Source organism: Onychomys torridus, chromosome 1 (genome assembly GCF_903995425.1).
Source record: "Onychomys torridus chromosome 1, mOncTor1.1, whole genome shotgun sequence".
Lineage (NCBI taxonomy): Eukaryota > Metazoa > Chordata > Mammalia > Rodentia > Cricetidae > Onychomys > Onychomys torridus.
This window is the reverse complement of record NC_050443.1, coordinates 127595602-127667690: the sequence shown is the minus strand read 5'-3', so window position 1 is coordinate 127667690 and position 72089 is coordinate 127595602. Positions and strand designations below refer to the sequence as shown.

At 40.9% G+C, this 72089-nt stretch overlaps 2 protein-coding genes across 4 annotated transcripts in view; one reads left to right on the top strand and one right to left on the bottom strand.

The window, feature by feature from the left end:
• Nucleotides 1–23661: 23661 nt before the first annotated feature.
• Nucleotides 23662–28961, top strand: LOC118577653. The gene is given in 7 exon segments (XM_036178129.1): nucleotides 23662–23973; nucleotides 24173–25023; nucleotides 25360–26348; nucleotides 26351–27146; nucleotides 27148–27591; nucleotides 27593–27742; nucleotides 27812–28961. Coding segments are annotated over 7 exon segments (4692 nt in total).
• A 21948-nt stretch (nucleotides 28962–50909) lies between these two features.
• Nucleotides 50910–72089, bottom strand: part of LOC118569679 (solute carrier family 22 member 19-like) — a 43665-nt gene continuing 22485 nt past the window's right edge. The window contains exons 6-10 of one of the 3 annotated variants that reach the window (XM_036167820.1): nucleotides 56388–56500; nucleotides 55405–55622; nucleotides 52731–52839; nucleotides 51601–51804; nucleotides 50910–50967 (exon numbers count right to left, since the gene is read on the bottom strand). In XM_036167820.1, the coding sequence (XP_036023713.1) occupies nucleotides 50910–50967; nucleotides 51601–51804; nucleotides 52731–52839; nucleotides 55405–55622; nucleotides 56388–56500 (702 nt within the window). Of the gene's footprint in view, nucleotides 50968–51596; nucleotides 51805–52730; nucleotides 52840–55404; nucleotides 55628–56383; nucleotides 56501–72089 lie in introns of those variants that run through there. The other 2 variants (XM_036167827.1, XM_036167834.1) reach the window with 2 other exon arrangements.

Genomic DNA, 72089 nt, shown 5'->3' with positions numbered 1-72089 from the left:
ATGGAATGTTTTACTGCAGGAAAGGGAGAAGGGTAGAGAAGGAAAGAGGAAGAGAGAGAGAGAGAGAGAGAGAGAGAACGATAGTGAGTGGGAGGGAAAGAGGGAGTATAGAGAGACAGAGACAGATAGAATGTGTGTGCCTTTTCTGACAAAAGAAAGGAAGGAAGAGAGAGAGAAGCAAGAGTGGTTTTCTCTTAAAGAGTACTTTACATAAGATGATGTTGTCAGGATGCTGGGCGGGTCCCCGAGGGGCATGTCTGAATGCTAATATTATTGAGAGAATAGCTCAGGAGGCCCATCTCCATTTCACAACCTGTATGTAGTTAATCATTGTTAGTGCATAGGGGCTCATAAAGCCATACTCCCTCCTGAGGATATATTGGTAGCTAATTGTTGCTGAGGGAAAAATAGACATTTCTTCAATCATGTACCCACTTATAAATTGCCCATGTCCCTGTAGGTAAATCCTCAACATGTTTCTGTAAGTGACTTAAACAGGACAAATTTGATGACAAAAAAGAAGATACAAAAAGAGAGACTAGGATACTAGAAGGTAGAAATAGGACTAGTTAGATGTATATGAGAATCATTAGGTTTGATAATAATGAGGGGGTATAAATAAATCAATACATTATACACATGTATAAATTTTGGACTTAATGCATTATGTATAACTTATATATCCTAATAAAAAGTTTAAAAGTGAAAGAAATCATCAACAAAGGGTTTTTTGTTTCGTTTTTTCACAAAGTCCTCTTTGAATAAAAGAACTGTATTCAACAATTTAATGATCATACATTGTTTTCTGGGTACTAACTCATACACATGTCAAGCTTGTGTTCCTTAATGTAATAACAAGCTTGCATTATGCTCACCTCCATGGTTAGGGTATCTCCAGAATTCTTCACTCCATTCTTGCATGCAACTTTTCTAAGTTCCTGTAAGCCCTTCTGGGGTTTGTTGGTCACAATCAGCCACCTAGCTGACTCTGACAGCCACCTACTCAAGAAGATATTGTTCATAAATTCTCATGAAGTCATTTTCTAGAGCCCACCAGCACCCGATTGTACTAAGAGGTAAGTCTTTATCCTCATACCCAAACACCCCAGGCCCTAGGCTTTTGGCCCAGGGGCACAACTGTGTGCCCTACTCCATCCATTGCAGTCCCATTTTCAGGCCAGACTGTAGGAAGACCTCCTGCATACAAGTTAGATTATCACCATCCTCATTAGACCCTGTAACCCAAGCCCCACCTCCCCAAAATCCCACCCACCCTCTGAGACTGCAACTGTTCCTTGAGACTGAGTCCATCAGCACTTGATTGGACTAAGAGGTGAGTCTTTATCCTCATACCCAAACACCCTAGCCACTAGTATTTGGGCCCAGGGGAACAACCCTGCACCCCTACACCAGCACCCATTGCAGTCCCAGGTTCAGGCCAGTCAGCAGGCAGACCTACTGCAGACAGGTCAGACTACCACCATCCTTGACAAGACCCTGCAACCCACAAGCCCCACCCCTCCCAACCCACCACATGCCAATATTGCAGCTACTCCCTGAGACAGCCCACAAGTACCAATTGGACTGTTCGCCTCTCCCTGAGGCAAAGAGTCCATCAGCACCAACTAGACCAAGAGCTACCACTGGACCAAGAGTATTGATCAGACCAAGAGAGCCTCCTTCACACAGACACCACTTGCAGCAGGTGGAGAAAGAGATGGTTAGCCACCAGTGCAAAAATACAGTCAACAACAACAACAACAACAACAACAACAACAACAAAACCAATATGGCTCCATTAGAATCTACATCAGCAAGACCTAAATATCCCAACACTGAAGAAACAGAAGAAATTGACCTTAAAAATGACCTTAAGAAGATGATAGAGATCTTTAAAGAAGAGATGAAAAATTCTCCTAAAGAATTTGAGGAAAAGTCAAACAAAAAATTGGAAGAAATCAGTAAATCCTTTAAAGAAAGCCAAGAGAAAGCAATTAAACAAGTGTGGGAAACAGTTCAAGATTGGAAAACTGAAATGGGGACAACAAAGAAGTCACAAACTGTGGGAATGCTGGAAGTGGAAAATCTGAGTAAACGAACAGGAACAGATGCAAGTATAACCAACAGAATGCAAGAGATGGAAGAGCAAAACTCTGGCATTGAAGATATGATAGAGGAAATAGATTCATCAGTCAAAGAAAACACTAAAGCCAAAAGAATCATGACTCAAAATGTCCAGGAAATTTGAGACACCATGAAAAGACCAAACCTAAGAATAATAGGGATTGAAGAAAGAGAAGAATACCAACTCAAAGGCACATAAAGTATATTCAACAAAATCATAGAAGAAAATTTTCCAAACCTAAAGTAGGAAATGCATATAAAGATATAAAAAAGTTACAGAACACCAAATAGACTGAATCCATAAAAAAGTCCCCTCATCACATAATAATAAAACCACTAAACATACAGAATAAAGAAAAAATATTAAAAGCTGCAAAGGAAAAAGGCTAAGTAACATATAAAGGCAGACCCAAAGAATAACACCTGACTTCTCAAAGGAGACTCTAAAAGCCAGAAGGTCCTAGACAGACATTATGCAGATACTAAGAGACCATAGATGCCAACCCAGACTATTTTAACCAGAAAAACTCTCAATCAACATAGACAAAATATTCCATGGTAAAACCAGATTTAAACAACATCCCTCCACAAATCCAGCCCTACAGAAAGCACTAGAAGGAAAAAAAAAACCTAAGGAAGTTAGATACACCTTTGAAAACACAGGTAATAGATAGTCCCACGCCAACAAATACCAAAAAAGGGAAACATACAACACTACCACCAAAAAATAACAGGAATTAACAATCACTAGTCATTAATATCAATGGTCTCAAATCACCTATAAAAAGAAGGAGGGGAGCCGGATGTTGATGGCACATGCCTTTAATCCCAGCACTCAGGAGGCAGAGGCAGGTAGAACTTTGTGAGTTTGAGGCCAGCCTCTTCTCCAAATCGAGTTCCAGGAAAGGCGCAAAGTTACACAGAGAAACCCTGTCTCGAAAAACCAAAAAAAAAAAAAAAAAAAAAAAAAAGAGGCTAAAAGAATGGATACAAAGGGGTTGGGGATTTAGCTCAGTGGTAGAGTGCTTGCCTAGCAAGTGCAAGGCCCTGGGTTTGATCCTCAGCTCTGTCAAAAAAAAAAAAAAGATCCATCCATTTGCTACATATGAGAAACACACCTCAACTTCAAAGACAAATGCTACATCAGAATAAAAGTCTGGGATAAGACTTTCCAATCAAATAGGTTTAAGAAGCAAACTGGTGTAGCTATCCTAATATCTAATAAAATAGACTTCAAAATAAAATAAATTCAATCAGGAAAGACTTACATATTTATCACAGGGAAAATCCAACAAGATGAAGTCTCAGTTCTGAATATTTATGCACCAAATACAAGGGCACCAAAATTCATAGAAGAAACATTACTAAAGCTAAATTTGCACATCAAACCCCATACACTAGTAGTGAGATACTTCAACACCCCACTCTCACTAATGTACAGGTCTGCCAGACAGAGACTTAACAGAGAAATAAGGGAACTAACACACATTATGACTCAAATGGACATAATAGTTATCTACAGAATATTCCACCCTAACACAAAAGAATATATCTTCTTTTCAGCACCCCACGGAACCTTTTCCAAAATTGACCACATGCTTGATCACAAAGCGAATCTCAACATATACTAACTAACTAACTAAATAAATAAATAAATAAATAAATAAATAACCTCCTGTATCTTATTGAACTACCATGGCTTAAAGTTAGATTTCAACATCAAAAATTACAGAAAGCTTACAATCTCATGGAAACTGAATAATGAATTGAATTGAATTCATTATTCAATTGAATCACCAATGGGTCAAGGAAGAAATAAAGAAAGAAATGAAAGATTTCCTAGAATTCAATGAAAACAAATTTTCAACATACCCAAACTTTTGGGACACTATGAGAGCAATGCTAAGAGGAAAATTCATAGCACTAAATGCCTATGAAAAGAAGTTGGAGATATCTCACACCAATGACTTAACAGCACACCTGAAAGCACTAGAACAAAAAGAAGCAAACTCACCCAGGAGGAATAGATGCTAGGAAATAATCAAATTGAGGGCTGAAATCAATAAAATTGAAACAAAGAGAACAATACAAGGAATCAATGAAACAAAGAGTTGTTTCTTTAAGAAAATCAACAAGATAAACAAGCCCTTATCCAAACTGACCAAAAGGCAGAGAGAGCATTCAAATTAACAAAACCATAAATCAAAATGGAGACATAACAAAAGACAACGGGGAAATTCAGAGAATCATCAGGTCATACTTCAAAAACCTGTACTCCACAAAATTGGAAAATCTGAAAGAAACAGGTGGTTTTTTGGATAGGTACCCCATACCAAAGTTAAATCAAGACTATTTAAGTAGACCAACAACCCCTAAGAAAATAGGAATGGTCATTAAAAGTCTCCCAACCCCCCTCCCCCAAATAAATCCCAGGAACAGGTGGTTTCAGCACAGAATTCTACCATATTTTCAAAGAAGAGCTAACACCAATATTCTTCAGATTTTTCCACACAATAGAAACAGAAGGAACATTACCAAATTCTTTTTATGAAGCTACAATTACCCTGACACCCAAACCACACAAAGATGCAACAAAGAAAGAGAATTACAGACCAATCTCCCTCATGAATATTGATGCGAAAATACTCAATAAAATACTGGCTAACTGAGTCCAGGAACACATCAGAAAAATTATGCACCATGACCAAGTAGGCTTCATCCCAGGGATGCAAGGATGGTTGAACATACAAAAATCTATTAATGTAATACACCATATAAATAAACTGAAAGTAAAAACCCACGTGATCATCTTTTTGAATGCTGAAAAAGCCTTTGACAAAATCCAACACCCCTTCATGATAAAGGTTCTAGAGAGATCAAGAATATAAGGAACATACCTAAACATAATAAAGGCAATTGTACACAAGCCAACAGCCAACATCAAAGTAAATGGAGAGAAACTCAAGGCGAATCCATTAAAAACAGGAACAAGACAAGGCTGTCCATACTTATTCAACATAGTACTTGAAGTTCTAGCTAGAACAATAAGACAACAAAAGGAGTTCAAGGGGATACAAACTGGAAAGGAAGAAACAAACTTTGACTATTTGCAGATGATTTTATAGTATATGTAAGTGACCCCAAAAAATTCCACCAGGGAACTCCTACATCTGATAAACTCCTTCAGTAAGGTGGCAGGATACAAGATTAACTAAAAAAAATCAGTAGCCCTCATATATACAAATGATAAATGGGCTGAGAAAAAAAAATCAGAGAAACATCACCCTTTACAATAGTCACAAATAATATAAAATACCTTGGGGTAACTCTAACTAAGCAAGTAGAAGACCTGTATGATAAAAACTTTAAATCTCTGATGAAAGAAATTGAAGTAGATATCAGAAAATGAAAAGATATCCCATGCTCCTGGATAGGTAGAATTAACATAGTAAAAATGGCAATCTTACCAAAAGCAATCTACAGATTCAATGCAATCACCATCAAAATCCCAATAGAATTCTTCACACACTTGGAAAGAACAATACTTAACTTTATATGGAAAAAAAACTAGGATAGCTAAAAGAATCCTGTATAATAAAGCAACCTCTGGAGGCATCACGATCCCTGACCTCAAGCTCTACTATAGAGCTACAATAATAAAACTAGCTTGGTACTGGCATAAAAATTGACATGTGGACCAATGGAATCGAATTGAAGACCCTGACATTAATTCACACACCTATGAACATATGACTTTTGACAAAGAAGCCAAAACTGTACCATGGAAAAAAGAAAGCATCTTCAGCAAATGGTGCTGGCATAACTGGATATCAACATGCAGAAGATTTCAAATAGATCCATATTTGTCACCATGCACAAAACTCAAGTCCAAGTGGATCAAAGACCTCAACACAAAGCCAGTTACACTGAACTTGACAGAATAGAAAGTAGGAAGTAGTCTTGAACGCATTAGCACAGGAGACTACTTCTTAAATATAACACCAGTAGTACAGTGAGAGAAAAAATTAATGAATGGAACCTCCTGAAACTGAGAAGGTTTTGTAGAGCAAAGGACACAGTAAATAAGACAAAACAACAGCCTACAGAATGGGAAAAGGTCTTCACCAACCCCACATCTGACCCCAAATCTGGTTGATTTTTAAAATATATAAAGAACTCAAAAATCTAGACTTCAAAATACTGAACAATCCAATTAAAAAATGGGCTAAAACTTAACAGAGAATTCTCAACAGAAGAATCTCAAATTTAAGGATTTGCTCAACATCCTTAGTCATCAGAGAAATGCAAAATCAAAACAACTCTGAAACCATCTTACATCTGTCAGAATGTCTAAGATCAAAACACCTTAGAAAGCTCACGTTGGAGAGGATGTGGAGCAAGGGGAACACTCCTCCACTGATGGTGGGACTGGGACCTGTTCTTAGTGCATGAGCTGGCTGTTTGGTGCCAGCGGCCTATGCAGGGCCCCTTTGCTCAGCCAGGGTGAAGGAAGGAGGGGACTGGACCTGCCTTGCCTGAATCTACCAGGCTGAACTGAATGCCCAAAGGAGTCCTTGCCCTGGAGGAGATGGAATGGGGGTGGGTTTGGGGAAGGATGGGGGGATGGGAGGAGGTAGGACGGAAATGCGTGGCTGATATGTAAAATTAAATTAAATTAAATTATAAAATAAAAAAACAGACTTTCTGGACAGTGAGACACATCTGCTCCTGGCAGCACTGATTTACTTTAGAGAGACAGATGGGCATCAAAGACACTCTTTATGGAGTTTGTCTTCTTCTTAGCAAAAATAGCCATTTGGGCAAGAAATTATTCTTGCCTAGACTGCTTGATTGACTGGACATGCAGGACCCATAGTAAGGTGACCACTGAACTTTGCTTGGCAAAATGTGCATCTCCCTTTTCTCAGGTAATATTATATCCTTCTGAGGTCTTTGATTCAGTTGAAGGCTAGATATATTATAATTTCCTTAGAAATGGTAAATAATAAGTTATATATGAAACCTTAGGCTCACAAACATAGGATAGATACAATATCTTCTTTAATTTTGCTAAATAAAAATAGATTAGATATTATAAATAGACTAGATATTGTAACTCTAATTTTTGCTTGATAACTGTTCTGTTATATGTAATTTTACTATGTTAAAGTTAAGATCTTCCTTTTTAAAAAAAATGAAAAGGGGAAGTTCTGTGGATATCTCTCTGTATAAATAAAATGCTGATTGGCCAGCAGCCAGGCAGGAAGTAAAGGCAGGATAAGCAGAGAAGAGAATTCTGGGAACAAGAAGGCTGAGTCAGGAGACACCAGCCTGCAGTCCAGGGAGCAGCATGTAAAGGCAATAGGTAAAGCCACAGAACATGCGGAGACATATTGATGAATAGAAATAGGCTGAGTTTAAGTGTAAGAGCTAGTCAGTGGTAGGTCTGAGCTAGTGGCTGAGCAGTTTAATTAATATAAGCTTCTGAATGATTATTTTATAAGCAGTTGTTGGTTCTGTGGGGCTGGGCAGGACTGAAGAAACTGCAGCTTCATTGACCTGTCCCCCCTCAATTGGATACAGTTTTAACGGAGGTCATAGAATTAGAATGTGAAGGATGTTTCTCCAGATAATTTCCAAATTTCTTGTTAGGCTCTAAGGAATATTTATTCATCATTTTGTTCCCTAAATTAAGAACCCATAAATAATTTTCCCTAATTATATCACCAGAGGAGCAATGATACAATGAAACATTGTCTTCTACACTCAACAGGACTGACACATATATGAGCTCACAGAGACAGTGACAAATGCGTTTCTTATGTTCCGATTTAATGGACATGGTCATCTCAGGATTGCAAAACATAGAGGAGGAAAGAAAGCTCATACCTTGTGGGTATAAGGCAGAAAAATATTGGCACAGACGTTACCAGCTGGAGGTGGTACCAGTTTCGAAATGCCAATGCCAGGCCTGTCATTACTATGCTCCCAAAACTGGAAGCACATAGTGTCAATATTGTCACCAAGGCTTTGAATTTAGGGCTTGTCCATTCTATCACTGCCAGGAAAGAAACATGAATCTTGATTTCTACTAAAGGTGGGAAGGACATCCACATAAACCCAAAGCTTGAAAATGTCCATCAAATGCTTTGACTTACTGAGCAGAACAGCATTCATGTATATAGTTGAGACACAAACCCCTTTCAGGAAGTGAAGTAGGCAGTAGATGAAGAAGGTGGGAACCAAAGCTGCACAGGTCCCAGTGATGGCCATTAGAAATAAAGCACATGTGAGGATTAACCTCCTCCCAAACCTGAGGAAAAGACCAAGTCTTCTTCAGCGAAATAATGCAGTTGTTAAAAAAAGAACAGACAGGAAGCATTTTGTATAATCCCTGTGGTTAACTTTTCTCATTTTTCTTTTTTAAAAGATTTATTTATTATGTAAACAGTGTTCTGCCTGCATGCCAGAAGAGGGTAGCAGATCTCATTACAGATAGTTGGGAGCCACCATGTGGTTACTGGGAATTGAACTCAGGAACTTTGGAAGAACAGCCAGTGCTCTTAACCACTCTTAAATGGCTCTTAACTGAGCCATCTCTTCAGCCCACTTTTCTCATTTTTCTAAACTATGGGTTTTTTTTTGTCTCTAAATCTTTTTTGACCTCTTCCATATTTAATAAGATGTTAGTTCTGTGTCAACACAAAACACAGACATTTAAACTTCAACTGAAATGTCTGTTTGTGTTCTGGGATCTCTAATGTCAAAAGTACACCCAGAGGAACATAATCTGCAATGATCGTTTTCTAGATTGAATGAGTTGTAGATGATGAAAATACTCACATGTAGAGAGAACTGTAAAGCACAGACACTCACCTGTCTGATAAATGGCCACATAGGAAACTTCCTACCAAAATTCCAATCATTAATACGAATTTAGCCACTGAACCCAGTACCTGAGATCCACACACCAGGTCCCACTGGAAGAGAAGGAAATCAGCATGACAGCCTGTCACTGTAATTTGTTCCAAATTATTCAACATGAGCTTCCAGTTCCACTGAACCCATCTTCCTCTCTAGCTTCCTATTTCATCATTACATCATTTCTACTATCCAGTTATAGTTTTATAAATCTGTCCTCAGTAGTTTTTCTTGTATAGTAGTTATAGTAGTAACTTGAAACTTGTGTGAAGAAGTCCTCAAATGTGGCCTGTGGTTGATATATTGTGCACACTAAAAAACTTACCTGGGGGTCAGAGACAGAACAACCACCATATTAAACATAGATTTAGGCAGTGGTAGCACATGAAATTAATCCTAGCATTACAGAGGCAGAGATCCAAATGGATCTCTGTGAGTTCAAAGCCACACTGAAAACAGAAGGGAATGTTGACACATTCCTTTAATCCAGGAAGTGGTGGCAGGAAGCAAAAAGGTATATAAGTCATGAGGACCAGGAACTAGAGGCTTTTTAGTTTTTAGCTTTTAGCAGAAGTTCAGCTGAGATCCATTCAGATGAGGACTCAGAGGCTTTCAGTCTGAAGAAACAAGAACAGCTGAGGAATTGGCAAGGTGAGGTTAGATATGGTTTGTTGGGTTTCTCTGATCTCTCAGCATTTACCTCTATATTTGGCTCCATGTTCTTTATTTAGTAAGACTGCTTAGAAATTCTTCTACAGTGGCCCTAGATTGCAATGATTCATGAATCTTACTTTTTTTTTTTTTTAAACCAGATCCTATTCCTCAGTGCACTGCCTGTTCTATGACTCCTCTCAGAGTACAGCACAGCTAGAGCCTGATCATTGTTTTGGTTTTACTTATTTATTTATAAACCTTTGGCAATACAGAGGATGGAGCTCAGGGTGATTGAATGAGTGCAGTGTACTAGCAATTTCCCACATTCTGGTCTATAAAGAAATGTGAACTACTGGGATTGTTTTGCAGTGTTCAGTACTGAATCTTGGTCCTCAAAAGTGCTGCAAATGCATTCTGTCATGGACCTACATATTTAGCCTCAAAGGTGGCTTTGTACAGCCTCTTATATGTTTTAAATTTTAAGTAAAATCTGAATAGTTTTGCTTGTCACACTTGGGAACTTAAACTAATTAGACACACAAGAATTATGTCTTTTACATATATTTTCTGATTATTATTTAATTTATTCTTTGAAATTTCATGCTTGTATACAAAGCACTATGATAATATCCAACCTTTATATCACCTACAGTTAACTACCTCTGAAATTCCTGAACACATCCCTTTCCAAACCTAATGTGCTTTTTCTTTTTTTCTATAGTCTACTATTTGCTTAATGTTGACTGTATGTGCACTGGAGCATAGGTAACCTAGTAATGGCCATCCACCTAAAGTAGAGTAATAGTCTCTCCCCTAGCAGCCATCAACTCCTAATAGATTTTCATCTTGGAGTGGGGCCTTGTGAGTTATTCTCTAATCTATGCTGGAATCTTGATTGTCTTCATCTTGTCCTGGTCTTGTGCAAATAACCACTATTTCTCTGAGTTAATGTTTAAGAATCTTTCTTCATCTTTCAAATTCTTTTTATTGCTCTTAAAATTTTTAAACTAAAATATAATCACATCACTTCCATCCTTCCCATTCTTCCTTCCAACACCTCCCTCTAGCATCTCTCTCAAGGATGTCTGTAAAGCATTATGGAAATTCACTGTTGAGTAAGCTTATTTCAAAATATAATTTAAAATAAGGAATTTGAAAGAAAGTACAATATTTGAACAATGATGCTCCAAAAAAACCTTTGATGTGAAGCAGCAATCCCAGTACCAGGCATATGGAATAATGTTATATGAGTTACTGATCAAAGAGGTCCCACAACTCTCCAAAACTACTACATGTGACTATTGCTCATGATTACGTACAGTCAATAAATGTTAAGACCCTATTCCTAAAAACACCACACACATTTTTTGCATGACATAGAGACACTGTCAAACCCAAGTGGACACTTTCTCCTTATTGGCTACCTTTCATAGTTGCAGGTGTCAATATATATATATATATATATATATATATATATATATATATATATATATATATATATATATAAATGTAGGTAGAGAGAAGCTGTCAATGGGCTTACCTAGCACTTTACCCTATATACTGCAAAACCAAGCTACAAGACAGCATGGTCATTGGTGCAATAGTGACATAACTATTATATGAAAACAACCATTTCTGATAGGATTTGAAGACTTCTACAGAGGAAGAAAGTCATGCCTGATAATGTAAAGTGACTTAAAAGGAGATAGGTCCTGAGGAAGAAGCTACTGTTGTTAGTTTGCTAAATGGTTCTGTTGTCTAATTTTTCTTCTAAGTATTACTTCTTAACATGAGCCCATTACTTGAACAAAAGGAACAGAAACATAAATCTTTATTTATGTTTGAGTCATTAAAATTTTTGAATAAGACGCTTGCATTTAATGAGGCAATAAGTATGTTCCAATAATATACATTATTTGTGTTATTGCCAAACTATAGTAATGAATTCACTGAGGGGTTGATATTATTGAAGCCACTTACCTCAGTCACTGTGGTGGAGAGGAATGTGCTTTGGTCATATACCCAGTATATAATGAAACAAACAAACAAACCCAGAAAAAATATATTGGGGTTAAAACTGAGAGATCAGAAGAATAGGACAAGCCACAGCCAATCTCATCTTGCTGATTTCTCAGGCTCCAGAGGGACCTACTTCCTGCATACCCACACTTACATGCCTTTCTGTTCTGCCATCTCACTTCCTCTCTCTACCCAGCTACATAACTTTCTGTCTGTCTGTACAGACCTCCAGATTTCTATGGTTAGTGCTGGGATTAAAGGCATGTGCCACCATGCATGCCTCTCTTCCCAGTGTGGCCTTTAACTCACAGAGATCCAGATGGATTTCTGACTCCTGAATGCTAGGATTAAAGGTATGTGCTACCATATCCGGAATTCTACGTTTACTATAGTTGGCTTTTTCCTTTGATTATCAGATAAGTTTTATTGGGGTACACAGATAAAATATGACCATAAGAAATAGTAATTTTTTCTTGGTGATCATTTAATCTCCTCTCTATAATGTAAAATAGGATTGAAAAGGGTGCATTTGCTCATGTACTATTTGGTTAATGACACTTTCTGGAAGAAATAAATGTATGTTGTTGTTGGGTGTCATATTTACTATTTAGTAGAAGGTTATTGTCCTAGTTAGGCTTACTACTGCTGTGGTGATGAAACAGCAGAACCAAAAGCAACTTGAGGAGGAAATCTTTCATTTCACTCACAGTTCCATGTAACAGCTCATCTTCAAAAGTGGCAAGAGAAAGAATTCAAGCAGGGTGGGAACCTGAAGTTAGGATCTGATCCAGAGGCCATGGAGGTACACTGCTAACTGGCCTGCTCAATCATGGCTAGCCTAGACTGCCTTCTTATAGAAACTAGGAGCACCAGCTTAGAGATGGTCCCACCCTCTACAGGATGGTCCCTCCCACACCAAACACTAATTAAGGAAATGTTTTAGCAGGAGGGATGAGAGAGGAATTTGTGCTTGGTATGTAAAATGCATAAAAAAAATAAGGAAAAGAAAAAGAAAATGTTTTTTAGGCTTGCTTACAGCCAGATCTTATGGAGGCATTTTCTCATCTGAGGCTCCTTGTTCTCTGATGACCCTAGATTGGGTCAAGTTGACATAAAATTAGCCAGTGCAGTTATGCACTATCTCCTACAAAGACAGCCTATGCTGGCCAATAGTGATATATTAGCATCCAGTTTTAATTTCATTCACAGTAGTTTATTTCAAGTAAGATGTAACCTCAAGAGTTCTAATTTCAAGTGAATTTGAAATGTACTAAATTAAATAATTCTTTAAGTCTTTGACTTTCAAATCATGTATTTCATCTTCTACTTGAACCCATTTAAACTTTAGTACTCGATTTCATTCTTTGACACAACGTATTCTAGTTATTCTGCCTCTGTGTCCTCTCTTACTTTCTTTCCTTTCTGCCAGACCTTCTTATTCCTTACAAATCTCTTTCCAGTTTCACTAGATTTTTGTTTTGGTTTTTATCCCATATAGTGTAGTTAATGCCTTCTCTGTTTTCCTGGGAGTTAGATGCCTGATGTTGTAGTCTTCAAGACATTACTAGAAATCTCATTTTTTTTTTCTTAGTTAATGACTATTGAGAAGTTAGCAACTTAGCTATACCCCAACCTGTCCACCATGATGCACTACTTGAGTACAATGCAATGGTTGAAAGAGGCCTGGGGTGAGTCCTTTAAAAATGTTAAATATTTAAAATATATGTATGTGTGTGTGTGTGTGTGTGTGTGTGTGTATATTTCATTTGTAACACACACACACACACACACACACACACACACACACACACACACACTCATGATAGTTTGAATGAAAATGGACCCAATAGTATCAGAGGGAGTGGCACTATTTGACAAGATTAAGACATGTAGCCTTGTTGGAGTAGGTATGGTCTTATTGAAGGAAGTATTTCTTGGGGGCAGGCTTTGATGTTTCAAAATTCCTAGTCAGGTGCAGAGGATTTTTCTCTTCCTGCTGCCTATAGATATGATTGTATTACTTTCATATACTATGTCGCCCTAGGAGCCACCATGCTCCCCACCATCAGCATAATTGATTAAACCTATGAAACTGTAAGCAAGCCTCAATTAAATGCTTTCTTTTTATAAGAGTTGCCTTGGTCATGGTATCTCTTCCTAGCAATAGAATACTATATATATGTTTTCCATTTATCATCTTGTACATTTTCTTTTCAATACAATGAAAGAAAACAGACTTAAGGACTATTAATCTCTTGATAAAATTAAAATATGTTTTAAGCTAGGTCATAGGCATTTTTATTTTTTCCATAAACAATGTTAAAAAATATGGACAAAAAGTATGCAAAAATAGTTGTTATTTTCTCCATAAACAATGGGGAAAATTGTTTCACTTAGGTTAAATGACAGAAATCTGCTTTCTCGTAGTTCTGTGGGGTAAAAATTGGGAATCAAGATGCAGCCTTGCTTGGCTCTTGCTGAAAGCATTCCTTCCCAGGCCTCCTTCCTTGATTGTCCATGGTGTCCTTTTTCATTGTCCTCCAGAGTCCTTCTTTGTGATACATCTTCTTCTAAATTATCTCAGAGGATGCCATTCTAATGGATTAAATCCTACAGTAATGATTTCATTTTGACCAAATTATAGACATAAACCTCTACTTACAAACAAAGTCCCATTTTGTCAGTAATAGGAGGAAGATTTTAACATATAAATGTCATTGATGGGGGCAGAATTCATCTTATAATACATAGTAAATGAAATTTGTGCATATATGGTTTGCACAAAGAGAGTAGTTGGAATTTATCAAATTTGCCCTAAAAGACACATAGCTAACATTTGAAATTTAGAGATAACTTTAAAAAATATGTAATGGGAGATTTTTCCATTAGTTTGTCTTTTAATATTACACTTTTTCTTTTATATATATATGTATATATATTAATCAAATCCACCTCTTATTCCACTCTCCAACTCTTCTTGGGTCCCTGTCTTCATCCATCTCTGATTTCAGGTCTAATTTTTATTCTTTTTTTATTATTCTGCAGTTCAATGTTAAATAGCTTTCAATCCTGATGCATAGCATTATCAGCAGTGAAGGAGTATATAAGTTTTAGGCCTGAATAAACCCTCCAATTTTATCCCTATTCTAGAATTCTTAGAGTGTTCTCACATGTGCTAAGGCAGAAGTTCAGGTGCAGGTGAATGACACACTTCTTTATCCATCTCCATCTCTGTTAAGATCAGAGATTCTTAGTGGTTTTGTTCCAATCCAGAAAAATGTTACCCCTTTGCTACTGGGTCTCTCTGCACTGACAGTACTGTTTGGACCCCTTTCACTCCAAGAAAGGCACCTTTAATTTCCTGCTAGATTCTTTTGCTTTTGTCCTGGGGCTGGTACCAACATTCTGAGGGAGGGGAAGGAAATTTGGTACTATGGTTGAGGGTCCAGTTTTGCAGTTCATTGCTAACATTTGTGCCTGTGAGCATTCTGAATCATCAAAGGATTTTTAAAGAACATCTAAAGAGATCTGGAATAATCCTTTATGGGCATAACCTTAAAAACTAGCTGTGAGCCTGAAGGCAGTGACACATGCCTCAATCTCATAACTAGGGAAGCAGAGGCAGGCTGATCACTGTGAGTTGGATGCCAGCCTGGACTACAGAGTGAGTTACAGGAAAAGTGCAAAGCTACACAGAGAAACCCTGTCTTGAAATAGCAACAACAACAACAATACCCAAAACAAAACAAAACAAGCAAAAAACAAAAACAAACAAGCAAAACAACAACAACAACAACTAGCTGTGAACAAAGGTTCTCAACTCCAACAAGCAAAAGTGCAATGAGTTTTCAGATCGTCTTTTGTAGATGTACTCAGATCCTACTGAGTGGAATCAGTGTTGTCCACATGTACGTGCACGTCAGGCTATCTACTGTAGTATGGGAAACACAGCTGTGGACCACCCCTAAGAAAACTGACTTTCTCTCACACTCATTCACTTCCTGGAGCTGAGGGCCATGGAAGTATACAGCAGGTGACAACCAGTGTTTGGCAAGTCGACCCAACAGGTGTATGAGTCCCTGATGGGGAGCCCACCTGGCATAGCTGTAGAGTCCCTGGCTGTGGAAACCAGCTGTTTTCTGTCTGTAACTTTCTCAGGTATTGAAATGCCTCCCTAATAAGAATAGCTGTGGGATTCCTTCCTCAGTCCTTTGGTAGTGTGTTCTCTACCTATTGGCATACATATCGTTGTGTATATCAGGTTATGATTTCTGTTTAAGTCATGTAATTTTGAAGTATAAAACAGTACTTGGCAGGGGTTGGAGAAATGACTTAGAGATTAAGAGGACTGGCTGCTCTTCCAGAGGTCCTGAGTTCAAACCCAGCAAATACATGGTGACTTTCAACCATCTATAATGAGATCTGGTGCCCTCTTATGGTGTGAAGGCATACACACACAGAACACTGTACACGTAAAACCCATTTTTTAATGTGGAAAAAAAATGTTCTCTTTTAAATTGTTTTTTTCCTTTAAAATACCTGATATCTTAATTGACTTACCAAATCTGCATAGAACAGTAGAAATCCGAGGGAATTAATTAACGAATAAATAAATCTTTAAAAATTGTTCAGCTAAAAGTAAATAATAAAAAAAAGTTAAAAGAAGAAGAAACAATACTAGTGTATTTTACATTACTCAGACTGACATAGGATTCTGTGGGAGCCAATTATCAGGTTTCCTAGTAGCTTTACCCTGCAGGTCTGCATGGAGAAGATGATTGGACCAGGGGCCTGAGTGCAGGTGCCTGAGATGGTCTGCACTTAGCTGTTCTGGGGGCAGGTCTTTTGCTCCACCCCTTGGCAATCCTATAAGTACTCTAGGGCAGAGGCAGTTGAGGCCTGATGGATTAGGATCCAGTTCCTCTTGAGGCTATCCTGTATGGTAATATTTTATTTGTACTGATATGTGATTGTAGTGGGTAGCCATCCCAGCATTGGCCTGGAAGTTCCAACCCCCATTGAGGCTTCGGTAATGGTCACGCCCACAAGGCGGGGCAGGGGAAGGAAGCCGAAGACCCAGGATCCAGTGGAGGTCTCTCTTGGTTCTGGGACCCTGGACACTGGAGGCAGACCTAGAGAGTTCTCCAGAGAACACCGCCGGACTGTGCCATACCTTTGCCAGACCCTACAACCTATCCCTTCATTTGTAAGTTACCCCACAAAATAAACCTCCCTTTTAACTACGTGGAGTGGCCTTAATAATTTCACCAATATGTGATTTTATTTGTATGTTAATAAATAAAGTTGCCTAGGGGTCAGAGCTAATAGTAAGCCAAAGCAGAAGCTGGGCAGTGGTGTCGCATGCCTTTAATCCCAGCACTTGGGAAGGCAGAGCTAGATGGATCTTTGTGTGTTCAAGGATACAGCCAGCATGGAGACACATGCCTTTAATACCAATACCACTCATACCAACCATAGAAGACCTGGAGGTCTGTATAGACAAGCAATGATGAGGAGGTCATGTGATTGGGTTTACAACCAATGAGAAGGCAGAACAGAAAGTCAATAAAAGGACAGACACACAGGAAGTAGGCCTCTTGCTGAGGGGAAGGACAGCAGCGGCAGTGAGGGTAAGAAAGGGTTTTTAGCTCTTAGCTATTGCTCTGACCTCTTGGGCTTTTAACTCTGCATTTGGCTCTGTGTTTCTTATTTAATAAGACTGTTCATCTACATTTGGTACTCAATGTGGCAAGAATTCATTAAAAACCACTTGGCTTGGCTTGGCTTGGCAGCGGGCCTGGCTCCCTAACTCGGGCCTAATTCAGCCTAGGCCCCAGGTCTGACTGAGCATAGCTACAGGTGGATACCCACAGCTGGCGCTACTCGCTTAAAGCCGAGGCTATGAACAACTCAGGCCTGCCAGAGCTACCACTAATTGTAGTTACACACAACTGTGATAGAGCTGCTTTAGGCTAAAACCCCAATGCACGTGGTCAGAGCTTAAGGAAGCTGGAGCCCAGGTTCGGCTCGGCTCAAGCAGGAACATGTGGCTTGATTCAAGCTTTTAGCCAGAACTTGTGGCTATGCTTTCTTGCTTTCTCTCTCTCTCTCTCTCTCTCTCTCTCTCTCTCTCTCTCTCTCTCTCTCTCTCTCTGGATTCACACCTCAGATGCTAGGAAGCTGTTTTGAAATTCCCTTGGATTTCTACTTTTCTATGCAGACTTGGTAAGCCAATTAAGATATCAGATATTTTAAAGGAAAAAACAATTTAAAAGAGAAAATTTTCTCCACATTAAAAAAATGGGTTTATGTGTACATTGGGAGAAAATTGGTCTTTGATAAAATTTTAGGCAGTCTGAAAATAGGATAGTTATATGAGAAGATTAATGTTGATGGTATTATGCATATTATTACTTTCCTTATCCTTATTTTACTATTTGAAAGGATAGTCAATTTAAGCGCCAGGATAAAAGATTTATAAAAACCTGTTAAAATGAATTATATAGAAATTCAGATTCAGACAGAAGAAATTAACAGTGAAATTGTTTCAGGATTGGATTATAAGGTTACAGAAAGAAAGTCTGTTTTCACACAATCACACTTAATTTAGCTGGTAACTGTACAGCAGACACCTGGTCAAGTGATTGCACAAGTGATTGGCATTATGGATAATGAAGAATATATTTACCTTTCCTAGAATTAGACAATTAACCCAAAATTTTTCTTTTCAGAATAAAGATACCTTCACCCATACCCAGCAGGAAGCAGTTTTAAGAATATACCACCCACATTCCCAAAGAGGTGGTGTGGGGCGGGTAGTTTTTTGGTTTTTTTTTGTTTTTTTGGTTTTTTTTTTTGTTTTTGTCTTTTTGGGTCTGGGATAATTTTCATTGTTTAGGAGGGTTGGTTGCAAGTTGTTGTTAAGGGTTAGAAAAAGGGCTAAGCAAAGGAGATTAGATTTAAGGTTCTTGTTTAAAAAAAAAAAAGACAATTGCCGGGCAGTGGTGACACACGCCTTTAATCCCAGCACTCAGGAGGTAGAGCCAGGCAGATCTCTGTGAGTTGGAGGCCAGCCTGGGCTACAGAGGGAGATCCAGGAAAGGCATAAAGCTACACAGAGAAACCCTGTCTTGAAACCCCCAACCCCCAAAAAAAGACAGTTACTAGTTTTAAATACTTTACATTGTATTGGATTTTTTAATATTGTATACAAATTATATATATTGAGTTTGATATTGTTAGAAAATGCCATACATATATTTCTAATCTTGTTCAAGATATTGTAATTGTATCATTTATTTAACAATGTAATGCAATTTGCTGATCCTTGAATGTTATCATTACCAACTATTAGGATATAAAGAAATGAAACTTAGTAGTTAGACATTACAATTGAACTTGTAGTCATATTAGGTGTGTTTTCAAGATTGAGCAGATATATGTTAGATAGACAGGTCATCTTCAAACCCTTCAGAGATCTATAGAATATGGCATTTAAAATGTTTTAATAACTTAGAAAATTTTTCTTTTTTGTTATGACTATGAGACATGTCAGTTCCTGGCAGTACCAATCTACTTCAGAGAAAATATGGGTATTGAAGAAACTTCATATAGAGATAACTTTCATTGTGGCAAAAGTTAGCCACTGAACAACAAAATATCCTCTAATTGGCTGATGACAAACAGGACAGACAGAACATGAAGCAAAAGATGACCAATTCTTGCCAAAACAATTGTGGTTGTGGTTTTAACAGAGGGCATCTACTGAGGCCAGGACAATATGGCACCATCCCTGAAGTGACCTTTTCTTTGAAGGCAGCTGAACAGGCAGTGGAATGATGGCTTCTGATGTGCAGTGGAACAGCAGCTGAAGCATTTATTCTTTAAAAAAAATTTTATTTTATAATTTAATTTAATTTTATATATCAGCCACACATTCCCCTGTCCTCCCCCCTTCCCCCCACCTTACCCCCAGCCCATCCCTCATCCCATCTCCTCCAGGGCATAGACTCCCCTGGGGATTCAGCTCAACCTGGTGGATTCAGTTCAGGCAGGTCCAGTCCACTCCTCCCAGACTGAGCAAAGTGTCCCTGCATAAGCCCCAGGTCCCAAACAGCCAGCTCATGCACTAAGGACAGGTCTGGGTCCCACTGCCTGGATGCCTCCCAAACAGTTCAAGATAATCAACTGTCTCACTTATCCAGAGGGCCTGATCCAGTTGGGGGATCCTCAGCTTTTGGTTCATAATTCATGTGTTTCCATTTGTTTGGCTATTTGTCCCTGTGCTTTTTCCAGTCTTGGTCTCAACAATTCTCACTCATACAATCCATCCTCTTTCTCACCAATTGGACTCCTGGAGCTCCACCTGGGGCCTGGCTGAGGATCTCTGCATCTGCTTCCCTCAGTAATTGGATGAAAGTTCTACCACAACAGTTAGGGTGTTTGGCCATCTGATCACCAGATTGGTCAGTTTGGTCTTTCTCTTGACAATTGCCAGTAGTCTATTGTGGAGGTATCTTTGTGGATTTCTGGGGAACTCTCTAGCACTTTGCTTCTTCCTATTCCCATGGGTTCTTCATTTATCATGGTCTCTTATTCTTCGTTCTCCCTCTCTGTTCTTGATCCAGCTGGGATCTTCTGCTCCCCTAAGCTCTCTTCCCTCGACCCTTGCCCTTCATTACCCCCACTCATGTCAAGTTTGCTCATGTAGATCTCATCCATTTCTCTGTCATTGGGTGATCCCTGTGTCTTTCTTAGGGTCCTGTTTTCTAAGTAGCCTCCCTGAAGTTGTGAGTAGCAGTCTAGTCATCTTTGTTTTACATCTAGTATTCTACTATGAGTGAGTACATACCGTGTTTGTCCTTCTGAGTCTGGGTTACCTCTCTCAGAATGATTTTTTCTAGTTCCATCCATTTGCCTGCAAACCTCATGATGTAATTGTTTTTCTCTGCTGAGTAGTACTCCATTGTGTATATGTACCACATTTTCTTTATCCATTCTTCAGTTGAAGGGCATCTAGGATGTTTCCGGGTTCTGGCTATTACAAACAATGCTGATATGAACACAGCTGAGCATATGCCCTTGTAGTATGATTGAGCATTCCTTGGGTATAAGCCCAAGAGTGGTGTAACTGGGTCTTGAGGGAGATTGATTCCCAGTTTTCTAAGAAATCACCATATTGGTGTCCAAAGTGGCTGTACAAGCTTGCATTCCCACCACCACTGGAGGAGAGTACCCCTTGTGATTTTATTTGTATGTTAATAAATAAAGTTGCCTGGGGGTCAGAGCTAATAGCAAGCCATAGCAGAAGCTGGGCAGTGGTGTTGCATGCCTTTAACCCCAGCACTTGGGAAGCAGAGCTAGGCAGATCTGTCTGTGTGTTCAAAGATATAGCCAGTATGGAGACACATGCCTTTAATCTCAATACCAACCATAGCAGACCTGGAGGTCTGTATAGACAGGCAGTGACAAGGAGGTCATGTGGTTGGGTTTACAACCAATGAAAGACAGAAAGTCAATAAAAGGACAGACACACAGGGAGTAGGCCTCTTGCTGAGGGGAAGGACAGCAGTGGCAGTGAAGGGTAAGAAAGGGCTTTTAGCCCTTAGCTATTGCTCTGACCTCTTAGGCTTTTAACTCTGCACATGCTCTGTGTTTCTTATTTAATAAGACTGTTCATCTACAATCCTGTATTTTTAATCTGTTTCTCACCTCACTATCCTTCTAATTAATATTTCCTGCTTCTTCTACTCAAGAGCATTCTGGAGAAATGTGTGGGTGGTGTGTATCCCCTCCACAGATGGTGCCATGAACAGAGAAAGACAAAGAGTATATATATATATATATATAAAATTCAGAATGCTTGGTGAAATTATAAGTAGACCCAGGCATTTGAAGTGGGATTAGTCCAGTGTTATAGTGGAAAAAAAAAGTTAAATAGGGAAAGGGTTTTTATCCTGGAGACAAAAGAAAAAACAGACTGGAAGGATGTCCAGTGCTTTTCTATTTTTATGTGTCTGTCTCTCTCTTGGTTTCTATCTATAAAATATTAGGAAGGTATGGAGTAGTAATAAAAGTAAGAAGTAGGAAAAATTTAGGAAAATAGCATAAAGAAAACTTAAGTTAGGCAACTAGACAGAGAAACTAAGTCTTCAATCTTGTAACTATGGGGGCTATGAACGCAAACTGGGGGAAAAAAATCTATCTTTTTTGAGCTTATCAGGCAGAAAAATATGCTCTTCTTTGAGCTTATTGTGCAGAATAAGGATTCCTATGGAAGCTTTTGGCTTTGGGACAGCTAAAATGCTAAGTCCCAGCACCAGAGGACAGAGATTTCCCCAGTGGTGGATGCAGATAGAAACAAAAATCCTCTGTCCTACCAGCAGTGCTTGAGAAAACTTGGTAAAATCCTTCTTAAAAAACCTAAAAAGCCTTAATCTTTCTCTCTCAAACTAAAAGCTCTCTTTAAAACAGTTAATTTCTCTCTCTCTAAAAAAAAAGAAGCTAAAAAAGCCATTCATAACTTTCTGAGTTTCTCTTTCTGTAAGTACAAAAATTAGATTCACCTGGACTGCTATAGGAAAATCAACTGTGATTAGCTCTAAGGGAAAACAACAAACCTCTTAGAACAGAGCACAACCTCTCTAAGCTTTACAAATCCTCTCTGCAATGAGAGAGGGCTTGAGTTCCCAAAATTCCCCTTCTAAGCTCTATCTCTTCAAGCTAATAAAAGGCAGTGGTCAGAGTCCCCAAGGAAACACTTGGGAGAGTACTGATGAAGAGCCACAGAGAGCCAAGAAGGGCAGGAAACTGCTGGCTTGGAAGGAGGCAATAAAGCCTAAACCTTTCAGCTGCACCTGAGTCATCAGGGGCTTTGCTTCTGGGTGGGCATGTGCCCATAATCACTTAGCACAAAGATCCTCTAAAGTGAAGCAAAGCCTTTTTGTTAGCATTGTATCCTCACTTCTAACTGAGGGAAAAAAATTAGAGATACATTTTACAATTGCAAATTGCTGACTTTGCTTCTGTAAACTTGCTTGCATTAGACACTGACCCATCCTCTCCCTGGAAATAAGTAAAAAGTTTCAGAGCCCAGCCGTCGGCCTTGGGACAAGGTCTGCAATTATAGATTAAAATAATAAGTCCCTGTTTAAAAAATTCCTCAAAGAGGACCCAAGATAAGGACCATCTGGTGAGTCCAGCAAACTAGGTCAAATGTCAGCCAATCACAAGCCTATAACTATGCGAACTCCCCTCCAGAGTAACCGCTCCCCCTAGACCTCCCCAAGCCAACCAGTTTACGACTAATGTTACAAAATTTCCCGCGTAACAAAATGATTGCTGAAATATATGATGATTTTTAAATTGGGCCAAACCTGGGGCATCTGGTATCTTATGCTAATTTTGTAGTTTTTGCCTTTAAATATGCTTGTAACCACTGCTCCGGGCTCTCTGACTGACCAGGACAGAGAGCCTACTTGCGCCAGTGCTGAATACATTCCTCTTGCATGTTGCATCTGCTTGTTTGGAATCTTGGTTTCTGGGGGAGCTCTCTTGTAGACGAAAGTATCCCAGGGCTCTGGGGTCTTTCATTTGGGGGCTCGTCCGGGATTTGGGTGCTCCCAGACCCAAATTCCAAGGCCAGTTGGAGGTAAGACAGAGGTCTAACGTTTCATGTCTTTAATGTTTGTCTTTTTTTTTTTTTTTTGTTATTGTTCTATGTTTTGGGATCCAAAAGTGCCTGTACAGGACTTGTATCTGAATTTGTATTTGGGCCAGTGGGGAAGGCAGACGTGCCCAGACCCCTGGTCCCACCCTGGAGTCCCACTCTAGGGTCGTTTGGAGGGAGGAAGAGATCCAAGTGTCTCTTTGTTCTAGGGAGTTAAGGCACGGCCGGCCCCTCCCGTTTGAAGTTTCCTTCCTCATTTGTACTCACTCGGCACCATGCGGCGTTTGTCTAGTCTTGTTTGTTTCTGTTTAATGTTGATTGTCTTTATATGTCTGGTGGCCTCTAGAAAAATGGGACAACAACTAACAACCCCCTTAAGCCTCACTTTAGATCACTGGAAAGATGTTACGACCCGGGCCCACAACTTGTTACTGGAGGTCTGGAAAAAGAAATGGATTGCTTTCTGTTCTTCAGAATGGCCTGCTTTTAATGTAGGATGGCCAAAGGATGGCTCTTTTAATCTCGATATTCTCTTACAGGTGAAGGCTCGAGTTTTTCAGCCCAGCCCTCATGGACACCCTGATCAGGTCCCCTACATAGTCATTTGGGAGGATCTTGCCCGAGACCCCCCAAAGTGGATCAAGCCCTTCCTTCCCCAGCCTCTGTCCACACCCCCTGTTCCCCTCCCTTACACCCTCATCTTCCCTCTATCCCCTAAAAGAATTGTCTGGGTTAAAAGCTAAGGACTCTTCCTCCTCATCTCCCCCTGTTTTATCTGATGATCAGACAGATTCACTACTGTTAGACCCCCCACCATCTTATGCCCAACCCGCTCCCTCAATAAGAAAAGAACAAAGGGGCCCCCTAGAGGGCTCCCTTTCCCCACCTGCTCCCTCCCCAGACTCCACTGAACCGGAGGCGGGTCCCCAGGTGCTACTGCAGCCTCTGGCTCCCTCACCACCTCCCAGTAGTCATATGCGCCTCCGCCGTGATCAAGGAGGGGACACTGAGGGGGTCTGGACAGCCCATGCTCTTCCCCTCCAGACAGTGGCCGGCCAATTTCAGTATTGGCCTTTTTCCGCTTCAGACTTATATAACTGGAAAACTCACAACCCATCCTTTTCACAAGACCCTCAGGCCCTGACAGGCTTGATTGAATCCATTCTGTTAACCCACCAGCCCACTTGGGACGATTGTCAGCAGCTCTTACAGACTCTCCTCACCATGGAGGAACGGCAGTGGGTGTTCCTAGAGGCTCGCAAAAATGTTCCAGGAGAAGATGGCAGACCGACACAGTTGCCTAATGAGATCGATGAAGTGTTCCCGTTAACCCACCCTGATTGGGACTTCAACACTGCAGCTGGTAGGGAGCGGCTCCGTCTTTATTGCCAGGTTCTGTTGGCGGGTCTCAAAGGGGCTGGAAGGCGCCCCACCAATTTGGCCAAGGTACGTGCGATAATACAGGGGGCTGAGGAAACACCCACAGGATTCCTAGAGAGGATGATGGAAGGATATCGTATGTATACGCCCTTTGACCCCTCTGCTGCAGATAGGCAATCCAATGTCATCATGTCCTTTATCGGGCAATCAGCCCCAGACATACAGACTAAGCTACAGCGGTTGGAGGGACTTCAGGGGTACACCTTACAGGATTTAGTCAAGGAAGCAGAAAAGATTTTTAATAAAAGAGAGACACAAGAAGAAAAGGAAGAAAGACTGTGTAGGAGGACAGAGAGGACAAGCGAGACAAGAGGTGTACTAGGGAGCTAAGTAAAATCTTGGCCACTGTAGTGCGACAGCCAGAAGAGAGAGGGGCTAGGTTAGGGAGGGGCCTGGGAGACGAAAAGAGACCTCAAGTGAGCCGTGACCAGTGTGCATATTGTAAGGTAATAGGACACTGGGCCAAGGACTGCCCTAAAATTAAAAGACAGACAAGAGGACCCTGGAAGCTGACAGAAATATTGTCCCTACAGGATGATGAAGACTAGGACAGTCAGGGCCAGGAGCCCCCCCACCCCCGAGCCCCAGTTAACCCTTCGAGTGGGGGGCCAACCAGTAACCTTCCTGGTTGACACCGGTGCCCAACATTCGGTCCTAACTCAATCAAGAGGTCCCTTGAGTTCTAAGACGTCCTGGGTGCAGGGTGCCATGGGAGGAAAGCTGTACCGATGGACAACTGAGCGAAAAGTACACCTTGGGACGGGGTTGGTCACTCACTCATTCCTCCTAGTTCCAGACTGCCCCTATCCATTGTTGGGGAGAGACCTCCTCTCAAAAGTAGGAGCCCAGATTTACTTCCAAGAAAGAGGGGCCTCCGTTAGGGGACCCCAAGGACAGCCCCTCCAAGTTCTAACTCTGCGCCTGGAGGATGAACATCGATTACATGAAAGCCCTCAGTCAGCCCAGATCGACCCTCAATGGTTATCAGATTTTCCCCAGGCTTGGGCGGAGACTGCAGGAATGGGACTGGCTGCAAACCAGCCCCCCATGATCATTAGACTTAAGCCCTCGTCTACCCCGGTGATGATACATCAGTATCCACTAAGCAGGGAAGCCAAAAATGGAATTAGGCCACATATACAAAGACTGCTACAATTGGGCATCCTAAAACCATGCCAATCCCCATGGAACACCCCCTTATTGCCAGTCAAAAAGCCCGGGATGGGGGACTATCGTCCGGTACAGGACTTAAGAGAAGTAAACAAGAGGACAGAGGACATACATCCTACAGTGCCCAATCCCTACAACTTGCTAAGTACGCTGCCCCCAAGCCACACATGGTATACAGTGCTAGATTTAAAAGATGCTTTCTTCTGCATGAGACTAAGCCCTCAGAGTCAGCCAATCTTTGCTTTTGAATGGAGAGATCCAGAATCAGGTTTTTCAGGACAGCTCACATGGACGAGATTACCACAAGGATTCAAAAACTCCCCGACCCTGTTTGACGAGGCTCTACATCAGGACTGGTCGATTTCAGAGTCAGCCATCCTCAGTTCGCTCTTCTGCAGTATGTAGATGACCTGCTCCTAGCAGCCGAGACTCGAGATGACTGTCCAAAAGGTACCGGGGCCCTTTTAAAAAGGCTAGGGGAATTAGGGCATAGGGCCTCAGCTAAAAAGGCCCAAATTTGTGTCAGACAAGTGACCTACCTGGGCTATAAGCTGGAAGGAGGACAGAGGTGGCTAACAGAGGGTCGTAAACAAGCCATCACCCAGATCCCGCTGCCCACAAGTGCACAGGCCCTGAGGGAGTTCTTGGGAAGCACTGGATTTTGTCGCTTATGGATACCAGGATTTGCTGAGCTGACAGCCCCTCTGTATCCCCTTACCAAGGCCAATGCCCCATTCCGGTGGGAAAAAGAACAACAGGCCTTTGATCGAATTAAAAAGGCCTTATTATCAGCTCCAGCTTTGGGCCTCCCAGATGTGACCAGGCCATTCACTTTATATGTGGATGAACGACAGGGAATTGCAAAAGGAGTTTTTACCCAAAAATTAGGGCCTTGGAAAAGACCGGTGGCCTACTTTTCAAAGAAACTGGACAATGTGGCGGCCGGATGGCCCCCATGTCTCTGTATCATTGCAGCTGTGGTCATATTGGTAAAAGACTCTGATAAGCTAACCTTGGGACAGCCCTTGACAGTGACGGCCCCCCATGCCATAGAGACAGTTATTCGCCAGCCCCCTGACCGATGGCTTTCAAATGCCCGGATCACCCATTACCAGGCAATGCTATTAAATCCCGACCGGATTCCGTTTGGGGCCGCGGTCTCTCAACCCAGCGACTCTGCTTCCGGACTCAGACTCTCACCTCTCCATCGAACATGATTGTCACCAAATTCTGGCAGAAGTACACAGGACCCGTGAAGACTTAACTGACCAACCTCTGCCAGATGCTGAACACACCTGGTACACGGATGGGAACAGTTTCCTGCATAACGGTGAGCGAAAGGTGGGGGCAGCAGTAGTAGATGGGACCACAGTCATCTGGGTGTCGGCCCTGGAGCCCGGAACCTCAGCACAGAGGGCCGAACTCATCGCCCTGACGCAGGCATTGACAAAGGCCCAGGGAAAAAAGGTCAACATTTACACAGACAGCCAGTATGCTTTTGCTACCGCGCATGTCCATGGAGAGATTTATCGAAGGCGGGGCCTGTTAACTTCGGCGGGAAAAGATATTAAAAACAAAAAAGAAATCCTAGACCTTCCTACCTAAAAAGGTGAGCATCATCCGTTGTCTGGGTCACCAGGTGGGGGGGGACCCTGTAGCGATGGGAAACAGGATGGCGGATGAAACTGCTAGGACAACAGCCTTACAAAACCAAACCCTTGCCTTAACCACATCCCAGGAAGGGCAGCCAAACAAACAGCCTCTCTTCCAGTATTCAGATCAGGACATAGAGACGGCCAAAAAGTTAAAGGCAACCTTTAATGACTCGACCGGAACTTGGGAATACAAAAATAAAACTATACTGCCCCCAAAGGATGCAAGGAGACTGGTCACTTACCTGCACAGGTGGACTCACTTGGGTTTTAAAAAGCTAGAGACTCTTTTACAGAGAGAGGAACAGTTTCATTACATTCCATATTTATCGGGCACAATTAAACAAGTTGTAGACTCTTGTATTCCCTGTGCCAAGGTCAATGCAGGCCGGTTCCAGGCATCCGCTGGAGTCAGGATGAGAGGAGAACGACCCGGCACCAACTGGGAGATCGATTTCACCGAGATCAGGCCTGATAAATACGGAGTTAAATATCTCCTAGTCTTTGTAGATACTTTCTCCGGCTGGACAGAAGCCTTCCCCACCAAACAAGAAACAGCACAAGTGGTGGTCAAGAAGATTTTAGAAGAGATCTTTCCTCGATTTGGGCTCCCTAAGGTAATAGGGTCAGATAATGGCCCTGCTTTCGTCTCTCAGGTAAGTCAGATGGTGGCCAAGCTTTTGGGGATAAATTGGAAATTACATTGCACTTACAGACCCCAAAGTTCAGGACAGGTAGAGCGAATGAACAGAACGATTAAAGAGACCCTAACCAAATTAGCCCTAGAAACTGGCACTAAAGACTGGGTCCAACTCCTTCTCATGGCCCTGTTTAGAGCTAGAAACACTCCAGCAAGCCATGGACTGACTCCCTACAAAATCCTATATGGGGGACCCCCTCCTATAGCAGATTTCCTTGACCCTGCCATTGATTCCTTTGCAAATACCCAAAGTTTGCAGGTGCGGCTGTGAGCCCTACAACTCATCCAGAGACTGGTGTGGAAGCCCTTGGCCGCCGTCTATACAGCTGGGAGCTCCACAGTCCCACACCCCTTCCAGATCGGCGACGAAGTGTACGTGAGAAGACACCAATCCAGGACCCTCGAGCCTCGTTGGAAGGGCCCATACACTGTGCTGCTGACCACCCCCACAGCAGTAAAGGTCGATGGCATCGCTGCCTGGATCCATGCCTCCCATCTTAAGCCAGCACCCCAGCCGGGACCCTGCTGGAAATTGGAAAAGACTAGTAATCCCCTTAAACTTCGAGTCCGCCGAGCTGGTATTGTTTCTCCTACTGGTACTTTTACCCTGTAACCTAGGAGCTAGCTCAGAAGCTAATCCACACTCCCCCCAACATCTGGTTTGGGAAGTCAGCTCTGCTACTGGACAGGTCATCTGGTTAACTGAAAGCGACCACACCCCCGGAACCTGGTGGCCCACCCTAACACCTGACCTGTGCCAACTATTCATGGGGCTGGACACCTGGGATATCCCAGAACAAGAAAACCCAAACGATTTACAGTGGAGAGTAAAAATAGTCCCTCCCCCTTGGTATGGGTGCTCAAACCCACAGGCCTGCGCTGAACTCCGTGGTTTGGAGTTCTACGTCTGTCCTAGAGATAGGAGAAGTAGAAAACAAGTTCTAAAATGTGGAGGGCCTGAGTCCCTATACTGTGCCAAATGGGGATGTGAGACTACCGGGGATGCCTACTGGGGACCATCTTCCAGTCATGATTGGATTCAGGTCAAAAAGGGCTCTGCGGCAGACTGCTCAAAACAGGCTCTTTGTAACCCCTTGTCCATCATCTTTACAGAACCAGGGAAACGAGTTGAAAATCTAGCCCAGTGGCAAAAAGGTCAGACTTGGGGCTTATGCCTCTACAAGGAGGGAAATGATGATGGCCTCTGGTTTAAGATTACCCTCCGCCAAAAACCCCTGTCTCATCCAATGATGATAGGACCAAACCCTGTCCTTCGTCCCTGCTATCAGGTACCCCAAGCCCTGCCACGCAAGATTATAACCACAACCCACACCCCCGTGACTTCAAAAAACCACCCTTCCCCTCCATCAACAACCATACAGATGTCCTTGATGCCCCCCTTATACAACCTGACTAAGGGAGCCTTCTCTGCCCTTAACTCCACCAAAAGCGACCTCACTCGGTCCTGTTGGCTCTGCCTTTCTGAGGGACCCCCTTATTATGAGGGAACAGCTTACAACGGTACCTACAACAACACTGATTCATGCTCCTGGGGAAGGCAAGGTGCCAGCAAACTAACTTTATCTGAGGTATCAGGACAGGGACTATGTCTTGGTACACCACCCCCTGAAAAGAGTCAGCTCTGTGCCCGCACAGAAAAGGTTACAGCTATCACAGGCAAATACTTAGCACCCTCAGACGGGGGATGGTGGGCTTGTAACACCGGTTTAACCCCTTGTATCTCACCAACGCTGATAAACCAGACTGGTTTCTGCGTTCTAGTGCATCTGTACCCTCAGGTTATATACCATGACTCCCGTCTTTTGAAGAACAGATGGAAGGCCTGACCCACCAATACAAAAGAGAACCCGTCACCATGACCTTAGCTGTCCTCATGGGACTGGGAACAGTAGCGGGCATAGCGGGGGCAGGAATGGGGAGTGCTGCTTATGTGCAAGGTATCAGCACATGGAACAGCTAAAGGCCGCTATAGCAGAGGATTTGAGGGGGCTAGAGGCTTCCATCTCTGCATTAGAAACCTCCCTCACCTCCCTGTCAGAGGTTGTGCTCCAAAATCGAAGAGGCCTAGACTTGGTTTTCATTAGAGATGGAGGATTATGTGCGACCCTAAAAGAAGAATGTTGCTTCTATGCGGACCACACTGGGGTAGTACGTGATTCCATGGCCAAGCTTCGTAAGCGACTGGAGGAGCGAAAATGGGAAAAGGCCGCCGGAGCCAGTTGGTTTGAGAATTGGTGGTCCAAATCCCCCTGGCTCACCACATTGTTGTCTGTGTTAGCAGGGCCTACTTTTGCTTCTCACTTTTGGCCCCTACATTCTTAATAGGCTGCTACAGTTTATCCACGAGAGGCTGTCCATTACGCAGGCTATGGTATTAACCCAACAATACCAAGCATTAAGAATGACTTGACATGCCACAAGATAATATACAGACACCCTAAATTTTAAGATTAAAATTAGTCCAAAGAAAAAGGAGGGAATGAGGGAAAAAAAATTAGAGATACATTTTACAATAGCAAATTGCTGACTTTGCTTCTATAAACTTGCTTGCGTTAGACACTGACCCATCCTCTCCCTGGAAATAAGTAAAAAGTTTCAGAGCCCAGCAGTCAGCCTTGGGACAAGGTCTGCAATTATAGATTAAAATAATAATAAGTCCCTGTTTAAAAAATTCCTCAAAGAGGACCCAAGATAAGGACCATCTGGTGAGTCCAGCAAACTAGGTCAAATGTCAGCCAATCACAAGCCTATAACTATGCGAACTCCCCTCCAGAGTAAGGGCTCCCCCTAGACCTCCCCAAGCCAACCAGTTTACGACTAATGTTACAAAATTTCCCGCATAACAAAATGATTGCTGAAATATATGATGATTTTTAAATTGGGCCAAACCTGGGGCACCTGGTATCTTATGCTAATTTTGTAATTTTTGCCTTTAAAAATGCTTGTAACCACTGCTCCAGGCTCTCTGACTGACCAGGACAGAGAGCCCACTTGCGCCAGTGCTGAATACATTCCTCTTGTGTGTTGCATCTGCTGGTTTGGAATCTTGGTTTCTGGGGGAGCCCTCTTGTAGACGAAAGTATCCCAGGACCTGGGGTCTTTCACTAACCAGTCACTGAGAAGCGACTAGCCAGCACCTTTGAGTTTGAGTGCTTTTGGGGGATTCTAGGGTTCCTGCAGTTGTCAAAAGCTTCCTCAAGCATGGAGCTGAGACAGATTCTTCCCTGAGGGGAGGGTCTGCTAGGGGAAGCTGTAAAGCCAAGCCGTGTCTGCAGCTGCACTGCTGAGTCAGGAACACTGTCTGGGGAAAGAGCCCAGCCCTGGCAGAATGGATAACTGCCCAGGAGTAAAGCTATTTTCTGTCAGAGAAAGCACCTCTCTGGGAGGCGAGGAGAGGGTGTGAAGCCTTAAGGGCTTGTTGCCTCTGGAGATAAACTCAGTCTGAGAGTTCTAATGAATTCAACCTGCTGGGGAACTGGGCCAGGTAAAGGCCTGATCAGGGAAGTGCACCTGTCCTAATTTGAGCCTAGAGGGAACAAAAACGTCCCTAAATAACAAACAGAGGAAGATGTCTGTCTGGGAGAGAGAGTCTCTCTGAAGGAGCTGTGGGAAAGCACTGTTTTAAATGCTTTAGTTTCTTTTCACTGTCTGGCTGAGGCAAATGATTGAATAAAAGAGAAACACCTTTTAAGGCCAGCTCAGAGAGAACAGAAAACTCCTGATCTCTCAAAACTGAAAACTCAAAACACTTGCTTCAAATATCCCTTTGTAAAAGTGAAACCATGACAACCCTGTAAAGGGAACCAGAAGTTGACTCCCAGACATGAAAGGCAATATGGGAAATGAGTCCAAAGGGTAGTTCACACTAGCAGGCTGGTATAAGGGAAATGCATTCTGGGAAAGGTAGTTTTTCAGCTCAAGGTGGTGATACTCTCCAAAAACTGTGTGGGTTTTTTGGTTTGTTTTTTTGTTTGTTTGTTTTTGTTTTTGTTTTTAGATCAGAATGAAATTTCTTTTCAAATCAATGCTAGAAAGGTCCTTAGTCCTAGAAGAGACCCAAAGTAACTCAACTGCAACAAGCAAGAGTGTAGTGAGTGACTGTTTGAGCCATACCTTTTACCACTGCCCCTAGTAACATAGCAGGTAGCTGTCACACCTGCCTATGACCTGCAGGTACATGCCCCTGGGGCTTGGCCACCAGGGACCCTTAAGTCCTAGGATGTACATAAGTGGCTGTCTCTTTACTTTGCTACCAGGTGGTTTTGGATGCTGGTATGGACAAGGGCAGAGCTCAACAGAGAACTGCATGGGACCATGCATCACACTTCCAGGATCCTGCAAGAAATTCCCTTATTCTGACCTGTGAGTTAACCCCAAATAAATTCCTTTGATCATTAAATAGGCTCTGTGGGTTAATCCAAATATTTGAAGGTCAATGTGGAACAAACTCCAAAGGCCTGGGTGGCCTCTGTCCTCAGCCTCGTTGGCTACTGTGGCACACTTTCCACACTTCCCTGTCTCCTTCAAAATTCCTGCCGTTCTAGCAGAGTCTGCTCCCCTCTGCTCCCTGCTTCCCTACAGCTCTCTCTCTTCCAGCTTGGATCAGCCTGCTGAGTACTTCAGTCCTAGCTTTCTCGTGTTAGCCTGAGGAAAAAGTCCAGGCAGCTCAACCTCAGTGCATTGAACTGCAGGTCAAGTCAGACCTGGCTGTTTATTTAAACAAAAAGGGATCCAGCGCTTACCTACTTCAGCTCAGTATTCTTCTTAAGAAAAGAAAAAGGAGAGTGGATAGATAGGATAGATAGAGGATATTAAGGTAGATTGTTGTATATACTAGTAAACTAATTTAGTAAAATATCAGCCTTATATAATTTGCACTGTTATGGATTCTTGTATATTGATATAAATGTAAACTGTTTTTATATTTCTATTTAAGATAATTTGTATATTGATACAAATACAGAACTATACTTGTGATGTATGTATATTTCTACTGCTATTTGAAATATTTTCATGTTGATATAAATATAAAATCCATTTGTCATACTATATGTGTGTTCAACTTGTGTTTAGGTTATTTTATATGTTGATACATATTTAAGATTGTTGTCATATTGCATATTTCACTATACATTAACTCTGTTTAAGATATTTTGTGTCTTGTCACTATTTTGAGGTCATGATCCTTTTACTGCACATTTGTTTACAGACTGTTTACCATTTTTATATGAGGCCTTAGTCTATGTTATTTAGGTAGACAAGACATACAGATTTATAGTCATCCATGCTTGGCATCTCTACAGTTATGTTAATTAGGTCATCCAGATTTACAGAGACATAGGTCACATGGATAGGTAATCTTCAAACACTTCCTAGACCTAGAGAATATGGCATTTAAATAATTTAGAATTCTGTTGATGTGAGGCACAATTGTTCCTGGCAGCACTGATCTGATCCCAAGAGAGTTTTGGGCTTTTAAGACACTCCATTTGCAAGTTTGTCTCTTGGCACATAATGGCCTGCTGGGCAAAGAACTGCCCTTACCTCAACTGCTGGCAGTATAGATGCTGTCCTTTCTGGATGAGCAAGACACAAGGAAAAGTGACTACTGAACTCTGCCAGGACAGAGCAAGATGGTCTTTCAAAATTCCTGCTTCTGAAAATGGTCTGTCAAATATTCTAGGCCTGTAGTCAAAGTAGATGCCCCAATAGTGCTGAGAAACACTAGATGACTGTCCAGGCTGCCAGCTTTCTCTGTCTATTCTCAAAAGATTTTGGTCTCAACAATTCATGTTCTTACAATCCCCCCTCTTTCTTGACAATTGGACACCTGGAGGTCCACCTGGGGGCTGGCTGAAGATCTCTGCATCCACTTCCATCAGTTATTGGAAGTTCATTCTAGCACGACAGTTAGGGTGTTTGGCCATCTGATCACCAGACTAGGTCAGTTCAGGCTTTCTCTCGACCATTGCCAGTACAGTGGAGGTATCATTGTGGATTTCTGGGGACCTCTCTAGCACTTTGCTTCTTCCTATTCTTGTAAGAACGTGAATTGTTGAGACCAAGATTGGAAAAGGCGCAGGGACAAATAGCCAAACTAATGGAAACACATGAACTATGAACCAAAAGCTGAGGATCCCCCAACTGGATCAGGCCCTCTGGATAAGTGAGACAATTGATTATCTTGAACTGTTTGGGAGGCACCCAGGCAGTGGAACCCAGACCTGTCCTTAGTGCATGAGCTGGCTGTTTGGAACCTGGGGCTTATGCAGGGACACTTTGCTCAGCCTGGGAGGAGTGGACTGGACCTGCCTGAACTGAATCTACCAGGTTGAGCTGAATCCCCAGGGGAGTCTATGCCCTGGAGGAGATTGGGATGGGGGCCTTGGGGGGAGGAATCGGGGTGGGGACAAGATGGGGGAGAACAGGGGAACCCATGACTGATATGTAAAATTAAATTAGATTAAAAAAAAAGGATTTTGGAAAGTTGCTTGCTTGCATTTTTTCATTCTCTCAGGTATTATTATGTTACTCCTCAGGTCTTTGATGGGGTTGAAGACTAACAATTACATTTACAATCTTCCCATATCTTAGCTAGAACATACTAAGTACTAGATTAGGATTTTCAGGATAGACAACTTTGGAAGAATCTCTCTTACATACATACCACTTACCTATGTTCTGGACATCTCTGGATTTTAGTATGTGTCTCTTGTTTGATGTTGTTCTTGTTGGTTGTAGTTCCATTTAGCTTAGGTGATTACCCATTATTTCTCCTGGAAAATAGTTAATAATCATTCCTATTGTATATAGTTTCATGTTAGGTTAGAACTTTCTTATTTAGACAAAAGGGGGTGATGTAGCAGGTAGGTGTTTGAGCCATGCCCTGAAACACTGCCCCAAGTAATGTAGCAGGTAGCTGTTACACCTGCCTATGACCTTGAGGTACATGCCCCTGGGGTGCAGCCACCAGGACCCTTCAGACCTAGGATGTAAATACAAGGCACTCTCTCTGTTTCACTACCTCATGGTTTTGAATGCTGGTATGGACAAGGGCAGAACTCAATAGAGAACCACTTTGGATTATGCCACACCCTTCCAGGATCCTGCAAGAAATTCCCTTATTCTGTCCTATGAGTTAACCCCCAAATAAATTACTTTGATCATTAAATAGACTCCGTGTGTTATTCCCAATACAAGAGTGCAATGAGTTTTCAGAACTTCTTTTGTAGATGTATTTAGAACCTACTGAGTGGAATTAGTGTTGCCCACATGTACATGTGTGTCAGGTTATCTACTGTAGCATGGGAATCATACATGGATAGCACTCCAAACACTTCCTGAAGCTTCTCAACTAGGAGCAGATCTTGTGAGTTCCCTCACTGTCCATGCTATAACATGGACTAGAGTGGTCCTCTGTAAGTCTTGTGTAGGCCTCCACAGCTGTTGAAAGTTTATCAGTCATGTCCAGAAGATACAGTTTCACAGTTGTCCTCTCTGAACTCTGGGTATTAGAATCTTTTCACCCAGTCTTTCCCAAGCCTTGTGGGAAGTGATTGGGACATAAATGACCCATTTAAGGATGAGTTCTTCAGAGTCACTTTTTCTCAGCACTTTGTTCATTTGTGCTTCTCTGGGCTAAGTCCATTGCAAAAAGAAGCATCTTTTTTTTTTCCTTTGAGGATGGTCAAGAGATGGGCTAATCTATGGGTATAAGAATAAGTTTTTAGAAGGTAGCTAGATACTGTATTAGTTTAGCAAAATGACAGTAATCTCCCCAATGATCTATGAGCTCTCTAGCCACAAGTTCATGGTCCCATTAACAGTACTAGCAATAGGTCCCCTCTTGTTGAGTGAGCCTTAACCTAACCAGACAAGTATAGGTTATCTCCCAAAACATTAAAGCCATAAGTGGGCATATCTTGCTAGGCCAATTATTTTAGTTTGCATAGCCTGATAACACTTCATCTTTTATCTCTCAGCAGCTTTTCTAGCACTTTGTGGTTATTAAATCTAACCATGATGGTGAGGTGTCCAGGTCAGTATTAGCTTTTTTTTCTCCAAGTCTCATGAAAATTTCATACAATGGAGAGTGCCTTCAGTGGTGTATGGTTTGAATAAGAGTGACCTCATAAGCTCATATATTTGAATGATTAGTCACTGTCAGGCCTGTCGACAGTCATCTGAATATCTGGGTAGAGGGGTGGGGATTGAGGAGACAATGAAGAAGACAGAAAAGAGTCCAGAATTCTGCTGGTCAATGCCGATCAGCCCTGAGTTTATTTCACATCCAGCTTATATATAGTCTTGAAGGACAGAGGTAGAACAATGCACAGCACAAGCATTTAACCACTGTCTATCCTGCCTTGTGTCAAGGAGCAGGCAGTTTCATTTTCTATCTCAATATCTCTGGCTGGTATCAGCAGCCTGCTTCTAGCTAGATAGTGTGTTCCTTCTTGTGGGCTAATCAGGACTTTCTCGCAGTCCTTCAAGGAGACTCTGTAGGCTAAACAGAACTTTCTCATGGCCTAGGAGCAAACAAGCTTGAACTCTATTGACTCAGAATAGACTTCAGATTCAAAATGGGAAACGGAGTCAGTTGTGGGGCCCCCACAAGTCATCATGAAGTGAAACTCTTTGAAAGGATTAGGAGGTGTAGCTGTTCTTGTTGGAGAAAGTGTGTCACTAGGAGTGGGAATTAAGGTGTCAAAAGCCCATGTCAGGCCCATTTTCTCTCTCAGCCTATGAATAGGATGTAATTCTTCTTCTTCTTTTTTCTTTACTAAACTTTTTAAAATTCATTTTACATACCAACCACAGATCCCCTTCTCATCCTTCCTCCTGCTCACCCCAGCCCCACCTAACCCTAACTGCAACCCACACCTTATCCCCTCCTCCAAAAGGATAAGTTCTCCCATGGGGATGAGGAAGCCTGGTACATTCAGCTGAGACAGGACCAAGCCCCTCCACCTGCAACAATGTTGAGCAAGGTGTCTATCCCTGGTGTATTAGCTGGCTTTCTGAATCCCATTAGTTATGATCAGACACCTTGCTAAGATGTAATTCTTGGCTAGCTTCTTCTCCAGTAACATGCTTACCTGTTACCATGCTTGTTACAACTGTGCTTCTTATCATGTCAATAATGGACTAAATTTCTGCAAGGAAGTTCTAATTTATATAGGGAGCTGCCATTCTAAGATGGCGCCGACTTCCTGACTGCTTTGCTGTAAACAACTCCATATTTGGCTGTGCTTGCTGGGCTGCGAGCCTCGATGCTTGCGCATGCGCGTATATGGTAATTTGGCCTTATGTCCTCAGCCTATCCCGTGGCTCCCCGTGCTTGCATTCTGGTGGGATCCAATCATAGATTGACCCGTTCGCTTGGTTCCCTATATAAGCAGCTGCCTTTTGGTTCTTGGGGACCCCTCACCTCCCGCTCTCCCTCAATCAAGAAGTGCTCCAATAAAGTGTGATCTGAGAAGAATCCTCAAATGGTGGTCGTTCTTCCCCGCTGGCCGGGGCTCGCCGCAAATTTAAATGATTATTTTTATGAATTGCTTTGGTCATGGTCTCTGTTCATAACAATAGAACAGTCATTAAGACAGTACTGGTACTATGGTCCGGGCATCACTCTGACAAGCCTAACTATACTGTTTGTTGGAAGAATACTAAAGGCTTTGATATTTGCACTAGAAAAGCAGTTGGGTGCTTTAAGTGGAATTTAATGGGCCATCCAAGTAATAACATGGAAAACAGTATGGAGGGTGGTGTGAAAGGTGGGGACACTGCTCAAGTAGTTCCAGGGGGGTAGAATATTAGCAAGTGGCCTATAAATCATTCTTATATTTAAGCAAAGAATGTGGCTGCTGTCTGTCCTTGTCCTAAAATTCTGCCTGGGGCTAAATTGAAGAGCTGTGGATTAGTGGCTTTGATAGAGGAGATTCAAAGACAGCATTTTCTTTTATGAGACGGAGTTTCTCTGTGTAATTTTGGTGCCTGTTTTGGATCTCCCTCTGTAGACCAGGCTGGCTTTGAACTCACAGTGATCTGGCTGACTCTGCCTCCCTAGTGCAGAGATTAAAGACATGTACCACCAAAGCCTGGCTTCTAAGAAAGCACATATGGACTGGGTCATGTGGTTATTAATCATAACTCCTATTCAGATCTACAATGATAAAGAACAAGGAAAAAGGTTATATAAACAGTTTGAAGGGAAAAGTTGCACCAGGAGGTGTAATGGAACTAAGTCCTGTGCTCAAGGAGTCAAACATTTAAAGGAAAGTCTGATGCTAAGCTGAATAAAGGGAGTATGGCATCAGGTCAAGACCCCACCCAGATAAGCTTCTAATTTGTGAAAAATAATTTTAAAAAGCTTAAGCAGTGAAGGAGACCATTGATCGTAGAAGGCTCATGAAAATGTTTCATGCTGTAAAGCAGCTGAACTTTGTTGCTTCAGGCACTAGGTTCTGGCTTTAGAGTCAACAATACAATGGAGATCCCAAGATATTGTATATGCCAGAATCATGGAACACATGTGAAGGGGAGCTGCAGAGCCAAAAAGACGAGACGTATGTTGCAATCAACAGAGATGAAAGGAGTCAGAGATGAGACGACTGCTTTGACATCAGACATAGAAATGCATCCTTTGGAGCTCTCCCTGCTGATTTTCTGACTTGCATTTGTCCAGTATTTGTCCAGTATTTCCTCTCTATGTTCCCTTTCCCCTCCTTTGGAACAATAATGTACAATCTATGACATTGTATGTAGTAAGTATGTGATCTGCTTCTTTAAAATTTATTTATTTTTATTTTATGTGCATTGGTGTTTTGCCATGGGTGTGTGGTCCCCTGGAACTGGAGTTATAGGGAATTGTGAGCTGTCATGTGTGTGCCAGGAATTGAACCTGGGTCCTCTGGAAGTGCAGTCAGTGCTCTTAACTGCTGAGGCATATCTCTAGCCTGTTTCTTAATTTTTATTTTACTAGGGTTACTCTTAAGAGAGTACCATGGGTCTCAGAAGAGAATTTGAACTTAGGACTTTTAAACAATGTTGAGACTGTGGTAGACTATGGGGACTTTTGATGCTGGACTCAATACAATTTTGCATTGTGATATGATTACCAGCCTATTGGGTCCAGGGAATGGGATGTGGCAGTTTGAATAAGAATTTTCTCCATAGACTCATATATTTTAATGCTTAGTCTCTAGAGAGTGGCACTATTTGAAAAGAATAGAAGGATTAGGAGATGTGGCCTTCTTGAGGAAGCTTGTCATTGGGATGAACTTTGAGGTTACAAAAGTCCATGCCAAGTCCAGTCTCTCTATTGGCCTATGGATCAGGATTTAATTCCTAGCTACTTATCCAGGGCCACACTTGCCTGTCACTATGCTCTTTGCTATGATGATAATGAACTAAATCTCTTAGATTGTATGCAAGACCCCAACTAAATCCCTTTTTATGAGGGTTGCCTTGATCATGGTGTCTCTTCACAGAAATAGAATAGTAACTGAGACAAAGGCAGAAAGGAACTGACATTCCTGCTGATGTTCAAGGGTTTTGGAACCCATCACTGTGTTTTTTTTTTTAAATACAATCTTGTGTTTCAGCCACACTTGTTGACCACATGTGTATTACTAATCATTATATGTGCCCATTTCTTTTAGTAAAGTTAGTGAGTGTCCTGACACCTGTAATATATAATCCATTTGAATTTCTGTGTATATCTTCTGAACTTCAAGACAACTACTGGTATTTTATAGAGATATTTCCCCCAGCTAGGGTAATATTTTTGATGACATACACAGCTGGTCAGATGACATGAGAATTTTCCATAATTTGGGGGCAGAATTGTACGGCTGAAAGTCCTAAGTAGCCTCTGTAGGTGAAAGTTTCTCTCTTGCTTGCCTGTTCCCATATCTAGTTATATTTATCTATGTATCTATCTGTATCTCTATGTATCTATGTATCTGTCTATCTGTCTGTCTATCTATTTTTATCTTTTATTTTTAAACAGTGTAACCCAATTAGAGATTTGTTTCATTTCATTTTTTTGAGTCTGCCTTATTGTTTATCCCTATTTTTTTTCTGACCACATGAGCATTTAAGCTGCTATGTGTGTGTGGCTAGGAATAATGCTGTAGCTTTGGCATTTGGCTCTGCCCAATCCTTGGTTCCTTGAGAGGCTAGTCTCATGGCAGAGGCATGTTTACCACCAGCTCTGAAATCCATGTTTACCACTCCAACCCTGAGATGTTTTTGAGTCCATGCTACCAAGAACTAGTGTACCATATGCTGTTCATAACCTCCATTTAAGTGTTTTGGGAGCAGTGTTTGGTAGCCTCTTAAAAATACCACACAGCTTTTGCCACTAAGCTGAGTCAAGAAGCCATCTCTCTTTCTCTTTCATTTTCTTTTTAAAATTTTTTCTCTTTTTTTAATTTAAGAATATTTTAATTTATTTTACATACCAACAACAGATCCCCAACTCATCCCTCCTCCCACTCCCCCTAACGTTCCCCCCTCAACCCACCCCTCATGCCCTCCTCCAAAAGGGTAAGGGCTACCATGGGGAGTCAGCAAAGCCTGGTACATTCAGTTGAGGCAAAACCAAGTCCCTCTTCTCTGCATCAAGGCTGAGCAAAACATTCCACCATAGGTAATGGGCTCCAGAAATCCAGATCATGCACCAGGGATAGATCCTGATCCCACTGCTGTGGGGCCCCTCAAGAAGACCAAGATAGTCAATATTCTCCCCTATGCAGAAGGCCTAGCCAAGTTTCAAAGAGGTACCACAGCTGTTGGTCTAAAGTTCTTGAGTTTCTATGAGCTTGGTTGTCTCTGTAGATTTCTCCATCATTATATTAAACCCCCTTGCTCATATAATCCCTTTTCTCTCTCTTCAACTGGACTCCTGGAGCTTGGCCTGGTGTTTCACTGTAAATTTCTGCATCTGAGGAAGCTATCTCTTAAAGGAGCCATACCTCGGCTCACTACCAGCAAACAAAGCCTATTGGAGTTTGGTAGTTACAAGAAGTTGTGTTTGACTAGATTTTATGTGTTTAGAATCTTTTTTTTAAAGCTTTCTCAGGTTTTATGTGGAAAGTCTTGCCAAACATTTGGTAAGGTTCTTTCCTGTCTGCTTATTCCCAAATACCCAGCAGCCACTTTCCAAATAATTGACTCAATGGCTGAATATTACTATAAATTCTTGGCTGGTAGCTCAGGCTTATTACTAACTAGATCTTGCACTTAAATTGACCCATTAACTCCTACCTATGTTTAGCCATGTGACTTGGTACCTTCTCTCAGTTTGGCGTTCTCATCCTGCTTCTACTGCATCTGGCTGGCAACTCCTGACTCTGCCCTTCCGCTTCCCAGAATTCTCCTAGCCTACAAATTTCATGATGTCATTGTTTTGTACAGCCGAGTAATACTCTATTGTGTATATATACCACATTTTCTTTATCCATTCTTCAGTTGAGGGGCATAATTTGGGGGTAGAATTATAAGGCTGAAAGTCCTATGTGGCCTCTGTAGGTGAAAGTTTCTCTCCTGCTATTATGAACATAGTTGAACAAGTGTCCTTGTGGTATGATTGAGCATCCCTTGGGTATAGGCTCAAGAATTGTATCAGTGGGTCTTGAGATGTATTGATTTCCAATTTTCTGAGAATTGGCCATACTGATTTCCAAAGTGCTTGTACAAGTTTGCCCTGCTACCAATAATGGAGGAGTGTTCCCTTTGCTCTATATCTTCTCCAACATAAGCTGTCCTCAGTGTTTTTGATCTTAGCCATTCTGACAGTGTAAGATGGTATCTTAGATTCATTTTGATTTGTATTTCCCTGATGACTAAGGATTTTGTGCAATTCCTTCAAAGTCTTTCAGTCATTTAAGATTCTTATGTTGAGAATTCTCTATTTGGATCTGTAGCCCGTATTTTAATTGGATTGTTTGGTATTGTGATGTCTAATTTCTTGAGTTCTTTATATATTTTGGAGATTAGCACTCTATCAGATGTGGGGTTGGAAAAGAACTTTTCCTGTTCTGTAGGCCGTCATTTTGTCTTATTCTTTTGTGTTTGGGTTGAATGTTCTTTAGATGTCTATTAAGTCCATTTGAGTCATAACATCTGTTAGATCCCTTATTTCTCTGTCAAGTTTCTGTATGGCAGACCTTCAGTTGACAAGAGTGGGGTGCTGAAGTCTCCCACTATTTATTTGTGGATTTGATGCACAATTTAAGTTTTAGTAATGTTTCTTTTACATATGTGAGTGCCCTTGTATTTGTACCATAAATGTTCAGAATTGAGACTTCATCTTGATGGATTTTCCCTTTGATGAATATGTAATATCCTTCTCGATCTCTTTGGGTTCATTTTAGTTTGAAGTCTATTTTGTTAGATATTAGGGTAGCTACACCAGCTTGCTTAATATCTTTTTCCAACCCTTTACTCTGAGATAGTATCTGTCTTTGAAGTTGAGGTGTGTTTCTTGTATGCAGCAGAAGGAAGGATCCTGTTTTAGTTTCCATTCTGTTAGCCTGTGTGTTTTAATAGACAAATTGAGTCCATTGATGTCGCGCCTGCCTCGACCAGCAAGGATGACGCAACACCGGGATTCTTCTTAATACAGTTTAATCAGGACCCTTTGTTAGTTGCGTTGTCTCTCCCCTGGGGCAAGCCTCTCCCAGCACCTAAGTAGGGCTGGGCTACCAACCCCAGGCAGCCACGTGGGCATTGTCCACAGGTTCACGCATATGCCAGCAGCACACGAATCCAGCCATAGCCAAATAAGGAGCTGTTTACCACAGAGAGTGTTTGCCATCGGAAACGCAGAGGGTGGAAGCCAGCGCCATCTTTAGGGTGCGGCTACACGCAGCTCTCTACACATTGATATTAAGGATATGAATGGTGGATGTCTGTTATTTCATCTTATTTTTGGTGGTAGTTTGTGTTTGTTTCCTTTCTTTAGAAACTTTTGGTGTGGAATTATCTATTGCCTGTGTTTTTGTGGGTGCAACTAATTTACTTAGGTTGGATTTTTCCTCTTAGTGTTTTCTGTAGGGCTGGATTTGTGAATAAGTAATGTTTAAATCTTCTTTTTTTCATGGAATGTCTTCTTTACTCCATCTATGGTGATTGAGAGTTTTGCTGGGTATAGCAGTCTAGGCTGGCATTCATGGTCTTTTAGTGTCTGGCTTTCAGAGTCGCCACTGAGAAGTTGGGTGTTATCCTTTATATGTTACTTGGCCTTTTTCCTTTGCAGCTCTTAATATTCTTTATGTTTAGTGGTTTGATTATTATGTGGTGAGGGAACTTTTTTTGGTCCTGTCTATTTGATGTTTTGTAAACTTCTTGTACCTTTGTAGGCATTTCCTTCTTCAGATTGGGGAAATTTTCTTCAATAATTTTGTTGAATACATTTTCTTTGCATTTGAAATGGTATTCTTCTCCATCTTCTATCCTTATTATTCTTAGGTTTGGTGTCTTTTCTTGGTGTCCCAGATTTCCTGGATGTTTTGTGTTATGACTTTGCTGGCTTTAATGTGTTCTTTGACCAATGAATCTATTTCCTCTATCATAACTTCAATGCCAAAGATTCTCTCTTCCATCTCTTGCATTCTGTTGGTTATGCTTGCATCTGTAGTTCCTGTTGATTTACTCAGACTTTCCATTTCCAGCATTCCCTCAGTTTGTGTGTTCTTAATTGTCTCAATTTCAGTTTTTCAAGTCTCAAACTGCTTCCTTCACCTGTTTGATTGCTTTTTTCTTGGTTTTCTTGACTTTCTTTAAGGAATTTATTGACTTCTTCCAATGTTTTGTTTATCTTCTCCTCAATTTCTTTTAGGGAGTTTTTCACTTACTCTTTAAGGGCCTCTATCATCTTCTTAAAGTCATCTTTAAGGTAGTTTTCTCCTGCTTCTTCTATGTTGGGATGTTGAGATCTTGCTGTGGTAAAACCACTAGATTCTGGTGGTGCCATATTGCTCTCTATTTTGTTTGTGGCGTTGAGGGTGTGTGTGTGTTTCCCTTCTTTTATGTTTGCTGATGTGAGATTATTTATTTCCCACGTTTTAATATGTGTAGTTAACCTCCTTGGTTTGGATTATTTCTTCTACCACTTTCTATAATGTTGGACTTGTAGATAGGTATTGTTTAAACTTGACCTTATTATGAAATATATTATTTTCTCCATTTATGATGAATGAAATTTTTGCTGGGTATAGTAATCTGGGCTGGTATCTTTGATCTTTTAGAGTCTTCAGAACATTTGCTCAAGTCCTTCTGACTTTCGATGTTTCCATTGAGAAGTCAGGTGTAATTCTAATAGGTCTGCCTTTATAAATATTTGGTGTTTGTCTTAGTTGGTTGGATGTTTTGTTCCTTCATTTCTGTTTCCTCCCTGGATTTTCAGAGAGTGTGTTGGCTGAGTGTTTCCCGTCTTCTGGCCTACTGGACAGGTGTGTTCACAGGGAATGCTTGTTGATTGTTAGAGGATGGGGTGAGTGGAGGTCAGGGGTAGATGCTCTGAGAGATTCACAGGTGTCAAGTACACTGGGGAGGAGAAGCTGACCATGGTGTTCTGTTGCTGCACTAGGTAATAGAGAAAGAGGGGGAGGTACTTGGGCAGCCTATCTGATCTTCTGGAGGGGTTTGCCTGTGGTTGAGCAGGTGGTTTAGATGCATGGATTTTGGGTAGGGGCATAGCTATGAGGTGGAAAGAGAAGGGCAGTGGAGGATAGTCATTATGATCTACAGGAGGATATGAAAATATGCCCTTTCTCTCTTCATTAAATTTAGAGTCTTTTGTCTTAATACAGATTACTACTTAAAATAATTATAAAACTAAAAAGAGGTATGGTTTTTAATAATGCCTGATTTTTTCTTATCAACAATTTTCTGAGACCCTCTTCTCTTTCTCTCTATCCTCTTTCTTTCTTTCTCCATGAAACACCATCACCTTTATTTTTAATTTTTAATTCATTAAAAACATTATCTTTTTGTGGTCAGGCATGGTGGCATATATCTTTAATCCCACCACTCAGGGGGTAGAGGCAGGCATATCTAGTCTACATGATGAGTTCCAAGCCAGTCAGAGCTGCATAGTGAGTAACTGTCTCAAAAATGTTGTCTGTTTGCTTTTCAGTCATTTTAACAAATCTCATTAGCCATTCTTCAATTAATCAGTCCTTCATATTCTTCAACACAAAGCTCACTGAGGAGATGACTTCACAGATATAAGCTGGATTTCAAGTTTTTAAAAATTATTTTTATTTTTGGAAATTAAAAAGTAATTACATCATTTACCCCTTCTGTTGTTTCCCTCCAACCATTCCCATGATCCCTCCCTTACTCTCTTTATTTCTTTAATTGTTGCTGCACACAACACACACACACACACACACACACACACACACACACGCACACGCACACGCACACGCATGCATGCACACACATATTTTACTAAATATATGAATACAACTTTCTCAGTCTGTATATTATTACTTGTATCTATGTTGTATGTCTGATATCCTGGTGGAGAATGAACAATTTGAGGTTCTTCCTTGGAGAAGATTATTTCTCCTGTTCTCAGCATTCCTAGTGGCCTATAGTTCTCTGTCATGTGTTGTAATTTATCCCTTCCATTGGAAGAAAGACTGTAAAATAAAAATCAATGAAAAACTTTCTGATTCCAAGAGCTAATAGCCAGGGCACAGTTAGTCACAAATCTGGACAAAGCAAAATCAAATTTCAAAAATGTAAAATTTGCAGTGAATGACACATGATCCTCTAGGCTCCAAAGGGACCCAATTTCCCAGTCTTGCTGTTCACAGCACACACAGTTTGTGGGCTCAGGCTTGCTGCCCTCCATAGCTTCTGCTGTCCTTGGCAGTCATTTGATGGTACTGTGTTATGCAAAATGCCAAATGGTCTTATTAATAAAATACCTGGAGCCAGATACTGGGGTGTAAGCTGAAATATCAGAGAAACAGAACAAGCCACAGCCAACCTCACTTTGCCAACTCCTCAGCCAATCCTGTTTCCACAATTCCTCAGACTGAAAGCCTCTGTGTCCTCACTCCTGAGGGTCACAGTTAAACTGCTGCTAAAAAGCCTCTGGTTCCCGGTCCTCATGCTTTGTATACTTTTCTGCTTCCTGCCATCACTTCCTGGGATTAAAGGAGTGTGTCCTTCCCAAGCAAAGACATGAGATCTCAAGTCCTGGGATTAAGGGTGTGCATCACCACTGCCTGACTCTTTTTCCAGTGTGGCCTTAACTCAGAGATTCAGATGGATCTCTGCCTCCTGAGTGATAGGATTGAGGCTGCGTGTGTCACCATTGTCTGTTCTCTATGTCTAATCTAGTGGCTGGCTCTGTCCTCTGATCCCCAGATAAGGTTATTTGTTAGAACACAAAATAATACTGTCTCCAAAATGCTGTGATCTCTACTGCAGCTGGGATGCACCTTTGCCAATATAGCCTCTTCTGAGATCTCTTCAGGGTTTCGAACCCTGTCATATGGTGACAAGCCTCAAGTTCTCTCCATGACCCCTTTACTCCTTGGGCTTCAGCTTCAACTGGGGGTGCACATTCCCCAACTGCCTGTCCTAGCTCTCATGGTGCCAAGCCTCATTTACTCTGGATGACCCCTTTATGCTTTCAAAGCCAGTACCATCTAAGAAATTCTTATGTACTACCAAGTTTGGCTTCCAGCACAAAGTTCATCCTTGGCTCCCTCTGGGCCACAGCTTCTGCATGCTGACCCTGAGGAAATATTTTCCAAAAAATTTTCTCTCAATGGTGCTGTAACCTTCTTAATTACAGCCTATTCTTCAGCCCTGGTTGATATGCATTGATTGTCCTAACAAAGAAATTTCAATTTAGTGCTATAACCAATAGTATCAATGGACCAGATAGAGTCTTTAGGGCACTTTCAACACATCCCTCTCAAACTTCACAAGCAAGGCCTCTGTTGTCTGCATTGATTTCACCATTATGTTCTAAATTCCCACAATTGCTCATTATGCTCTCAATGGCTTTCCCAGCCCAAAGTTCATATATTACTACAGTACTCCTCCAACACCCAGTTAGGTCTGTCACAGCAATGCCTCACAACTGGGTACCAATTTCTATCTTAGTTAGCTTTCTATTGCTTTGATAAAATACCATGACCAAGAGTAACTTGAAGATAAAAAGATTTATTTCTGTTATGCTTCTACATGCCAGTATAGCATCAAAGGATGTTGGCAGAAACTCAGTGCAGGAACCTGGGAGGCAAGAACCTGAAGCAGAGGTTGTCTAGGAATGCTGCCTACTGGCTTGCTCACAGGCCAATCTGGTGGGGACATTTTCTCCACTGGGTTTTCTTCTTCCCAAATGGCTCTAGTTTATGTCAAGTTTATATAAAACTAGCCAACACAGTTATGTTTTTCCTTCTCTTCAGAGCAGAACATTGTTTTTGTATCTTCCTGGCTTGGTGGTCATATTTCTGTGGCCTGCTTTTATCATGAAAAGTTTTTGTTTCTCCTTAAACTATGGAAGACAGTTTTGCTGGGCAAGCTCAGAGACTGGCTAGATTTCATGCTCAGGGAGTGGTTAGTTTTCATGCTTAGTTGTTCAGGGGCAGAGTGTGTTTCTTTGGCTCTGGTTTCAGGGCCAAAGTGTATTTTTTTCACTGGTTATGGTTTTGGGGTCAGGCTGTGTTTCTTTGCCTGGCCTTTTTACTCTTAAAATAATGAACTTAGATACCAGTTGACAGCTGAGTGGGGAAAGAAAATATGGGGGCTAGAGAGATGGCTCAGTGATTAAGAGCACTTGTTGCTTTTCCAGGCTTAGGTCCCAGCACTCACATGGTCATTTATGATCATCAACAACTTCAGTTTCAGGGGATCTGATACCTCCTTCTGACCTCAACAGATACCAGGAATGAATGCATGCAGGCAAAGCACCCACACATAAAACAAATCTAGAAAAAAGAAAATGTGTGTACATGCACAATGGATATTTATTAAGTCAGTTGGGAAGGAAATGAAATTATATCATTTGCAGGGAAACTATCACACTGATTGTTCTTTTAGTTACCATGAAGAAATCAATCAGAGGGTTTGCACTATACTTCACAGAAATCTTTAAAATTAAACTGTAGAGAAATGTGGGGAAAGTTTAGAGCTGTCGGGACACTGTAGAACAAATACATGGAGCCTTGTGGGATGAACATTGTCTTGGTCAGGGCTTTCATTGCTGAAATGAAACACCATGACCAAAAAGCAAGTTTGGGAGCAAAGTGTTTATTTGACTTTTACTTCCAGATCATAATCCATCACTGGAGGAAGTCAGAACAGGAACTCAAGCAGGGCTGGAACCTGGATTCAGGAGCTGATGCAGAGGCCATGGAGGTGTGCTGCTTACTGACTTGCTCAGCCAAACTTTTTATAGAACCCAGGACCACCAGCACAGGGATGGCACCATCCACAATGGGCTGGATCCTCCCCACATTGGTCACTAATTGAGAAAATGCCTTACAGCTGGAAATCATGGAGGCATTTTCACAAGTGAGGCTCCCTCCCCGCTGATGACTCTAGCTTGTGTCAAGTTGAACACAAAACAAGCCAGTACAAACATTCCCTGACTGCTAAGGGGCAGTTTGTTACACACTGGGTCGTGGGTTTTGCTAGCAGGTGGCATTTTGGGGAGGTGGTGGAAACAGGATGATGTGTTGGAGTGAATTTTAGCAATGATGTTACTGGGAACTTGGTCCCTTGCTGATTTTGTTTTGTTACAGTCATGAAGTTAGCAACTTAGCTTCACCACAGACTGTCTACTCTGCTCCACCAAAGGACAAGGCAGTAGACAAAGCAGTCACTGCGGGAAACTTCTGAAACTCAGGCAAAATACCTGTTTCTCACCCTTGGTGTTTTTATACATTATTATACATATTTCAATGCTGCAACACTTACCAGTGTCTACATTATTATTATTAATCTCTATATAAACTTAAAATGTATTTTAATTAATTCCAAGTCTGGTGTTATCAATTATTCTTTTCTACCCCACCCTATCATTTTTTCCCTTTGGTTTTTCGGGACAGGGTTTCTCTGTGTAGCTTTGCACCTTTCCTGGAACTCACTCTGTAGTCCAGTCTGGCCTTGAACTCACAGAGATTCGCCTGGCTCTGCCTCCCAAGTGTTGGGATTAAAGGTGTGCACCACCACTGCATGGCTCAATTATGCTTATTCCACCAGTTATTTTCCCCATGACTTCTGAAGGAAACGATACTTGTCAGCTAGTCTACCTTCTTGTTACAGCTTAGTTCTAGAGTATCCACCAAAGTCTCATCAGTTGAAAATGTTAGTATTATTTCAAAAGAACTAATAATTTGCAGGGGGCTCCTTCATGGATGGAGTAGATTAATAGGGTATGATTAGAAGGGTGTTTTGTTTGTGGAAATACCTCATTTCTTTTCTCCTTTCCACTTCTCCTCTTCTCTCTCCCTATCTCTGCCTTTCTGTCTCTCTCTGCCTCTGTCTCTGTTTCTATTCTCTGTCTCTCTGTTTCTGTCTGTCAGTCTCTCTCCCCACAACTGTCTTCTCAGATGCCATGAAATGGGCAGCTTCCCTTCAGCACATCCTTCTCCCATCATGTGCTGCCTCACATAGGCAATGAAGTAGTAGACTAAAGTGGCCTTGGGAATGAAGCCAATGATACAGGAACCACCATAAATCTTTCTTCCTTATGTTAATTTTCCTCAGATATCTCATTACAGCAATGGGAAGATGGCTGATGGACTTTTCTTGGGGACACACAACACACACAGTGTACTCTCCTCAGAAAGGGAACCCATGTCTGAACAAAGTAGTTGTATCAAAGACCAACTTGGTAAACCAGTAAATTTTCTTGAGGCTACTAACAGGAATTTGGATGAGGGGTTGGTTATAGGGGCAGCGATGACTCAAAGAGCAGCTACATCACTGAAAAGCCCCCAACACATTATGAAAATTGTTACCTGGGCCTCTCTGCATAGCTTCTGGGTAGCTCAACAGTCAATATCTCCTTAGAAGCTTGCCTGCTCAGTCTCCTCCTACAATACTGTTTACTCTTTTCATAAAGCTAGATAAGTGCCTTACAGAATCTTCAAATTTTGGTTTTACCAGACAGGTGATCTTTTGTTTACCTAGTGAGTCTTATGAGGTTTTCCCTCACTTCTTAGACTCCATGACTTAGAGGAAAGGTTTCAATTCCATGAAACTGTCATACACACTAATCCACATTCTGTCCTGAAACTTGACCAGTATCACTGACTACAGAAATTTTGACCCAAGATTTCTTCAAAATGTTATGACTTTCTTCAAATATTTTACTGTGATTTATTATGGTTATTTTATATATGGTTAACTGGTATACTAATTTTAATTTAACTATTTACACAAATGGCTTATTGGAAAAAATTTGCTAACAATTAAGAACAATCCTAGAGTACTGTATCGTGAATGATATTTTTCTCCATTTTCCCCCTTGATCTGAGGTCAGTTGTTGAGTTCTTTAAAGTGGTGTCACTTTGGCGATAGCATCCTTCTTTGCCTCTCTTGAGCTTTTCCTCCTGAACAAATACAGCAAACACCATAAACACAAACAAAGTAGGAAAAGCCACAGAGAACCAATACTGTCTGAGTCTCACAACAAACACAAGAGTTTTCCCTCAAATACACTGTCATGGGTGGCAGGTTCTTCAGTCTTGTATATAGTCTCTAAGTTAGGTAGTGACTGTCACATCCCAAGTGTGTAGAGACTGTTAACTTTAGAAAGCTTACCAGCCCTCACTGCTCTGGGGGATGAAATGCTATTTATATTTGTGTGTGATTGTGAAATATCTTCAAAGATATGTGTTTTCTAATGGGGCAAAGAAGACAGAAGGTACATGACCTTGTCAGGATATGTGTTTCATATTGGGTCAGAGTAAAACAGAGGACACATGAACTTGTACTATTTATCATAAAATTCTAGCACTACCTGGTCAGAGCTGATTCTTGTGATGTAGAGTTTCGAAATACATTTGAAATCCCTATATAAAGGGATGTACAAAATGTCTCAATGCCAATGCCAATGACCATATATGAAAAAGCCTAATTGTCAGTTTACCAGGGAGAAACTTACCCTGAGTTCCCATTCACCTTCCTCATCACAGACCACTGGCACACAAGTACCCTAAGAGGCAGGTAGAGGTGTTACTCACTCATTTTCTACATCTTGGATGGAGTCAGGCAGAGGCTGATTCTTGGTCTCAGGAAGGAGAAGGGCAACAAGGCCACTGATGATGGGGAGGACCCCATAGATGATCCAGGGCAAGGAAGCAGAGTACATCGTGAGGATCATAAACAGGGGAGCCAGGGCTGCTCCAGCACTACCAGCAATTCCAATGACTCCTAAAGCAGTTGCCCTTGGAGCATAAAATATACATCAGAAGTAATCTAGCAAATTCACACACAGAATTTGTGACTTTATCTCTCACATTAACTACAAGTCAATGCGCAGTGTAATTGACTTAAGGATGCTAATAACTTTCAAATTTCTGTTTTGTTTGGCGTTATCTTTTTGTCAAGGTCAGAGTGTTAAGACACTTGTGTATCACTTACAAAATAACATGCTTTGGAGCATAAATACTACATGTGTTCTGTCACATTTGTAAGCTACTCTTTAGTTGACATGTATGTGTACATATGGGTGGAGGTCTGGGTATAGACTTCAAAACTAGAAATAATGATCATAAGTGGTCAGGAGGAGGTCTTAAGTGGAGATAAGGATTTATAATATGTATGTGGCTTGAAAGGAAAGGGGGTTACTGAGGAGTGGACTGGAGTGCACATGGCAATGGAGGGACAGAGGAGTTAGAGAGATAAAATGATAGTATCTGAAAATGTTTTATTGGAACCCCAAGTTTCTATGCTAGTTTAAAGACATGCAGCTAATAAAAGAGGACATGAGTATAGGAAGTAGAAGTAAGGATGAAGGAGTTAGCAAGAGTGGGCAGAGAGAGGAGAAAGAAGATAAAGTATTGAATGTCACCATAACTGCATGAAACCATAAAAAAGTAAAAATACACACAATGAAAGACCAGTCCAAAATAAAACATTAAAAAGGTTGTGTGTCTCTTGTTAGCTGCATTCTTCTCGGTGGTTCCAAATTGTATGGGAGATGATGGTTAGTGGTATGTTAGACTTGACAAAAGGAAACTTTCGGGACTCTGTGGCCATTCCTGTTATCACAATTGGTTGCTGAAGTTACCCTGCAGATTTTCTTTGTTCTTGTCCTGTCAGGAACAGTGAATGAACTGAGAAAACAGTCTGCTCTGATCTTGAGTCTTACCTGATTATGGTGGGGACTAGCTCATTTGCATGAACAAGAGTGCTCGTTAAAGAGGCAGAAGAATTTGCTCCTCTCAGAGTTGCCAAAATTGTATGCAGGGTCTGCATTCCTGGAGATAGGAAGACAGGTGACAATCAGGTGGGACAGACACACGAATCTGAGTGTAGAAGTTTTCAGCTCCCCAGCCTCCAATGGAATATTATTTTGTTGGGAATTTGTATAGATCTAAAATTTAGTGTAGGGAGACTGCAGAAACATGTAAATTGTCAATGACTACAAGCTGAGATAGGTGACCTATTTGCACACATTGGTTTACAATGAAGAAAAGCTTCTGAAAATCGGATCCAGTGTCTCATATTTACTTGAGAACATGTAGCTGCAGAAGGAAATTACTTTCAACTTTTGTCTCTAAGGTCTCAGCAATTTTTCATGCAGAAATGTAGGGCTGTCATGAAGAAAATTATGGAGGATTGTCAACACATTCAGATACACACAGCATTTAAATTCCATGGTCTATGTGCAATACTACAGGAGAGTGGAAGCACAGAAAGCCTACAGTGGTGGGAAAGCTGGGGTATGGCTTGATTTGGAATAGTGCCTGACGACTCAAGGATAAGGACTCTTGTGAGGAAGACTGTCAAAGTTGTCAAACCATTCACAGGATCAATTTCCACCCAATTTAAAAAGTCTCATGAGGGTTTGATTCTTAGCACCCACATGGTTTCTCACAACTATCTATAGTCCAGTTTCTAATGGATCCAATGCCCTCTCGGGCATCTCTGTACACCAGGCACACATGTGGTACACATACATGTATGCAGGCAAAATACTCATACACACAAATTAAAATAACTAAATTTTTTAAAAGGGCTATGAAAGCTGGAGTGTTTCTTGAGGCAAGGAAGAAAATTAGCCTTCTGAGTCTGGGTTACCTCACTTGGGATGATTTTTTTCTAGATCCATCCATTTGGATATACTCATTCATAGTAGGATACTAGATGTGAAACAAAGATGACTAGACTGCTACACAACTCCAGGCAGGTTACTTAGAAAACAGGACCCTAGGAAAGACACTGGGATCATCCAATGACAGAGAAATGGATGAGCTCTACATGAACAACCTGGAAGACAGTGGGAGAAATGAAGGGCAAGTTTTGAGGGAAAGAAAGCTTAGGGGAGCAGGAGATCCAGCTGGATCAAGAAGAGAAAGGGAGAACAAGGAATAACAGATCATGATAAATGATGGCAACATGAAAACAGGAATAGGCAGAGTGCTGGAGAGGTCCCCAGAAATCCACAATGATACATCCTCTGTAGACTGCTGGCAATGGTTGAGAGAAAGCCTGATCTGACCTAGTCTGGTGATCAGATGGCCAAACACCCTAACTGTCATGCTGGAACTCTCATACAATAACTGATGGAAGTGGATGCAGAGATCCTTGGCCAGGTTCCAGGTGGAGCTCCAGGAGTCCAATTGTTGAGAAAGAGGAGGGACTATAAGAGTGTGAATTGTTTAGACCAACATTGGAAAAGCACAGGAACACATAGCCAAACGAATGGAAGCACATGAATTATGAACCAAAGGCTGTGGAGCCCCCAGCTGGAGCAGGCCCTCTGGATAAGTGAGACAATTGAATAGCTTGAACTGTTTGGGAGGCACCCAGGCAGTAGGACCTGGATCTGTCCTTAGTGCATGAGCTGGCTGTTTGGAACCTTAGGCTTACACAGGGATACTTTGCTCAGCCTGGAAGGAGGGGACTGGACCTGCCTGTACTGAATCCACCAGGTTTAAATGAATCCCCAGGGGAGTCTTGGCCCTGGAGGAGATGGTAATAGAAGGGGGGGCTGGGGGATGGTGGGGGCGGGATATGGAAACAGACAAATGAGGAAGCTTATATTTCATCGATTCTTGGTGATATAATATGAGAATTATGAGTAGATACATATATTCAGGAAATAAATTGTCACTGAAGCAAAAGTAATGAGAACCTGTGGAACAGAGGAAGGAACAGTGTGTTTTGGTCAGAATTTTAAGTTCTTAACCTACATAATTTCTATGAAGTGTTGGCATTTCCCCAGGGACCTGCCCTGAGAAATTCCTCCCCAGAGTCCTGGGGAATACAAGCTATGGTCAGTGATGGGATAATCTGAGTGAACAGAACCTAAGTACACTGGGCTCTTTTATCTGTCTACTTTATTTATTTAATTAAGACAAAATTGTATCTACATAGATTCAGAGTTCCTCTCTGTCCCTTCTTTTTCTGTCCTCTCATAGCCTTTGTAATAACTAATCTCTTATGTTCTCAACCTCCTCCTCCTCTGCTTCTTAGTCCTGCATTCTTCCTTCCTCTCCTCCTCTGTTGACCTGACTCAAATCCACCTACACTCTGTAAAAACTTATCCCTTGCTGATTCCTTGTTCACCTAAACACATTTGGGAATAAATGTAGCAGACACTTATTGCATGCAATAAAGATAACAATCTGAACCTAATTATACTGAAATTTTGGCCATTATCCTATTATCTTAATAGAATAATGTGTTATAAATGCCTAGACTCCTTACAGCAAATCCATAGGATGCTCCTATCTCCAATTTCTTATAGGTAGGATCTGGCAAATCCTGAGAAAAAGGATGGCTGTATGTTTTCTGGTAATCATGTGTCCTTTTCTTACCTTGAGGCAAAAATATGGTGGCCAAAATGGAGATTCGCAACAGAGACATGAAAATCATTTGTGTTGTTCTGTGGCCAAGGTGGTTCATTGAAAAATTTCCAAGAACATTAGCTGGGATAGACGGCACACCATAAAGACATTGCAGTAGGAACACATTATTGCTCAGGTATTGGAGGTGCATAAGCAGGCCTGAAACACATATTAATGACATAAATCTGTAGAGAAAAAAAGAGGAAATTCCCATCATATGGTTTGGAGTAGTTGCTCAACACATGATCATGTAATTACCCCATGCAGCTTATTTTACTAGTTAAAATATTGAGGCATATATTTTCTTGAAAATTGATACATTTGTAGATCATTCTGTAATCATAAAACTATTGTATGAACAAAACAAGTTATCACTGTTAAATTTTTTTTAAGGGGTTAGGAAATTCTTGAGATATAAGCTGGGTCCATCCAGGGTTTAGAGTTTTTCCTAAAGCTTGATCTGAATTAAAGTTATAACTTTATATCTGTATATACTCATTGATATGTATACCCTCATGTAGTTGATATTTGAAGTTTTATCTCCTTTGATATGGAAACAGACAAATGAGGAAGCTTATATTTCAAGTTTTTTCCTTGACTGAAGTTCTAAGCAGTAGTTTCTAGTAAGTAATGAACTTGTCAGAGTGATTGGATAAACCCTCCTCACAGCACAGTTAACTGTGTGTTAGTATAGTCTAAACCCTTGGATTGCTCCCTAGCTATAGAAATTCCTCATCATTTCTCTTTAAGTCTGTTAATAAGAAGATTAATATTTACACTGTTTTTTTTGAGACAGGATTCAATATATAGCCTTGGCTGGTCTTGCGCTCTGTATGAAAACTAGGCTGGCTTTAAATTCATAGAGATCTGCCTAAACCTGTGTCCTGACTGTGGTATTAAAAGCAGGAGCCACCACTACACCATTTTCATAGTATCTGTGTGTAGTCTATCTCACAAAGGACATGAGACAGATCCACTTACGTAGCTTGTGTGTTCGAAACACATCCAATGGGGAATGTGTTGTCTGTGCTGCCTCCAGTTCCTCTTTCATGGTGTTTCTCACAACCTTCAACAACATCAACAAACTGTTGTCAAAAAATGATAAACATTGTGAGGCATGCTGGTAACCTACTGAAGACTAGATCAGTAATTATTATTTCTGACTGCTGAGCAATATACAGAAACCAAGAAAATAATGGCAGGCATGGTAGTGGTAAGAAATATGAGCCCAGTAGTGAAAGGAAACTCAGGCATTTCTACAGTGAGGACATGTTAAATAGGAGGCTATAGTTGTATGTAGATTATTGAAAGGCAGATAAAGGTTAGAGATACTGATTAGAAAGGAAAAAAGTGAAGAGTTATTTAGAATATGGTCCCCCATTCCACACAGAGCAGATGTATTTGCATAATTTGGCATCTGAGCCTGATGCTTCACTGATATATTAAAAATATTTTAAAATAAAAATGTAATTACATAATTTTCATCCTTTCTTTTCTTCCATCCATTTACCCTATGTCACCCACCCTGCTTTCTCTCATATACATGACCTCTATTTATTTAATTACTGTTTTACACACACACACACACACACACACACACACACACACACACACACACACTCACACCCCTAAATAAAGGGATGATCACTTGGCATTAGATAACCAATTTGGGCCTCTTCCTCATAGGATCTCTGTTTCTCCCAGCCTTCCTTAATCACTGCAATTCTTTGTCTATGGTTGGTGCTCCATGGAGTTTCCCCTTTCCGTTGATGGAAAGGTCATAAGAATAAGAGAAACAGAAAACTTTATGTGAGGTTTTTGTCTTCTAGTTATGTTAGAGAAACTAGATTCATGATATTCCATCAATGTGGCTGCTTCAACAAAATATGAACAAGAGTAACACCAATATACATGCTAACACAGAAGGGGAAATTCCACTGATTTTTTTAATGATTGAAAAAATAGTCTTAGGCTGGGCACTGTGGTGTACTCCTTTAACCATAGCTCTTGAGAGGCAGAGGCAGTAGGGTAACATAGTGTATCTCTGACTCAACCCACACCACCAAACCCCTCGAAAGAAAACAGTCTCAGGAGGATTTAATTCTTTATAGAGAGTATTTATTTTCTTTTGTGATTCATTCTATTTTGAAGCACATCATGGCATGCTATACCCCCACAAGTAGCATGTCTAGAATGAAGTTGGAGGATGATAGATATTACCTTAAGTTGTTTGTTGGAGGGATGTGGAAGAGTGTTGACACAGGGTAAGGAAATGCTAGAATGCTAAAAGAAGAGCTCAATGGATGATTCTCATGGGAGTTCAGATTAGAATTCTGGTAAAAACATGAATAGCGAAGGGTTATGAGATTTCACGAGATTCCACTGAATATGGTGAATTCTTCTGTTCCTGTTGAGATGTGTGCCTGGCCTAGCCCATCTGCAATTTTCTAGAATATCATTTTGTGTGGTCCTTTGGCTCTAATGAATTCCCCAAGCCTCCCACACAAGACTTTGTCTTGTACAGCCTCATCTATAGTTATACTGTCACATAGTTCCTCTGACCCCTGTGTATTCCCTGTACTGCCACAAGATAGGCTCAAATCCAGTAAGCAATTCTATCTTAGCACTAGCTCCCTTCTTGGCCTTGCTTTTCTGGGACATCTTCAAACCATCAGCCCAACAACTCGTCTTGAGATTTAAGTAAAATATCATGCAAAATCAAAAGGTCCTAACAGACATCTGCAGAGCTTTCTACTTAATCACAATTGAATATCTATTCTTCACAACAGCTCTTGGAATCTTGTCCAAAATAGGCTACATGTTAGAGTCCAAAGCAAGCTGCAACAAACACAGTAATATTGAAATAATACCCTGTATTCTATCAGACCACAGGTAAAGCTAGTTATCAGTAGCAAGTAACAGTATAGAAGACATAAAAATTCATGGAGATTAAATAACATATCATTGAATGACAAATGAGTCACTGAATACATTAAGAAAGAAAGAGTTCCTAGAACTGAACAAAAATGAACACACAACTTATCAAAATCTATGGGGCACCATAAAGGCAGTCTTGAGTCAAAGTTTATAGGCTGAAATACCTATAACATTTTTGATAAATCTCAGATTAAGAATTTAAAACCTTAGAAAAACAAGAACAGGACAAACCCCAAATCAGTAGATGGGGAGAAATAATTAAGATCAGAGCAGAAAATAATGAATAATATTAAATTAATAATACAAAGAATTGCTAAAATTAAGAGTTGGTCCTTTAAAAAGATAAAGAAGACTATGAACTCTTAGTCATATTAATGAAAAGTTAAAGTGTGAATGAATAAAGTTAGAGAAAAAGGATGCTAGTAAAACGTAGAAAATCATAAATATAATACACAAAACCAATATACCATGAAACTATAGAACATAAAAAATACATGAAATTGTATATACATATGGGTTACCAAAATTAAAGGAAGATAAAATAAAACTTAAACAGATATATAAACTGCCAAGAGTCACTTGGATTCACTGTAAAATTCCCAACATTCAAAGAAAAACAAACACCAACATCATTCAAATTATTCCACAAAATGAAAGAGAAAGGAAGGCTTACTATCTTTTTATTGAATCAATATGACCCTGATGCCAAAATGTTCTCAACAATACAAAAAGTTTTTAATTCTGGCCAACAGTTGGCCAGAGATTCAAGTTGGCTTCAGAGATTCAGGGATGTTCCAACATAGGTAAATTAATAAATGTAATTCCATAAATGGACTCAAGATAGAAATCACATAATTATCTTAATAGATGCAGAAAAAAAACAACAAAATCCACTATCCCTTCAGGATCAAAGTCCTGGAAAGGCTAGGAATAGATGGGCCATATTTCAATATAGTAATGGCTACATGTTACAAACCTTTAGATGACTCTGTTGGTTTCTTTCCTGTCATTATGATAAATACCCTGACAACTCAGGAGAGAAAGGTTTATTTTGGATTACAGATCCAGGGAATCAGAGACCATTATGGTAAGGAAGACATATATAAGTCAAGGAAGACATAGAAGCATTAGCAGGAAACTGGGTGAGCATACTGCACTTGCACACAGGAAGTCAAGAGAGATCAGCAAGTGGGACCAATCTATAAAATCTTAAAGCCCACCACCAGTGGCTTACTTCGCTGAGTAAAGCTCCACCTAATCTTTCATGAATATTGCCACCAGCTGGGGATCAAGTATTCAGACATATGAAACTATATGGACATTTTCTATTGAAACCACAAAATGTCCCTTACCCACATAACCTCATGACCAGCTCACAGTGCGAAGTGTATTTACTACAACTTCAAAAATCCCCAGTCTTTAACAGTCCCAACTTTAAAATTTCTTCTGGGACTCAAGGAAATCTCTTAACCCCCTACAGAAACACACCAGCATAATACCACACAGTATACATTCCCATTCCAAAAGATAGGAATGAAGGCATAGTGAGGAAATAATTGACCGAAGCAAGACCATGAAAACATCAAATCCTATAGCTCCATGCTCAATGTTTGGGATTTTAGTTTTAAAGGGGTTAGATGATACCATGTCTCCAACTATATATTGTTTATCACACATAACTTCTATTTAAGTTAGTCGCACTTAGTGCACGTGGCTTTTGTTGGCAACTATTTCAGTTCAGATACAATATCTTTGCATCTCTATTCCATTTAGTTTTCCCTTTACAATTCATGCAATTGGCCTGTCAAAGTCACATTGCAATGACTCCAACTCCACCACACAATTGTCTGGCTTCTTCTGATATCTACAAGTGTGGAACAAAACTCCATGAACTCTTCTATCTTGCACACTTAATATCTGCAAAACCAGCACTCTGTGGGTCATGCTGCCAAGTAGTGTTACCAGCTAAGGATGAAGCCTGGCCTTCTGGGACCACAGTCATATCTGCTTTCATATGTTCATCCTGGGGAAGTAGTTTACAAGGCAGTTGCTTTTGAGGAACAGGGAATCCTATCAATGTGTCATCAGTTCAAGCTTTGTACTTTTTCATTTCACAAGTGGGAGTCTATGACATGTAGGTCTTTCCCTCAGCGTATGTTTTCCACTGTTTCAGATACAAGATGATGTTATTTAACAATTTCAGTTTCTTTTTTTTTAACTTTTTTAAAATTATATTTGTGTTTTAATTTTACACATTAGCCATGGGTTCCCCTGTCCTCCCCACTCCCGCCCCCAACTTCCCACCATCCCCTCCCCTCCATTCCCATCTCCTCCAGGGCCAAGACTCCCCTGGGGATTCATTTAAACCTGGTGGATTCAGTACAGGCAGGTCCAGTCACCTCCTTCCACATCCTCTGTAGACTGCTGGCAATGGTCGAGAGAAAGCCTGATCTGACCTAGTCTGCTGATCAGATGGCCAAACACCCTAACAGTCGTGCTGGAACTCTCATCCAATAAATGATGGAAGTGGATGCAGAGATCCTCAGCCAGGCCCCAGGTAGAGCTCCAGGAGTCCAATTGTCGAGAAAGAGGAGGGACTGTAAGAGTGTGAATTGTTGAGACCAAGATTGGAAAAGCACAGGGACAAATAGCCAAACGAATGGAAGCACATGAATTATGAACCAAAGGCTGTGGAGCCCCCAGCTGGATCAGGCCCTCTGGATAAGTGAGACAACTGAATAGCTTGAACTGTTTGGGAGGCATCCAGGCTGTGGGACCAGGACCTGAGCTGGCTGTTGGGAACCATGGGCTTACTCAGTTTCTTTTTTAGAACATACATAGGTGGCAAAGTTTAAGTTTCTTGATTTCTTTGCTTCTTGACAAACTGCTCAGTCTTTCTTTTTGTCCCACTGCAGAACTGAGTAATTCAGTAAAGACTAGCCATGCAGTAGTCAAGAATGGTCTCCTGTTTTATGCTTTCCCCCATCAAACACACTCACTCATTATCTTTAAGTTTCACTTAATGTAAATTCTCAAGATATGAACAGAATGGAGGCAGAGTCTTGGTAAAATTAATCACATGAATGACACTTATCCTCTTTCTGAATACAGTCATTGTTCACTTCTGAAACCTCATGAGTTTGAGTCCACTGTCCCTGTGTCTTTCAGTATTAATATTTTCCCAAGTCCTGCCACAATGTCCTATTGATATTTTCAATAGGTACTATTTTCTGTATTACTTACTTGTCCTGTTGCTGTGATAAGATAATCTGACAAAAGAAACATAAGAAAATAAGGGTTTGTTTTGACTCAGGGTTTGAGGTTTTAGTTTTCTATGATGGGAAAATCATGGCAGCAGGAAATGGAGGAGGTGTCTGACCATACTGCATCTGCATGTGAGAAGCAGAAAGTAATGAATGTTTATGCTTAGCTAGATTTCTTTGTTTTATATAACTGGGGACCTGTAGTTGGAGAGTTTTCTCCAGCCCCCGCCAAGCCCTGTCAGTCTGACAGCCCACTTATAAACTAAACACACAGACGCTTATATTATTTAAACTGCTTGGCCATTAGCTCAGGCCTGCCATTGTCTAGCTCTTACTCTTATATTCAGCCCATTTCTATTAATCTATACTTTGCAACATGGCTCATGGCTTACCTGTACCTTACATCTCACTTGTCATGGAGGCAGCTGGCAGAGTCTCGCTTCCCCAGCCTTCACTTCCCAGAATTCTCTTTTCTGCTTGTCCTGCTTTTACTTCCTGCCTGGCAACTGGACAATCAGCATTTTATTTATACTGAGCGATATCCACAGCACTTCCCCTTTTCTTTTTTTTTTTTAAGGAAGGTTTTAACTTTTACATAGTAAAATTATAGATAACAAAACAATTATCAAGCAAGAATTACAGTTATAATATTAAAGAAGATATCCTATCTATCTTATATTTGTGAGTCTAAGGTTTTTATATCTAACTTATCTTTTGTCATAACTAACAAAATTATAACTATCTAGTCTTCAACCACATCAAAGACCTCAGAAGGATATAATGTTACCTGAGAACCAGGAGAAGGATGCAAGCAACTTTCCAGAGTCTTGCAGGGTTGACAGAGACAGCTGGCAGTCTGGACAGTCACCTGATGTTCCTTTGTAAAGTTGAGGCATCTGTCTTCAGTCCACAGGGCTAGAGTCTCTTGCTCACTTTTCTGAGTGTCCTGTAGAATGTTTGGCAGTTCCCTCTGAGAAGCAGGAACCTGAAGGACCATTTTGCCAAGCAAAGTTCAGTGGTCACCTTTCTATGGGTCCTGCATGTCCAGTTGATCAAGCAGTCCAGGCAAGAACAGTTTTTTGCCCAAATGGCTATTTTTGTCAAGGTGAAGATAAACTCCATATGAAGTGTCTTTGATGCCCATCCTCTTCTCTGAAATAAATTGGTGCTATCAGGACCAGACATGTCTCACTGTCCAGAAAGTCTAAATTTTTAAAAATATTTTAAATGCCATATTCTGAAGGTCTTTGAAGTATTTGAAGATTACCTATCTATCTGAAAAATATCTATGTACACCCAGAAGACTTAACTAACATGGCTACGAGTATAATTATCATAGATGACTAATTATTAAGCAATTTAATTATCCATTGTTTCCTGTCCCCTCCCTGGAACTCCCATCTGGACCAGAGGTGAGTGCCTGGGGTTATAGTCAGAGAAGCAACTGCTCCTGGACCCACCTCTGGACACAGGCCATTCCGGGAGGAATTGCCCAACTTGGCCCCAGTTTCCGGCCAATTGGCGGGTCCTGCGGGAAGGCTCCCCTTTTCCAAGACTGCAGGCAGACACTGAGATCTCCACACCTTGCCCCCACACCAATTTGCCTGAGACCCCAGGCACTTCCTGAGAATCAGAGGCCAGCCCCCAGCTTCCATCCTGCCCTGGAACACCCATCTGGAACAGAGACCAGAGGAACTCCCATCTGTACAAGAGGAGCTCCCATCTGGACAAAATAAGGAAACCCCAGGGAGTTCCTGAGACTCAGAGTCCAGCTCCCCAGATCCTATCCGGCCAACACTCTCATCTGGACCAGGCCTCCCATATGGCCCAGAGCTTCCATCTGGACCAGAGAGAGGCTCTCTAAATCTGTCAGCTCTCTCTGGACTAAGTACACTGATAAGACCAAGAATGAACCCAAGAGGAGATGGGCAGATGTCAAGGCAGAAGTACATACAACAAAATAAACAGCAATACAGCATCACCAGAACCTAGTCCTTCTCCAACAGCGAGACCTGAATATCCCTGAATGGAAGAAGAAGAAAACAACCTTATAAGTAACATCATGAGGAGGCTAGAGCCTTATATAGAAGAAATCAAAAATAAAGAGGAGGAACAGACAAACAAAAAATGGGAAGAACGCTATGAAAAAAACTAGAGGAAAGGACAAGTAAAGCAGAAGAAAACAATAAATCCTTGAATGAAAATCATGAAAAAGCAAGGGAGACAATCCAAGACCTGAAGAGGGAAATAGAAAAAAATGAAGAAGACACTAGCAGAAGGAATGCTGGAAATAGAAAATCTGAGTAAACAAACAAGAACTTCATAGGCAAGTATAACCAACAAATGCAAGAGATGGAAGAGAGGATCTCTGGTGTTGAAGATATGGTAGAAGAAATAGATTCATCAGTCAAAGAAAACACGAAAACCAACAAAGTCATGACCCAAAATGTCCAAGAAATTTGGGACGCCATGAAAAGACCAAATCTACGAATAATAGGGATAGAGGAAGGAAAAGAATACCAACTCAAAGGTACAGAACATATATTTAACAAGATCATAGAAGAAAACTTTCCCAACTTAAAGAAGGAAATGTCTATGAAGATACAAGAAGCCAAACAGACTAGACCCCCCAAAAAAGTCCCCTCACCACATAATAATGAAACAACTAAACATACAGAATAAAGAAAGAATATTAAGGGCAGCAAAGGAAAAAGGCCAAGCGACTTATAAAGGCAAACCCATCAGAACAACACATGATTTATCAATGGAGACTTTGAAAGCCAGAAGGACCTGGACAGATATAATGCAGACACTAAGAGACCATGGATGCCAGCCTAGACTAATATACCCAGCAAAACTTTCAGTCATCATAGATGAAGTGAACAAGACATCCCAAGACAAAACCAGATGTAAACAATACTTATCCACAAACCCAGCCCTACAGAAAGCACTAGAAGGAAAATTCCAACCTAAGGAAGGCAGATACACCCATGAAAACACAGGCAATAGATAACACCACAGCAGTAAACCCCAAAGAAGAGAAGTACACACACACTACCACCAAAAAATAAAAATAGGAAAAAACAATCACTGGTCATTAATATCCCTTAATATCAATGGACTTAATTCACCTATAAAAAGACACAGACTAACAGAATGGATAGGAAAACATGACCCATCTTTCTGCTGCATACAAGAAACACACCTCAAATTCAAAGACAGCTAACTCCTAAGTCTAAAATGCTGGCAAAAGACTTTCCAATCAAATGGTCTTAAGAAGCAAGGTGGTGTAGCCATCCTAATGTCCAGCAAAATAAACTTCAAACTAAAATCAATCAAAATAGATGATGAAGGATATTACATACTCATCACAGGAAAGATCCACCAAGATGAAGTCTCAATTCTGAACATTTATGCCCCAAACACAAGGGCACCCACATATGTAAAAGAAACATTACTAAAGCTTAAATCACATATAAAAACCCACACATTAATAGTGGGAGACATCAACACCCCACTTTCATCTCTGGACAGATCTGCCAAATTGAAACTTAACAGAAACATAATGGACTTAACTAACGTTATGGCTCAAATGGACTTAATCAATATCGAAAAAACATTCCACTCAAACAAAAAACAATATACCTTCTTCTCACACCCCATGGAACCTTCTCCGAAAATCGACCACATACTTGGCCACAAAGCAAATCTCAACAGATACAAAACAATTCGAATAACCTCCTGTGTTCTATCAGACCACCATGGTTTAAAGTTAGATTTCAACAACAGAAAAAAACTACAGAAATTCTACAATCTCAAGGAAACTGAATAATGCTCAACTGAATCACCAATGGGTTAAGGAAGAAATAAAGAAAGAAATTAAAGAATTCCTAGAGACCAATGAAAATGAATACACCACATACCCAAACTTATGGTATACTATGAAAGCAGTGCTAAGAGGGAAATTCATAGCACTGAATGCCCACATAAAGAAGCTGGAGAAATCTCACACTAGTGACTTGACAGCACACCTGAAAGCCCTTGAACAGGAAGAAGCAAAGTCTCCCAGGAGGAACAGACACAGGAAATTATCAAATTGAGAGCTGAAATCAATAAAATAGAAATAAAGAGAACAATACAAAGGATTAATGAAACAAAGAGTTGGTTCTTTGAGAAGATCAACAAGACAGACAAGACCTTATCCAAACTAACCAAAAGACACAGAGAGAGCATCCAAATTAACAAATCAGAAATGAAAAGGGGGATATAACAACAGACAATGTGGAAATCCAGAGAATCATCAGGTCATACTTCAAAAAACCTCTACTCCCCAAAACTTGAAAATCTAAAAGACATGGATAATTTTCTAGATAGGTACCACATACCTAAGTTAAATCAAGATCAGATAAACCATTTACATAGTCCAATAACCCCTAAGGAAATAGAATCAGTCATTAAAATGTTCCAACCAAAAAAAACCCCTGGACCACATGGTTTCAGTGCAGAATTCTACCAGATCTTCAAAGAAGACTTAATACCAATACTCTTTAAATTTTTCCACACAATAGAAGCAGAAAGTATATTACCCAACTCCTTCTATGAGGCTACAATTACCCTGATTCCTAAACCAAACAAAGATGCAACAAAGAAAGAGAACTACAGACCGATCTCCCTCATGTACATTGATGCAAAAATACTCAATAAAATACTGACCAACAGACTCCAAGAACACATCAAAACAATTATCCACCATGATCCAGTAGGCTTCATCCCAGGGATGCAATGTTGGTTCAACATACAAAATTCTGTCAATGTAATACACCATATAAAAAACCTCAAAGAATAAAACCACAAGATCATCTCACTAGATGCAGAAAAGGCATTTGACAAAATACAACACCCCTTCATGATAAAGGTCTTGGAGCAATCAGGAATACAGGGAACATACCTAAACATAATAAAGGCAATTTACAGCAAGCCAACAGCCAACATCAAATTAAATGGAGAGAACCTCAAAGCAATACCACTAAAATCAGGAACAAGGCAAGGCTGTCCCCTCTCCCCATACTTAGACAATATAGTACTTGAAGTTCTAGCCAGTGCTATAAGACAACACAAAGAGATTAAAGAGATACAAATTGGAAAGGAAGAAGTCAAGCTCTCCCTATTTGCAGATGACATGATAGTATACATGAGTGACCCCAAAAATTCAACCAAGGAACTGATACAGCTAATAAACACCTTCAGCAACATAACAGGATACAAGATCAACTAAAAAAAATCAGTAGCCCTCCTATATACAATAGACAAACCAGGCTGAGAAGGAAATCAGACATACATCACCCTTTACAATAGCCACAAATGATATAAAATACCTTGGGGTTACTCTAACTAAGCATGTGAAGGAACTATATGACAAGAACTTTAAGTCCCTAATAAAAGAAATTGAAGAAGATGTCAGAAAATGGAAAGATCTCCTATGCTCAAGGATAGGCAGGATTAACATAGTAAAAAATGGCGATCTTACCAAAAGCAATCTACAGATTCAATGCAATTCCCATCAAATTACCAACACAATTCTTCACAGATCTGGAAAGAATAATACTCAACTTCATATGGAAAAACAATAAACCCAGGATAGCCAAAAGAATCCTGTACAATAAAACAACCTCTGGAGGCATCACAATCCCCGACCTCAAGCTCTACTATACAGCTACTGTAATAAAAACAGCTTGGTATTGGCATAAAAACAGACATGTGGACCAATGGAATCAAATTGAAGACTCTGACATTAACCTGCACACCTATGTCAAAAATTATATAATTTTTGACAAAGAAGCCAAAAATGTACAATGGAAAAAAGAAAGCATCTTCAACAAAAAATGGTGCTGGCACAACTGGATGTCAATGTTTAGAAGGCTGCAAATAGATCCATATATGTCACCATGCACAAAACTTAAGTCCAAGTGGATCAAAGACCTCAACATAAATCCAGTTACTCTGAACCTGATAGAAGAGAAAGTAGGAATTACTCTTGAATGCATTGGCACAGAAGATCACTTTCTAAATATAACACCAGTAGCACAGACACTGAGAGAAACAATCAATCAATGGGACCTGTTGAAACTGAGAAGCTTTTGTAAAGCAAAGGACACAGTCAACAAGACAAAGCAACAGCCTACCAAATGGGAAAAGGTCTTCACCAACGCCACATCTGACAGAGGGCTGATATCCAGAATATATAAAGAACTCAAGAAATTAGACATCAAAATGCCCAAGCAGTCCAATTAAGAAATGGGCTATAGACCTAAACAGAGAATTCTCCACAGAGGAATTTCAAATGGCTGAAAGACATTTAAGGAATTGCCCAACATCCCTAATTATCTGGGAAATGCAAATCAAACTGACTCTGAGATACCACCTTACACCTGTCAGAATGGCTAAGATCAAAAGCACAGAAGACAGCTTATGCTGGAGAGGATGTTGAGCAAGGGGAACTCTCCTCCAATGCTGGTTGGAATGCAAGCTTGTACAGCCACTTTGGAAATCAATATGTTGCTTCTTTAGAAAATTGGGAATCCATCTCCACAAGACCCAGCTGTAGCACTCTTGGGCATATACCCAAGGAATGCTCAATCATACCACTAAGACATTTGCTCAGCTATGTTCATATCAGCATTGTTTGTAATAGCCAGAACCTGGAAACAACCTAGATGACCTTCAACTGAAGAATGGATAAAGAAAATATGGTACATATACACAATGGAGTACTACTCACCAGAGAAAAACAATGACATCATAAGGTTTGCAGGAAATGGATGGATCTAGAAAAAAATCATCCTGATTGAGATAACCCAGACTCAGAAGGACAAACACGGTATGTACTCACTCATAGGAGGATACTAGATGTAAAACAAAGGTGACTCGACTGCTATACATCTCCAGGGAGGCTATCTAGAAAACGGGACCCTAGGAAAGACCCAGGGATCACCCAATGACATAGAAATGGATGAGATCTACATGAACAAGCTGGACGACAGTGGGAGTAATGAAGGGCAAGATTTGAGGGAAAGAAAGCTTAGGGGAGCAAGAGATCCCACCTGGATGAAGAACAGAAAGGGAGAACGAGGAATAACAGACCATGTTAAATGAAGACCACATGAGAACAGGAATAGGCAAAGTGCTGGATAGGTCCCCAGAAATCCACAATGATATATCCTGTGTAGACTGTTGGCAGTGGTCGAGGGAGGGCCTGATCTGACCTAGTCTGGTGGTCAGATGACTAGACACCCTAGCAGTCGTCTTGGAACTCTCATCCAATAACTGATGGAAGTGGATGCAGAGATCCTTGGCCACCCCCAGGTGGAGCTCTAGGTGTCCAACTGTCAAGAAGGAGGAGGGACTGCAAGAGTGTGAATTGTTGAATCCAAGATTGCAAAAAGCACAGGGACAAATAGCCAATCGAATGTAGTCACATAAATTATGAACTAATGGCTGTGGAGCCTCCAGCTAGATCAGGCCCTCTGGATAAGTGAGACAGTTGAACAGCTTGTTCTGTTTGGGAGGCTCCCAGGCTGTGGGATCGGGACCTGTCCTTTGGTGCATGAACTGGCTGTTTGGAACCTTGGGCTTACACAGGGACACATGCTCAGCCTAGAAGGAGGGGACTGGACCTGCCTGTACTGAATCCACCAGGTCTAAATGAATCCCCATGGGTGTCTTGGTCCTGGAGGACGTGTGAATGGAGGGGAGGGCCTATGGGGAAGGTCGGGATGGGTGCGGGAGGGGGGAAGGACAGGGGAACCCATGGCTGATGTATACAATTAAAACACATAATAATCATAACAATAATAATAATATGCAGATTCTCTGTGTAATATCCATCTTTACATGGCTTATTTTTTTATACTACCTTCACTGTCTCTTTAAAGACTTTATTTTTAAAAACTATCTATTTTTTTTATATAACTGTATATATTCCTTTTTTCTCTCTTTCAAGTCTACATACATTTTTACACACATTGTAAAGCATTTAAAGTCTTGTTTCATCTGAATCTGTCTGATTGTGAACCTACTGTTTTAAATTGCAGCATTACTAGGGCTAAAGTAGCAGCTTTGGCTAGTGGCTCCGCCCACCTCAGCTTCCCAATATGACAGTGGTATGTTTACCTCCAGCTCTGGGAGCCACCATCAACTCTTAGAGACAATGGTTCTATGGTTTTGTCAAAGCAGCGTGTAGCCCAGAAACCTCTCTCTCTCTCTCTCTCTCTCTCTCTCTCTCTCTCTCTCTCTCTCTTTTAACTAGCAAAGGCTAAATCCACCACGCAGCAGCATAATGTGCCACTTGTAAACGCCTCATTTCCGCCATATTGCTGGTCAAACATGCTCTCCAGGAACCTGCCATATAGTAGCTCAGGCCACAGGCTGCCACTAACTTAAGAGAGACAACTAAGAAGCTGTTTTAGCTTCGTTTAGAATCCTTTTTTTTTTTTTTTTGTTAATGCTTTCTCCGGTTTTAAGTGGAAATTTCTGCCCCATGTTCTGGTGCCATTTGTAGATGGAGAGTTCTCTCCCCGGGTCCCACCAAGCCCTGTCAGTCTGACAGCCCACTTACAAAATAAACTCAGATGCTTATATTATTTAAACTGCTTGGCCATTAGCTCAGGCCTACCATTGTCTAGCTCTTACTCTTATATTCAGCCCATTTCTATTAATCTATACTTTGCCACGTGGCTCATGGTTTACCTGTACCTTACATCTCACTTGTCATGGTGGCAGCTGGCAGAGTCTCTTTTCCCCAGCTTTCACTTCCCAGAATTCTCTTCTCTGCTTGTCCCGCCTATACTTCCTCCTGGCTACTGGCCAATCAGCATTTTATTTATACAGAGCGATATCCACAGCAGGGACCCAAGCCCAAGGAAAAGTTGCTGTCAGTTTTTGGATGTTCTCCTACTTCAGTTAACCTAATCATGATAATTCCAAGCTCAATTATTCCAAGAGGCTAACTTAAACAAAATTGTCAAGCACAGCTATGTTTGTGAATGTATCTCCTAGGACATTCTAGATAGTTTCAAGTTTACAATCAATAGTAACTATCACACAATTTCATTTGAATTTCCCAACAGAATCAATGCTAAGGACCTATTACTAAGTATGCTACATGCTTTGGTTGCAGGACATAGAGAAATCAAGCTAGAACTGATTTGCAAACTTCTGCCCTGCTGGCTAGCTTTCATAGAGCTAGAAGGTGCTATGTGTGCTCCTATGGAGAACTGTCATCATAATTTTACTCAGCTATAGATATTTGTGCTGCATGACTGATCATTGCTTGGCAAATTGTATTCACAGTGTATCCGATATCACTGTTATGGTAGTAACCAGTATTTGAGGCCTGCTTACAGGAGGGAATTTACATGATGCTTTAAACTCCATCAAAAGCCCATGACTATGGGTATCACAGACCTTATTGGGAAACTACTGTAGTTTTTTTGCTAAATAGAGATGGTGTCCCAATTGAATTGCCTTCTGAATTTTTTTTTAAATTTCTATAGATCAATGCTTTGGTCAGAGAAGCTGCTTTTCCTTTAATTGGTGGCAGTTACTGCTGGGTCATGAATGGTCAAATGCTGAAGATTCAGGCATAAATGGGATATCTCTATCACTCTTCCCAAAGTCCAGGGACAATGTGAAAGTGGGGAAAGAGAGAAGGGAAAAGGCAGTGGAAAGTGTAGAGTGATGTATAGTCTTGTCTTCTTGTCTTGTCACGGCCTGTGAGTTGTAAACTGCAAGGGAGTGGGCCCACCAGCTTCCATCATGGAGAGTAGAGGAGTTCTTGAAGCCCTGCCTCTCCTTGAAGTGTTATAAGTAGTTAGATATTGCTAATTAGAAAAGGCTCATAAATCCCTCTTGAGGATGTATAGGGAATTCATCAGTGAATGGTTGCTGCAAGGAGAGACATTGTCTTCAATGATGTAGCCATGTCTTGAGTTGCCCAAGCATTGTAATTAAATCTTCACAATTCACAGTGCTTTTGTAAGAAACTAAAATTACTTGGAGAGAGAGAGAGAGAGAGAGAGAGAGAGAGAGAGACAGAGACAGAGACAGAGACAGAGAGACAGAGAGACAGAGACAGAGAGACAGAGAGATTGAAGTAGATGTGGGACTAATTGGGAAGAGGAGGAATAAGCAGAAGTGTGAGGGTGAGCAAATAGAGTCAGCATGATGTAAAATGATAAAAATACACTATGTACATATAAAATGATAAAAATATATTATGTACATGTATGAAGCTGTCAAAATGAAAACCAATACAACATATAACCAATATATTCTAATAAAAAGTAAAAAAACTCAAATCCCCTGGAGAAGGTTCTTGTGGTGATATTGTGTCCCCCAATATATTGTGCACTCTAATAAACTTATTTGGGGTCATAAAATAGAACAGTCATTAGATAG